The following is a 68,355-nucleotide window of genomic DNA, read 5'->3' as shown; positions in this document are numbered from 1 at the left end:
GAGGCTGAGGCAGGAGAATGGCCTGAACCTGGGAGGCGGAGCTTGCAGTGAGCCGAGATCGCGCCACTGCACTCCAGCCTGGGTGACACAGCGCGAGACTCCGTCTCAAAAAAAAAAATAAATAAAAAATAAAAAAAATAAATGTATATATATATGAGGTGATTTGAGAGCAATGTTCTACCTCAGCAGTGATTTTTGGACTATGGGTAAAGAACACCCTGTCACATGATCTGCATTGCCTTACATATTTATACTTATGGGCCAGTATAATTTTAAAATATTTTTTGCAAGTTTTAGAGTGGGAGTGAACATTTATTTAAAAAGTTTTAGAGCAGGAACAAAAGGCAGTAAAGTACACTTGGAAGAGGGCCAAGCGGGTGACTTGAGAGATCCAAGTGCTCCAGTATAGTTTTTTGTCACTGTTTTGAGACAGTCTCGCTCTGTCACCCAGGCTGAAGTGAAGTGGTGTGATCTTGGCTCACTGCAACCTCCACCTCCCAGGTTCAAGCAATTCTCCTGCCTCAGTCTCCTCAGTATCTGCGATTACAGGCATGCACCACCATGCCTGGCTAATTTTTGTACTTTTAGTAGAAATGGGGTTTCACCATGTTGGCCAGGTTGGTCTCGAACTCCTGACCTCAGGTGATCCACCAGCCTCGGCCTCCCAAAGTACTGGGATTACAGGAGTGAGCCACCGCGCCTGGCCTCCAGTATAGTTTTAAATGACCTTGAGAACAATTGAACACTCTTCCGTCTCAGAAAAAGAATAGAGTTAGTGTGTGGAATTGTCATTTTTTAACATTATGCAGCTGAATTGTTTTAATCTCAGAGTTGACTTAATTTGATAAAATAATGATGCCTGCATCCAGATTAAATAACATAACATAATTTCTAAATCATTCAGTGAAATTTTACAAAAGATTCTGATAGTAGAATCTCTTGATCATGACATGAAGGGAATAATATTTACTGTTGAACAATGATGTATTTTTAAAGCATTGTGAGGGCATTTCTGTATAGAGTAAAGTCTCAAGGAAAGGATTACCAAGTGAGCATTTTGATTAGATCCCATGGAAGTCATAAAGTCAAGAAATGTATTGTTTGTCCTCTTGAAAATTGAAAGCAGTACTTTTGCAATGTCCTCCTGAAATAAAGAGATCTTACATAAGGGGTTTCTAGTAGGAAAAGGAAGCTGGGAGAGAGCCAGGACCATTTTGAGGATATACAGTTACTATAACCATGTACAATTCTAATTCCCACACTCTGTGAGTATCTTAGGTAATACAATAAAGAGGAATTAAGGTGCAGACAGCATTAAGGCCTATGAGCAGCTAACTATAATGAGAGATTATTCCCCATTATCAGGGTAGCTACCATGCCAGGGTACTTAAACGTGGAAGAGGGAGGAAGGAGAAAAAGTGTCAGAGCTATGTGAAATGAGATCAACTCAATAGAGCATTACTTTTTTTCAAAACTTTCTGGTGATTCTTTCTCCATTAGCATAAAATTTACTTCAGCTCACTTGTACAGACACCCATGATTTATTTCTATATGCAACTCACTAGTTCTGAGTGGTGAAACTTATGGAATGCAAAAGTAATGAAATGCTTTCTGAGGAGTAAGTCCCAGGTATTTAAAAAAATTTTTTTTTTATTATACTTTATGTTCTAGAGTACATGTGCACAATGTGCAGGTTTGTTACACATGTATACATGTGCCATGTTGGTGTGCTGCACCCATTAACTCGTCATTTACATTAGGTATATCTCCTAATGCTCTCGCTCCCACCTCCCCCGACCCCGCAAGTCCCAGGTATTATAGGAGTATAGATAATGTGCACCCTAGACAGCTGTGATTGTGGATGTGTTGGTATAAATATATCAGTTATATTTAATCAAGATAAATGGATGAAATTAAAATGATGTTGGCGATAATTTTGACTCGAATAAATAACATTGATGATGGAAGTTGAATCACTTTTTTCAGATATGTAAAATGTGTTTCCTCTTTCCCACTCACATGAGTATGTTCCATTTATGTTACCATTTAAAAAATGCCTTTTTGTTCCCAGCTGAAATAGTAGCCAACACCTTCCTCCTTTTTTTCTGCATCTTCACACTCCCGGATCGCGGACCTAAGCCCACTGACCTGACCACTTGTCACTTGGCCTTCATCCACATGGTGTTGCTTCTCACTGTGGTGTTTTTGGTGTCTCCAGACCTGTTTGAGTCACTGAATTTTCTTTTTTTTTTTTTTTTTTTTTTGAGACGGAGTCTCGCTCTGTTCCCCTGGCTGGAGTGCAGTGGCGCGATCTCGGCTCACTGCAAGCTCCGCCTCCCGGGTTCCTGCCATTCTCCTGCCTCAGCCTCCCAAGTAGCTGGGACTACAGGCGCCCGCCACTGCGCCCGGCTAATTTTTTTTGTATTTTTAGTACAGACGGGGTTTCACCGTGGTCTCGAACTCCTGACCTTGTGATCCGCCCGCCTCGGCCTCCCAAAGTGCTGGGATTACAGGCGTGAGCCACCGCGCCCGGCCAGAGTCACTGAATTTTCATAATGACTTTAAGAGTAAGGCATTTTTCTACCTGAACAGGATGATGAGGGGCCTCTCCATCTGCACCACCTGCCTCCTGAGCGTGCTGCAGACCATCACTATCAGCCCCAGCACCTCCTGATTGGCTAGATTCAAATATAAATCCACAGATTACATCATCCATGTTTTTTCCTTCTTATGGTTTCTCAGTTTGTCCTGCAGTAGTACCCTGATCTTCTTCACTGTGGCTTCTTCTAACATGACCCAGACCAATGTGCTAAGTATTAGTAAATACTGCTCGGTTTCCTCTGAAAGGTACATCACCTGGAACCTGTTTATCATGCTGCCACTGCTTACAGATGTCTCCATTGTAGGAATCATGCTGCTGTCAAGTGCATACATGGTGACTCTCCTGTCCAGGCATCAGAGGCGATCCCAGTACCTTCACAGAACGAACCTCTTTCCAAGACCCTCCCAGAGAAAAGGGCCACCCAGACCATCCTGCTGATGGTGAGTTTGTTTGTGGTTATATACCGGGTGGACCTGAGTATCTCATCTTCCTCAGCCCTCTTATGGGCATATGATCCTGTTACCCTGGGTGTCCAGAGGCTTGTGGGCAATGTCTATGCCACTGTAAGCCCTTTGGTGCTAATCAGTTCCGAAAGGATAGCCAATATTCAGCGAAATATGCAACAGAAGTGTCATAGATTTTTAGCAAATTAATAACAAACATAATCCGCAGAAAAGTATGTTCTTGCCATCAGTTAAATTATTCAAGCAGCAGAGTTTTTGATATTTGATTTAATGAAATTGTGCAGAATTCTACTTTTATTAAATCTAAGTTCTTTTGAAACCAGTGCTACCGAGAACTTGGTGATTTCTTCAGTTCAATATCGACCACTTTAGCCCCACGTGTTCATAAATTTCATATCTTTAATTCTGATTCCCTAAACTCCATATAAGACAACTTTTCTATCTTCTTGAGATTTGTACTTAAGAAGCTTTTATTGGTAATAAAATCTCTTAATTTTAAATTTACTTTTGAAAATAACTTAGTTTATTCTTGTTTATTAATGATATTTTAGCTAAGTATCCAATTATAGGTTGGACAATAATTTCTCTCACCACTTTTTCATGTGTATTTCTCTGTTTTCTGGCTCTATAAAGGCTGCATAGATTGTGCTCTGACCTTTACAGGTTATCTCTCTTTTCTCTCTCATGGCTTGTAAGTTATTTCCTTTTCTTTGGTATTATAAAGTTTGAGCATTATTCCCACTGAATATTTTTCTTTAACTATTTTTTCACAGTGTACCTCTGAATTTAAGGATTTAGATCTCATTTTTAATTTTAGAAATTCATAAATCATTTATTTTACTATTGTGGTTCATTATTTTTATGTATTCTGTTGGATAATTAAAATGTATTTTTTCCTTCTCATATTCTTCATATACCTATAATTACATTTGTATTTTTATACTTTGCTTTACTTTATTTGGTGATATTCATTCTGCTCAATATTTCAGTTTACTAATCTGCTCATCATGTCAGTCTAACTTAATATTTAACCCAAGTGTTGTGTATTAAACATTTATTTTTTCAATTTCTCATTGGCTCATTTCCAAATATGCTTGTTTAATTTGAAGTTTCTTGGTCTCTTGAAATCATTTTTAAATTTTCCATTATACCCATTGTCTTTACTTAATTATTTTAAGTATATTTAAAATAACTAAAGTTTTTATGCTTAATTTTTCTCTCGTCCTTTACGCTGATAGCGTATTTTCTTATGTGCTTCATAGTTTATAATTTGCTTCTCACATTTGGGATAACTTCGGTCAGTTCTTTTTCTTTGTTTATTTCAAAAGGGGGCATACTGGGCAATCCACACAGGTTTGAGGCCCTTGCAATCAACCATACCTGAAGGGGGCAGTGGCTTCTCAGTTTGATTACTCCTAGAAATCCTTCTTCTAGTTTATTTCTGACCCTGCAAAAATATTTTTCCTATCAGCTGCATTGGACATGTTAAAGATTTTTGTAACTTTTTAGGACTTTCAGTTGTCTGCATTAATAATACCTGGAAATGTATATAATGTTTGTTCTATTTCATATACTCACATTGCACATAGATATTTTCCGGCAGAACAGTATCTCATAAGAAATCTTAATGTTCTTTAGTTAGAATACCATAACCTTCATATGCTACATGGTAACATTACTTGTAGAGTATACATATTTTGTTAATACTTAAAAGTATGTTTGGCTGGGCGCGGTGGCTCATGCCTGTAATCCCAGCACTTTGGGAGGCCGAGGCAGGCAGATCGCGAGGTCAGGAGATTGAGACCATCCTGGCTAACACGGTGAGACCCCGTCTCTACTAAAAAAAAAAAAAAAGAAAAAAAAAAAAGCCGGGTATGGTGGCAGGCTCCTGTAGTCCCAGCTACTCGGGAGGCTGAGGCAAGAGAATGGCTTGAACCCGGGAGGCGGAGCTTGCAGTTAGCCAAGATCCCACCACTGCAGTCCAGCCTGGGCAACAGAGCGAGACTCGGTCTCAAAAAAACAAAAACAAAAACAAAAAAAAAGTATGTTTATATTTTGCACAAATTTCTTGAGCAATAAGCCTCCTCTTTAATTAAAAACGTCTGCATATAGCCAGAATCACTATCTTTCTGTGATCTTAAGACACTACTGGTAGAATTAATTGATTAATTGTAGGTCCTTTACCTCCTGCCTTCAAAATGCTTTCTTAGCAATTCTCTGTCTCTATAAAAGTAATCTCAGTTTAGATTTTCTATTTACTACAATAGCTTATTAAAATAATCTTAGAGGAAATTTGCATGTGGCTAGATATTGCTTATTGATTACACTTTAATTGATAGTTTCCCTCAGGCCTCTGAGCCCAAGCCAAGCCATGGTATCCCCTGTGACTTTCACGTATACTCCCAGATGGCCTGAAGTAACTGAAGAATCACAAAAGAAGTGAAAATGCCCTGCCCCTGCCTTAACTGATGACATTCCACCACAAAAGAAGTGAAAATGACCGGTCCTTGCCTTAAGTGATGATATCACCTTGTGAAATTCCTTTTCCTGGCTCATCCTGGCTCAAAAAGCTCCCCCACTGAGCACCTTGTGACCCCCACCCTGCCCACCAGAGAACAACCCCCCTTTGACTGTGATTTTCCTTTACCTACCCAAATCCTATAAAACGGCCCCACCCCTATCTCCCTTCGCTGACTCTCTTTTCCGACTCAGCCCGCCTGCACCCAGGTGATTAAAAAGCTTTATTGCTCACACAAAGCCTGTTTGGTGGTCTCTTCACAGGGACGCGCATGACAGTTTCTGTTGTCATTTCATAGTACTTAGATAATATTACCTGTAGCATATCAGGTTTCATCAAGTTCATGATAATTTTCCAAGCTTAAAACTTTGTGTCGTGCTCAAAAATGATGTCCATTGGTATATATGGCCAAACTTTCTCACAAATAGAACAGAATAGAAAGGAATCAAAGGAGTCTTCTATAGAATTCCACCAAACCACAATAACAGTCAAAGAAAAAGAAAAATACAAAGAATCTATAAAACAACTAGAAAACAAGTAACAACATGTCAGGAAATAAACCCTGCATATTAATATAAATCTTGACTATAAATGGATTAAATGCTTATTTAAAAGATACAGACTGGCTGAATAGATTTTAAAATATTATCCAACCATATGCTTCTTATAAGAAACTCACCTTTCCTGAGATTTTTCCAGGATTTGGAAAACTTGGATTTTCCAAACCCCCACGTTAGGAAGAGGCTGGGCTGGGACCTAGGATCAAACCTGCCTGACCCCAAAGCCCATGCCTTACCTTACCTGGAAATACACATAAAGTAAAGGAGTGGAAAAAGATCATTCATGCAAATGGAAACTTAAAGCAAAAAGGAGATGCTATACTTAGATAAACCAGACTTTGAGTCAAAACAGTTAAACAAAAGGCGACAGGGTTATTGTATAATGATAAAGGGGCTAATTCAGCAAGAAGCTGTAACAATTATAAATCTATATTTACAAAACACTGGATCACCTAACTTTAGAAAACCAATATTATTAGTCATAAACAGAGAGAGAGATAGCAACATAGTAATACCTGGGAAATTCAATACTCCACTCAGAGCATTAGACAGATTATCTATACAGAAAATAAATAAACGTTAGACTTAAACTCTATTTTAGACCAAATGACTTAACAGACATTTACAGGACATTCTACTCAACAACTGCAGAATATACATTCTTCTCAGTGGCATATGAATTATTGTCCAAGATAGGCTATATGGCAGGCAAAACAAGTCTCAGCAAATTTTAAAATATTGAAATCATACTAAGTATCTTCTCAGACCACAGTGGAGTGAAACTAGAAATCAGTACCAAGAGAAACTCTGGAAATTATACAAATACATGAAATTTAAACATCATGTTCCTGAACGACCATGAAGTCAATAAAGAAATTAAAATGGAAATTATTTTAAAAATAATATTAGAAAACCATTGTATGTGGTAAATTTTTGTTCTAGAATAAGATGGCTGTTTATTTAAGAAAGAAGTGGCCGGGTGCGGTGGCTCACACCCGTAATCCCAGCTCTTTGGGAGGCTGAGCTGGATGGATCATGAGGTCAGCCTGGCCAAGATGGTGAAACCCGTCTCTACTAAAAATACAAAAATTAGCCGGCCGTGGTGGCACATGCCTGTAATCCCAGCTACTTGAAAGGCTGAGGCAGGGAATTGCTTGAACCCAGGAGGCAGAGGTTGAAGTGAGCTGAGATCGTGACACTGCACTCCAGTCTGGGTAACAGAGAGAGACTCCACCTCAAAAAAAGAAAAGAAAAAAGAAAGAAAGAAAGAGGAAGTATAAGACAAAGCAGAAAATTCAAGCATGTTATGTATGGATGGTCTGTATAAGTTGTGAAAAGGTTTGTGAAAGGGAATTTAGGAAAGAAATTTTGTGTATAAGTTGGCTATAATTAAAAGAAAATATTTATAATAGTCTTTCTAAAGATTGAGCATATTAAAACTGACTAATAAAAAACTAAAATTGGTGTTTGGGAATGTGGAAAAGGAATAAGACATTTAGGATTTTCGTGTAAGCACTAGAAGAGTTAGCCTGGGGGAACAGGTTTGTGGATTTGAGACTGTGCTTTCCATACATGCAGAAAATGCAGGGAAAACTAGGTTCTCAGTGTAGGATGAAAATAACTAAATAGGAGGCAATTAAATTGAATCAGCTGTAATACTCTAGATTTACACCTAAGAAAACTTAAATAGAACTGAAATGCATTTTTTTTGTAAATTACTAATTTAGAGGAAAAAAGACAGGCTTAACCAACTACAAACTGGCAGTTAACCCCTGATTATGTTCTGTAATCAGAAAATTTCCACCTGAATAGTATAAATAAGGTGACCACAAAACTGTAACCAAACAACAATTTAATGGGGCTTGCTTCCTCATTTACCTTATAAAAAGCCTTTCCTTAAGGCCCCTTCAGTGAGCCCCCAAACCACAAACCATGGCCAGTTGCCACCTGATATGAATTGCTATCTGCTCAAATAAGGTCTTTAACACTTTAATGGTAACTCAGTCTAATCTTTAACATGAGAAAGGAGGGACTGGAAATCCCATGGACCACAGCTTCTTTCATGCAGGAATCCCATAATCTGAGTTGGTATTCTCCTTGATGGCCCACCTGTCATCACCATGCACTCTGAGAGAGACACAGGGTGCAGGCACAGAGCTGCCCAGGGAGGGCTCCTGGCTGGGGCTGAAGCTGCCTCATAGGAAAAGAACAGAACACCCAGGTTCTCAGCTGCTGTCCAGCACCCCCGCCCTATGCTGGAGGGGCCGAGGCCTGAGCTGAGGCAGTGGAGGCTCTTTTCTGCAGACTGGGGACATCAGGGTCCTGCCGCAGCCAGTTCTAGCCAAGTTCAATCAGCCTCCTTCCCCATCTCAGTACACCTGCTCTGACACACTCACCATTTTCTGGATTCTGGGCTGTCCTGGCAGCCTTCCTATGTATCTCTCAGTATTTGCAGGTCATAGGACAACTATGGCTGCTGCAGAGCCACCGGGGGCACCCTGGAATGTAGGAGACAAAGCAGTAGAGACCAGCCCCCAGGTCAGGCAGATAAGAGAAAGACAAAGACCCACCAGATGGTGGAGGGCTGCCCTCTCCTAACTGGCTGTGTGCCTGTTTTAATAGTTCCCACCCCAGTGCCACTGAATGGATAGGGCTCTAGTGCCTGCCCGACTCAGCCCCTGACTGACAGGAGTTACAATGGGGCATACGGCTGAATGAGGCCGGGATCACAGGTTCTCGGCTGCAGTGCAGCCATTTTCAGGCTGGGCTTTCTCCCTGCTCTGGGGCCTGGTCCCACCTGTGGGACATTCACATTTAACCTCGTATAGAAAGTTATTTTTATTTATAAATAACAAATATAGTATTCAAAAATGGAAAAAAATGATGATTATTTTAAAAATTTACATTTTATAAACTTCCTGGCCTCTAGTCATTTGAGGAGGTAGCCTGAGCTTTAAAAAGAGAGGCAATCCTCTAATGCAGCAACGTCCAATAGATATAAACGGTGAGCCACATGCGTCATGTTAAATTTTCTAGTAGCCACATAAAAGAAAAGAAAAAGAAACAGGTGAAATTGACTATAATTTATTTAACCCAGTAGATTCAAAATATTATTGTAATATGTGATCAATATTAAATTATTAATATGTTATCTATTTTGGCACTAAAGCTTCAAAATTCTCTCTGTATTTAAGTGTTTGGTACCTCTCAGTTCAGACCATACACATTCCAGGTGCTCAGTAGGCTCATAGGGCCAGTGGCTGCCACATTGAAGTGAAGGTCCAAGGTCTCTTCTAACCTCAGGGAGGTGAAGGGCCTGAATCCCTTTTCTTTTCCAAACCCCCACAGCTACTAAGAGACTGGGCTGGGACTCAGGATCAACCCTGCCTGACCCCAAAGCCCATGTACCTCTGTAGATCGCACTACTCATGCAGCTTCCCTAGGCCTTTGAGGTTCTGGAGAGTGACACTTCTGCAATAGAAGCAGTAATTATTTTGACGTTTTCATCCATCTAGTACTCTACCACTGGGAATAATCCCCTCCAGAGAATGCTTCTGAAACATCTGGGAAGAACTTGGAATAATTTTGAAGCCATTTCTTACACTGTAAAGTTTAAGCTTTATACAATTAATCAGGAAAAAGGGTCAGGGTGGGGATGGGGGGCGGGAAATGAAAATAAGCCAGGCTTGCAGCACACTCAGCATTGATCGTGAGCTCAGCTGCTCCCTGACCTGCTTCCTCAGTTTGCTGCTGATTGCCCAGAATCACATGCACGTCCTGTCACAGGATTACAGTTCCCCTCAATGGCTCCGTAGATGACAATTAAGAATTGTGAAGTGTCAAGTCTTCCATATGAGACATTCTTGCAGGTCCTGCATACGAGTAAAACTACTGATGTCAGCTGGTCTGAAAGATCCCATAAGAAACTGATTTAGAAAAGAATGCAGTTTCCACATCCTCAGGATTTCATGCCACCTATTCCAGCCAATCAATGACTCCAGTTTCTCAGCCCCTCACTCTTCATGATCCCCTTAAAAACTCTGGCCCAGAATTCCTTAGGGAGTTGGATTTGAGGGGTCTTATCTTCTATTTCAGCTGCCTGTGATTATCAAATTCTCTCTACTGCAAACCCTGCTGCCTCAGTGTGTTGGTATGTTACTGTGACATGCTCATACAAATACGTTGGGCCTGTTACAATTTGGGGAAATGGCTGTGGACTGAATTTAGAAAATCAAGGCCCAACATTTTTTTTTTAAAATTTCTTACCATAGGAGAAAGTTGAAATCGCATGTAATATACTCTACATGTCTGCAAATTATTTTTGTCCTTTTTTGGTGTTCATATGCTATCTATGATTTTCAACAAAGACTAAAACATACTACTGTGAAACAACCTCTAATTCTGAAGGAAAGTGACATAAAGGTAGATCTTCTGAGAAAACATTTCCTCCTATGCAATTTAGCCAAACAGGCTGAGTATATCTTGTAGGTGTTCTTTTATTTTTATTAAGGCAAAGCTGTTTTACAAGACCTGAAACTCAGCAATGGCCATCAGGCAAATCCCCACAGCTCACGTGGAAATCACATGCAGCTAATGCATCCCCATTGGTTGTTTTTGTCTGATTTGTTGAAGATCAGATGGTTGTAGATGTATGACATTATTTCTGAGTTCTTTGTTCTGTTCCATTGTTCTATATGTCTGTTTTGGTACCAGTACCATGCTTTTTTAGATTCCATATATTAGTGAACACATGCAGTATTATATTTTGATACCTGGCTTATCTCACTTAACACAATGCCCTTCAGGTTCATTCATGCTGCTGCAAAGGACGAAATCTCATCCTTTTAACGACTGGACAGTGTTTCATTGCGTGTATGTGCCACATTTGTAAATTCATTTATCCATTGATAGACACTTAGGTTGATTCCATGTCTTAGCTATTGTAAATAGTGCTAGATATGGAAGTGGCTATGTCTCTTCAATATACTGATTACAGTTTTGGGGATATATAACCAGCACTGGATTTGGTGAATCATTTGGTAGTTCTACTGATAATTTTTTGGGAAACTTTATACTGTTTTTCCTAATGGCTGTACTAATTTAAATTTTCACAAACAGTGTATAATATCAGTGTATTTGTGTGCCATGGTGGTTTGCTGAACCTAGTGACCCATCCTCTAGGTTCTCTCCCATCACCTCCCATTCCCCAACAGGCCCCAGAGTGTGTTGTTCACCTCCCTGTGTCCATGTGTTCTCATTGTTCAACTCCCATTTATAAGTGAGAACATACAGCGTTTGGTTTTCTGTTCCTGTGTTAGTTTGCAGAGGATAATGGCTTCCAGCTTCATCCATGTCCCTGAAAAGGACATGATCTCATTCCTTTATATGGCTACATGGTATACCATGGTGTATACATACCACATTTTCCTTATCCAGTCTATCACTGACGGGCATTTGGGTTGGTTTCATGTCTTTGCTATTGTAAATAGTGCTGCAATAAACATATGTGGACATGTGTTTTTATAGAAGAAAGATTTATAATATTTTGGGTATATACCCAGTAATGGAATTGCTGGGTCAAATGGCATTTCTGGTTCTAGACCCTTGAGGAATTGCCACACTGTCTTCCACAATGGTTGAGCTAATTTCCATTTCTACCAACACTGTAAAAGTGTTCCTATTTCTCCATGGTCTCACCAGCATCTAATCTTTCTTCACTTTTTAATAATCACCATTCCGACTGGTGAGAGATGGTATGTCATGGTGGTTTTGATTTGCATTTTGCTAATGATCAACGATGTTGACCTTTTTTTCCTCATATGTTTGTTGGCCACATAAATGGCTTCCTTTGAGAAGTGTCTGGTTATTGTAGCCTTGTAGTATAGTTTGAAGTCAGGTAGCATGATGCCTCCAGCTTCGTTCTTTTTGCTTAGGATTGTCTTGGCTATGCAGGCTCTTTTTTGGTTCCACATGAAATTTAAAGTAGTTTTTTCTAATTCTGTGAAGAATGTCAATGGTATTTTGATGGGAATAGCATTGAATCTATAAATTACTTTGGACATACGGCAATTTTCACAATGTTGATTCTTCCAATCCATGAGGATGGAATGTTTTTCCATTTGTTTCTGTCCTCTCTTATTTCCTTGAATAGTGGTTTGTAGTTCTCCTTGAAGAGGTTCTTCACATCCCTTGTTAGCTGTATTCCTAGGTATTGTATTCTCTTTGTAGCAATTGTGAATGGGAGTTCATTCATGATTTGGCTCTCTGCCAGCCTACCAACCAAAAAAATTCCAGGATCAGATGGATTCACAGCGAAATTCTACCAGAGGTGCAAAGGGGCTGGTACCACTCCTTCTGAAACTATTCCAAATAATTGAAAATGATGCAGGCGCAGTGGCTCATGCCTGTAATCCCAGCACTTTGGGAGGCCGAAGTGGGTGGATCACCTGAGGTCAGGAGTTCAAGACCAGCCTGGCCAAGATAGTGAAACCTCGTCTCTACTAAAAATACAAAAATTAGCTGGGCATAGTGGTATGTGCCTGTAATTCCAGCTACGTGGAGGTTGCAGTGAGACGAGATTGCACCATTGCACTCCAGCGTGGGAGACAGAGCAAGACTCCATATCCAAAACAAAAACAAAAACAAAAGGCCGAGGCCAGGCGTGGTGGCTCATGCCTGTAATCCCAGCACTTTGGGAGGCCAAGGCAGGTGGATCACCAGAGGTCAGGAGTTTGAGACCAGCCTGGCCAACATGGTGAAATCCCATCTCTACTAAAAATATTTAAAAATTAGCTGGGCGTGGTAGTGGGCGCCTGTAATCCCAGCTACTCAGGAGGCTGAGGCAGGAGAATTGCCTGAACCCAGGAGATGGAGGTTGCAGTGAGCCAACGTGGTCCCACTGCACTCCAGCCTGGGTGACACAGTGAGACTCCGTTTCAAAAAAAAAAAAAAAAGAAAATGATGGACTTCTCCCTAACTCATTTTATGAGGCCAGCATCATCCTGATACCAAAACCTGGCAGAGACACAACAAAAAAGAAAACTTCAGGCCAGTATCCCTGATGAACATCGATGCAAAAATTCTTGATAAAATACCGGCAAACCAAATCCAGCAGCACATCAAAAAGCTTATCCGCCATGATCAAGTTGACTTCATCCCTGGGATGCAAGGCTGGTTCAACATATGCAAATCAATAAACGTAATCCATCACATAAACAGAACTAATGACAAAAACCACATGATTATCTCAATAGATGCAGAAAAGGTCTTTGATAAAATTCAACATCCCTTCATTTAAAAAAAATCTCAATAAACTAGGTATTGATGGAAGATATCTCAAAATAATACAAGCTATTTATGACAAACCCATAGCCAATATACTGAATGGGCAAAAGCTGCAAGCATTGCCTTTGAAAACTGGCACAAGAGAAGGATGCCCTCTCTCATCACTCCTATTCAACATAGTTTTGGAAGCTCTGGTCAGGGCTATCAGGCAAGAGAAAGAAAGAAAGGTATTCAAATAGGAAGAGAGGAAGTCAAATTGTCTCTGCCTGCAGAAGACATGATTCTATATTTAGAAAACTGCATCATCTCAGCCCAAAAACTCCTTAAGCTGATAAGCGACTTCAGCAAAGTCTCAGGCTACAAAATCAATGGGCAAAAATTACAAGCATTCCTGTAAGAACTCACTTCTGCTATTCATTGTGCTCCTGATTTCAATGCATTTTTCAAGTGCCCTCCTACAAGGTGCCTGGCCTTGGTGAGCATTGTTGTGGAGGAGGCCTTTGCCAGAAAAATTTGTGTAAAAATCAAAACCATGACAATTTCTTACTTGAGACAAAAACTGAAAGACCTAGGGATCACCCAAGGGGTAGGACACAAATAAATATCTTAAAATATTAAAACTCATCTGACAATATGAGTGGACATGTCCCACTTTAAAACGAAAGAAAGTAAAATATTTCTGTTACTCTGCGATACTGAGTTCAGATTTTTGTGTAAATATGTAATTTTTTGTTTTTTCTGAGACAGAGTCTCCCTCTGTCGCCCAGGCTGGAGTGCAATGGCATAATCTTGGCTCAGTGCAACCTCTACCTCCCAGGTTCAAGCGTTTCTCCTGCCTCAGCCTCCTAAGTAGCTGGGATTACAGGCACGCGCCACCATTCCTGGCTAATTTTTGTATTTTTAGTAGAGATGGGGTTTCACCATGTTGATCAGAGTGGTCTCGAACTCCTGACCTCGTGATCCACCCTCCTTGACCTCCCAAAGTGCTGGGATAACAGGCATGAGCCACCACACCCAGCCTGCAATATTTAATATTTATTGATGTTATAACATGCATACAGAATTGCATGCATGCACAAAGCATTTATGTAAAAGTCCATGTATAATTAGAAAGTAAATACCGGCCAGGCACGATGGCTCATGCCTGTCAACCCAGCACTTTGGGAGGCCGAGGTGGTTGAATCACCTGACGTCAGGAGTTCGAGACCAACCTGGACAACATGGTGAAACCCTGTCTCTACTAAAAAGACAAAATTAGCCAAGTGTGGTGGTGCACGCCTGTAGTCCCAGCTACCCGGGAGGCTGAGACAGGAGAATCACGTGAACCTGGGAGTCTGAGACAGGAGAATCACGTGAACCCAGGAGGTGGAGGTTGCAGTGACCTGAGATCGCACCACTGCACTCCAGCCTGGGCGAGAGAGTGAGACTCCATCTCAAAAAAATAAAAAGAAAAAATACAAAAAAGAAAAGAAAAGAAAGAAAAGAAATGAAAAGGAAGAAAGAATGGAAGGAAGAAAGAGGGAGGGAAGAGACAAATATTCCTGACAAAGGAATTTCAACAATAAAGTTGAAATATAGTTTAGTGTTTGTGTAGAGATTTTGATTCTTGCAATATCCAGTATGTTTCCCAAAGTTACTTGGGTCAGGACTTTTCATCCCCAAACCTGGTAAAATAGTTAGTATGTCATACATTTGGAATATAGTTTAATTCATCTGTCATTGTCTACATTCTATTTGAATTTATTCAGCAACTTGGACTATTGAAAAAAAATTTTTTTTTTTTTTTGAGATGGGAGTTTTGCTTTGTTGCCCAGGCTGGAGTGCAATGGCACAATCTCGGCTCACTACAACCTCCACCTCCCGGGTTCAAGCAATTCTCCTGCTTCAGCCTCCCGTGTAGCTTACAGGGATTACAGGTGCCTGCCACCGTGCCCAGCTAATTTTTGTATTTTAGAGATGGAGTTTCACCATGTCGTCCGGGCTGGTCTTGAACCCCTGACCTCAGGTGTTCCACCCACCTCGACCTCTCAAAGTGCTGGGATTACAGGCATGAGCCACTGCAGCAGGCCTGATTTTTTTTTTTTTTTTTTTTAGGCTTGTTAAGTGATTAAAGGCAATTTTATTACAGCAGCATGTACTTACTTTATTCTAAAAGAATAGAATTCATAAACAGCAACAGCTTTTATATTTGTTTGCAACCTGCAAAATTGAGTTATTTTGCTGATATAAAATGCTAAGAACTCACTTGAGGACCATGCCACCTTCTGAAAAGGCCACACACCTGCTTCTTAAATGTGTTAAAGTTACAGCGTGTCCCAGACTCGTCCAGAGCAAAATAAGCAAGGAACTGACTGCTCTTGACTGTCCCTTTCCCAGCAATAGCACTGATTGTGTTGGGAAAAGCCACAGAGCAAGGCTGCACAGCCAGATGGAGGAGACTTTTTATTTAAAGGCAAAATACCCAAATGGCTCTCTGGTGTAGGTGATTTCTACTTTCACACTCAGCTTGTACATGATCCCCCAACCTTAATTTCTTTCTCCTTCAGGGGCTGATTTGGATTGACTTGTTGAGAATGGTATCCATTATTACTGAGTCAGGAGAGAAAGGGATTTCTGTGGTTACATGTAAACTTGTGATAGGTCTGCAGAAGTTACAGGTGAAGAGAGTAGTGAGGAATTCAGCCACGATCCATCTATGTGAAGGTCACACCAGCTTCATTGTACACTTTGAAGACTTTCTCAATGGCATTGACATAGGCAGTTGTTCTCAGGTCCAATCTCAGGTTATACTTCATGGCTGTGCACAAAATTTGAGCAGGCCTGAGTTTTAAAAAAATTTATACAGAAAAATTTGTTCTTTGTGGTGTACAGTTCAACAGGTTTTAACAATGGTCTTGAGTCATCTTTCACCTCTGGAGTATCACACAGAACTTTTTTTTCACCTACCAAATTTCTCTTATGCTGTCCCTTTCAGTAAACAACTTTCCCCATCCCTTCCTTTGGCTACTACTGCTCATTTTCCATCTCTATAATTTTGCTCTTTCTTACAATGCTATAGAAATAGATTTATATAATTTACAGTTATCTCTCAGTATGTATGGTGGATTTTTTTCCAAATTTCTGAAAATATGAAAATCTGTAGATGCTCAATCTCTTATATAAAATGGTACGCTATTTTTATATAACCTATGCACGTGAACTTTAAGTCATATCTAGGTTACTTATAATACCTAATGCAATGTAAATGCTATGTCAATAGTTGTTATCCTGATATTGTTTAGGAGATTCTAACAAGAAAAATAATGCCATAGGTTTAGTATGGACGCAATCATCATAGGCCTAATTATATTTTTTACCCTTGGTTGGTTAAATCCAAGAATACAAACTTCATGGATACAGAGGGCTGAATATATAGCTTTTTGGATCTGAATTCCTGCACTTTGAAAATTGAAGTGTTCATCAGTGATATTGGCTTAATTTTTCTTTTTCGGTTGTGTCTTTGCCAGGTTTTGGTATCAGGATGTTGCTGGCCTCATAGAATGAGTTAGAGAGGAGTTCCTCCTTTTAAATTTTTTTTTTTTTTTTTTTAAAGAATAATTTCAGTAGTAATAGTACCAGCCCTTCTTTATATATCTGGAGAATTCAGCTGTGAATCTGTCTGGTCCTGAACTTTTTCTGATTGGTAGGCTTTTTATTACTGATTCAATTTCAGAAGCCATTATTGGTCCGTTCAGGGTTTCAAGTTCTCCCTGGTTCAGTCTTAGGAGGTTGTATGCTTCAAGGTCTTCTAGTTTGTGTGCACAGAGTTGTTCATGGTAGCTTCTGAGAGTTTTTGTGTTTCTGTGGAGTCAGGGGTAATGTCCCCTTTGTAATTTCTGATTGTGTTTATTTGGGTCTTCTCTTTTCTTCATTAGTCTAGCTAGTGGGCTATCAATCTTTTTTTTTTTTTTTTTTTTTTGAGACGGAGTCTCGCTCTGTCGCCCAGGCTGGAGTGCAGTGGCCGGATCTCAGCTCACTGCAAGCTCCGCCTCCCGGGTTCACGCCATTCTCCTGCCTCAGCCTCCCGAGTAGCTGGGACTACAGGCGCCCGCCACCTCGCCCGGCTAGGTTTTTGTATTTCTTAATAGAGACGGGGTTTCACCCTGTTAGCCAAGATGGTCTCGATCTCCTGACCTCGTGATCCGCCCGTCTCGGCCTCCCAAAGTGCTGGGATTACAGGCTTGAGCCACCGCGCCCGGCCTTATCAATCTTATTTATTCTTTCAAATAACCAACTTCTGGTTTCATTGCTCTTTTGTGCAGTTTTTCGTGTCTCAATTTCATTTGGTTCAGCTCTGATTTTGGTTATTTCTTGTCTTGTTAGTTTTGTGTTTGATTTGCTATTGTTTTTCTAGTTCTTCTAGTTGTGATGTGAAGTTGTTAATTTGAGATATTTCTTACTGTGGGCATTTAGTGCTTTAACCTTTCCTCTTAACCCTGCTTTAGCTGTGTCCCTGAGTTTCTGGTATGTTGTATCTTTGTTATCACTGTTTCAAAGAAATTCTTGATTCCCGCCTTAATTTCATTGTTTACCCAGAAGTCTTTCAGGAGCATGTTGTTAATTTCCATGTAATTGTATAATTCTGAGCATCTTCTTAGTGCGGATTTCTATTTTTACTGTGCTGTGGTCCAGGAGTGTGGTTGGTATAATTTCATTTTTTGAATTTGCTGAGGATTGTCTTATGGCTGATTGAAAGATTGATTCTAGATTCTGTGCCATGTGAAGAATGTATATTCTGTTGTTTTTGGGTGGAGAGTTCTGTGGATGTCTGTTAGGTCCAATTGGTTAAGTGTTGAGTTCAGGTTCCAAACACCTTTGTTACTTTTTTGCCTCTGTGATTTCTCTAATACTGTCAGTGGGAGTGTTGAAGTCTCCCTCTCTCATTGTCTGTTTATCTAAGTCTCTTCATAGGTCTCTAAGAGCTTGTTTTATGAATCTGAGTGCTCCTGTGTTGGATGCAAGAAATTATTATTTTCTGTGAGAGTGTTTGTTCAAAAAGCAACTCCACCCTTATCTGAAGCCAGAAACTCTGTTTTGCCTGCTTTTTGAATTTTTAAATAAATGAAATGAGACAGCATGTATACTTCTGCATCTGGTTTCTTAGTGTAACATTATGTTTGTGATATTTATCCACTGTATTCATTTTTTAAAAGCTACACGCATACCCCAAAGGATTGCATGTTCAGTTTCAGCCCAGCACAACAAAGTGAATATTGCAATAAAGCAAGTCACATGCATTTTTTGGTTTTCCAGTGCATATAAAGTATGTTTACATGATACTATAGTCTATTAAGTGTATAATAGCATTATGTCCAAAAAAATACACACCTTAGTTTAAAATACTTTATTGCTAAAAAGTGCTAATGAACATCCGAGCCTTCAGCAAGTCATAATATTTTTCCTGGCTCAGGGTCCCTCCTTGATGTTGATGGCTGCGAATCAGGGTGGTTGTCGCTGAAGGTTGAGTTGACTGTGGCAGTTTCTTAAAATAAGACAGCAATAAAATTTGCCATACCAATTGACTGTTTCTTTCACCCAAGAGTTCTTTGTAACATGCAATGCTGTTTGATAGCCTTTACATAGAGTAGAACTTCTTTCAAAATTGGAGCTAGTCCAGGAGCAGTGGCTCACATCTATAATCCTGGCACTTTGGAAGGCTGAGGCAAGAAGATGGTTTGAGCCCAGGTGTTCAAGACCAGCCTGGGCAGCACTGGGAGACCCTGTCTCTACAAAAAATTTAAAATGACACATGTGTGGTGCCCACACTCACATTGGTTGTGGCAGTAGCAGTGACAGGGCACCGGTGAGGGCGGGCTTGTTAGTGTTTGTGTGTGTGTTCATGCCTGCAATGGCAGTGGTGTAGCAGGGGTGGATTGCCGGTGTTTGTGAATGCATTTGTGCCAGCAGCAGCAGAGGCACAGTTGTGGGCATTTGTGTGTGTTTTCATGCCAATGGCGGTGGCAGAGCAGGGTGCCCACCCATCAGCAGGGGAAGGGTGTTGGGGTGCCCTCACAATGGCAGTGGTCAAGTGCTGTGGGGTGTATGTGCTCATGTGCCCCAGTGGGGGAGGCAAGGTCCACCCACATGCAAGCACATCAGCAAAGCAGTCGCGGGGAGAGGGTGTTCTTGGGAGAGTTCATACCAGCAAAGCAGTAGGCGGAGGCTGTAGTGGGGGTTATCTGTGAGTGGGCTCGTACATGTTGGCAGTGGTCAGTCTGCTGGAGCTGTCCAACAGTCAGGCGCAGTCTTCCAGCAAAGGAGCTACGATGAGGGCCCCAGGGAAGCACCCTGATTAGGCATCTGAGGCTGTGCTGCAAATGGGTGTAGCCATGCTGGGCCCTCAGGAGAGGACAGCAGACAGGAGGCTGCTCAAGTCAGACTAGCCCATTCCACTGCAAGACTGTCTTGCCCTGTCCAGGTATGACAGTTACTCTAAGGCTAAAGTCTCCCAGAAGGGCATGACAAACCTTGGTGGATGGGCATCCTTGGTCGTGGCCCACTGCAGCTATTTCCATGCCAACCTCTCTGGGTTCTGCACAGGCTAGAGTCCAGCCCTTGCCTCCTATCTAAGCGGCTCTCTCTGCCAGCTCACGTGTCTGTGGGGGTTGTAGGACCTCCTGCTTCTAGAATTTCAGAGGTTTGCCGTGAGAGTGGGTCACTCCTCACCTGCTCAATCCACCCCTTCTCCAAGAGTCACCGGGGGCCAGGAATGAGTTCCAATGCTCAGCAACCCTGTGCAGGGTTCCCAGCATCCTCCCGCTTCAGCCCAGCATCTGTGTTCTCCCTCCGTCTACTCTCAATGCCTTCCCTCCAAAGATCGGCTCAGAGTGTGCCCATCTTCCTGATGTCTTGGTCTCCCGGTGGAAGATGTTCCTCCTTGCACCCAGTCAGCATTTTGGCTCCCCAGCGGGTCATTTTCTCTTAAAGAAAATTTTAGTCAATTCTCATTCACTCCCCATTACTGTCCCAACCTTAGACAATCATCAATCTATTTTCTGTTTCTAAAGGTGAGCCTTTTATAAAAATTTCTTATAAGCAAAATAATTAATTAAGTAGTCTTTTGGGTCTGATTTCTTTCACTTGGCTTAACATTTTAGAGGTTCATTCCTGCTGTAGTATGCATCACTGCTTCATTCCTTTTGATTAGTGAGTAATACTCTGCTGTATGGCTATGGCACGTACTAATTTTTCTTCCACTAGTTGATGGATATTTGGATTCTATTCATTTTGGCTATACGAAGAGTGCTAATATAAGCATTCACATATGAATCTTTGAGTGCTGCAGATTTCCATTCTTTTGGGTATTTACCTGAGGGTGGGATTTCTGAGTCATATGTAAAACCATGTATAACTTTATGAGGAATTGCCTTTTTCTTATGTGTTGGCTGCACTATTTTAATTCTCATCAACAATGTGTGAGGATTCTGTATTCTTCACACTTTAGTCAACACTTGTTACTTTTTGATATCGTAATCTATTGAGCAATAACTATTATCTCATTGTAGTTTTTGTTTGTTTGTTTAGACAGGGTCTTGCCCTGTCACCCAGGCTGAAGTGCAGCGGTGCCATCTTGGCTCACTGCAGCCTCCACCTCCAGGGCTCAGGTGATCCTCTCACCTCAGCATCCTGAGTAGCTGGGACTACAGGCGTGTGCCACGACACTTGGCTAATTTTTGTATTTTTGGTAGAGATGAGGTTTCTCCATGTTGCCCAGGCTGGTCTCAAACTGCTGACCTCAGGTGATCCACCTGTCTTGGCCTCCCAAAGTGCTGGGATTAGAGGCATGAGCCACCGTACTCAGCAGATTTATTTCTAAATGTTTCTTTCTTTGATGCTGTTATTAAAAGAATTGCTTACTTTCAGATTTTTCATTGCTCTCATATAAAAGTACAATTCAGTCTTACAGGTTGTTTTTGTATCTTGTGACCCTGGTGAGCTTGTTTATCAGTTCTAGTGGGTTTTTGGGGAATACCATGCTAATATAGATGATTATGTAAGTTTGTAATAGAATATGGTTCTACTTATTTTCTAAACTAGAAGATTGTTTGATTTTTAGATTTTTAAGCCAACATCACATTTGCAAAATAATCCCATTTGACAATGGTGTTTAATGAGTTTCACATTTTGCTAGATTCAGATTCAGTTTGCTAGTTTTTTTTGTTTTTGTTTTAGAATCTTAGTGTCTGTATGCATGAAGGATAAAGATAAGTCATTTTTTATCTAGTAATGTTTCTGTTTGATTTTGGAATCATAGTAATACTGATCTGATAGAATGACTTGGGAAATGTTTTCACTGATTCAATTTTTTGGAAGTATTTGTGAAAAGTTAATTATTATTATTATTAATTATTAATTATTAATATAATATATAATTATTTAATATATAATTAATTAATATAATATAATAATAATTATTATTATTTGAGACACAATTTTACTCTTGTTGCCAAGGCTGGAGTGCAATGGTGTGATCTCGGCTCACTGCAACCTCCACCTCCCGAATTCAAGCGATTCTTCTGCCTCAGCTTCCCAAATAGCTGGGATTACAGGCATGCACTACCACACTTGGCTAATTTTATGTTTTTAGTAGAGACGGGGTTTCTCCATGTTGGTCAGGCTGGTCTTGAACTCCCGACCTCAGGCGATCCATCCACCTCAGCCTCCCAAAGTGCTGGGATTACAGGTGTGAGCCACCACCCCCGGCCCAGTATTAATTCTTTATTGAATGCTTAATAGAATTTACCGGTTAAGCCATTTGTCCTGGGGCTTTTATTTGTGTAAAGGTTCTAATTAATTTGATCTCTTTCTTTGTTATAGATCTATTAATATGTTGCATTTATTTCTATGTAGAGCTATTTATATATTTTATTTCTTCTTAACTTTTTTTTGAGAATTTGTGTTTTTCAGTGTATTTATTTTTAATTTTTAGTATTTCACATTTCTACTGTTTCTCTGCAGTTAACAAGAAATAATCAGAAAGAATATTGTGTGAGAATAAGCCTTTGGAACAATTAACAAATTACTCAAAATTTCTTGTGTTATAAAAGATTATGACTCTAATTGTTATAGTTAATGCTGATATTTTTTAAAAAATTTCAATTTGGAGGTACATGTGAAGGTTTGTTATATAGGTAAACTCATGTCATGAGGGTTTGTTGTACGGATTATTTCATCACCCAGACATTAAGCCCAGTACTCAATAGTTACCTTTTCTGCTTCTCTCCCTCCTCCCACCTTCCACATTCAAGTATATATCCCAGTGTCTGGGAAACATCTTTCTTCATGAGTTCATGAGTTCTCGTAATTTACCTCCCACTTTTTTTGTTTGTTTGTTTGTTTTTTTGAGACGGAGTCTCACTCTGTTACCCAGGCTGGAGTGCAGTGGCATGATCTCAGCTCACTGCAACCTCTGCCTCCTGGGTTCAAGCGATTCTCCTGCCTCAGCCTCCAGAGTGGCTGGGATTACAGGTGTCCACCACCACACCAAGCTAATTTTGTATTTTTAGTAGAGATGGGATTTCTCCATGTTGGCCAGGCTGGTCTCAAACTCCTGGCCTCAGGTGGTGATCCTCCTGCCTTGGCCTCTCAAAGTGCTGGGATTACAGGGGTGAGTCACAGTGCCCGGCCTACCTCCCACTTTTAAGTGAGACCATGCGGTATTGGGTTTTCTGTTCCTGGGTTAGTTTGCTAAAGATAATGTCCTCCAGCTTCATCCATGTCTTTGCAAATGATGTGATCTCATTCTATTATGCTTAAATAATATTCCATGGTGGGCATGTACCACATTTTTTTTTTTTTTTACTGCACATCACTCCTTTATTATAGTGATCTGGGAAAAGCATTTAGTACAGTTATGCTCAGATGAACACTGGACCCATGTGGCAGGGCCAAGCAACTAGAACATGATTTAGAAATCAGTGAAAGACACACTTGGACAGGACCAAGGGGCGTTTCACTGCCACGAAACGAGGCAAGAAGGGATTCTCACACACACAGCAGGAAGCACTCCTGCCCCCCAGAGGTCAAGGAACTGATCCCATACTGGTATGAGGAATGGCTTATTTTCTGATGACCACATGTGGGACTATTTCAACCGCCACAAGAAACCCCAGAAGGGTTATTGTTTTGCATTAATTATATACACTATTTTTTTGTAATAAAAGTAAATGTAACACATAACTAAATTCAGGATTGATCCCAAACTTCTAGAGCCAACTCCTCTGGTGTCAGTGAGGAAACAGTTGTCATATCACCATGCAGGTTACATTCATCTTCCACTGGAATGACTAGAGTCCCCAGGCAGTGGCCTGACTGCAGAAGAGCAGAGGACTGGCTCCTGGGGACAGACGGGCTCTGTTGCTTCTCCTCATTGGTCATGGCTTAGCATGGTTCCTCCCCACAAGTGCTTAGTAAACAAAGAACTCGCAAAAACCCAAGTCACTACCTTTAAACTCTGTTGGCTAAGGGGAGCTTTTCCACAGCTTGGACTGAGAACCTATGCTCTAGAAGTGCCATTCTGACTAGATTGTATGAAGGGAGTGGGTGCAGGAGACAAAAAGGCTAAAATGAAAATGGGAGCCACTGGTCCCCATCTGCAGCTACAACTCAAGATGTCTACCGATGTGGTCAGTGTGACATGTGCAGGTGGGAGGGGCAGAGGGACAAGATGGGCAGGAAGGGTGCTCCTGGGGACAGTATCCTCCCTGCTGGCCTTCACTTCTTGGCCTTGCCCTGGGCAGCCACAGCTTCCATGGCTTTGCCCACTGTCTCTATATCCCCCAGGAACTGCATGGGCTTGATAGGCTTCAAGTTCTTGTCCAATTCATAGACATTGGGAATACCAGTCAGCAGGTTCAGCTCCATGATAGCCTCTTTAGAGAGACCCTCCAGATGCTTGACAATGCCCCGGAGGCTGTTGCCATGGGCTGCAATCAGTACACATTTCCCCTCCTTGATCTGGGGAACTATTTCTTTATTCCAGAAGGTCAGAGCTCTGGCAACAGTGTCCTTCAGACTCTCACAGGAGGGTAGCTGATCTTTTGTGAGGTCTGCATACCTGCGATCCTTACTGATGTTGCTGTAGAAAGGGTGGTCGGGCTCCATCGGAGGTGGTGGGACATCATAGGAGTGCCTCCAGATCTTCACCTGGGCCTCACCATGCTTTGCTGCAGTTTCTGCTTTATTGAGAGCTGTTAGACCCCCACATTGCCGCTCATTGAGGCGCCAGGTCCTCACCACTGGCAGCCACATCTGATCAATGGCATCTAGCACTGTCCAGAGGGTCCGGATCGCTCTCTTCTGCACTGAGGTGAAGCAGATGTCAAACTCATAGCCAGCATCTTTCAGAGCCTGCCCGCCGTGCTTCGCCTCCTCGGGGCCCGCTGGGCTCCGCTGGGTCAGCGTGGTACCAGCCGCTGAAGCGGTTGTCCTGGTTCCATGCGCTCTCGCCGTGCCGGATGAGCACCAGTTTGTAGGCGGCCATGGCCGTGGGCTGGGGATGCGGCCTGTACCGCATTTTTAGTATCCAATGTCATTGATGAACATTTAGGTTGATTCCACATCTTTACCATTGTGAGTAGTGCTGCAGTGAACATTCACATGCATGTGTCTTTATGGCAGAATAATGTATATTCCTCTGGGTATATACCCAGTAATGGGATCGCTGTGTCAAATGGTGGTTCTGCTTTTAACTCTTTAAGAAATTGCGATACAGCTTTCCACAACGATTGAACTAATTTACACTTTCACTAACAGTGTATAAGTGTTTCCCTTTTCTCCACTACTTCACCAGCATCAGTTATTTTTTTTTAACCTTTTAATAGTAACTAGCCATTCTGAATGGTGTGAGATGGCGTCTCATTGTGGTTTTGATTTGCATTTCTCTAATGATCAGTGATATTGAGCTTTTTATCATATGCTTCTTGGCCGCATGTGTGTCTTTTTTTGTTGTTGTTTTTTGAGACAGAGTCTCGTTCTGTCACCCAGGCTGGAGTTCAGTGGTGCGATCTTGGCTAACTGCAACCTCCGCCTCCCAGGTTCAAGCGATTCTCCTGCCTCAGCTTCCTGAGTAGCTGGGACTACAGGCGCATGCCACCAAGCCCGGCTAATTTTTTGTACTTTTAGTAGAGACGGGGTTTCACCGTGTTAGCCAGGCAGGTCTTGATCTCCTGAACTCATGATCTGCCCGCCTTGGCTTCCCAAAGTACTGGGATTACAGGCGTGAGGTGGCGCCCAGCCCTTATGTCTTCATTTCAAAAATGTCTGTTCATATCCTTTACCACTTTTTAATGGAGTTGTTTGTTTTTCTCTTGCAAATTCATTTGAGTTCCTTACAGATGCTTGTAGACCTTAGATGCATATTTTGTCTTTATTGTTGTTCTATAGCTTTCTTAGGCATATAATTTTTGATTGACAGTTTTTTCTTTGGGGAGTGGGAAAAAAGTTTCAAATGGAATTGAGAGACTTGCAAGAAGGCAAACAAATCAAGTTCCAACAAAGCCAACTGGATTGAGAAACCAAGTCATATTGATTGCAACAAATGATATGTTGGACTGGGTTAGAGAGAGCAGGAAAAAGTAAATTTGTGGACAATAGAAGTCTGTGGGCTGGGTAGCCCTGACTGAGGTCAAATGGAGAAATTTCATCAGAATAGGAAAGGTAGCACATTATGCTGAACCTAAACAGGCTGAGCTGCTGCCCTATGCTAAGATTCATAGATTTATAAGAAGAAATGTCATGATGTTATCATCTAACAATTTAATAGGTATTATTTGTTAAGGAAGAGGATCATATATGTGTAGTCATAATTATGATTAAGTTAATGTTATGTTTAGTTATGATTAAAATTGTGTTTGATGGATATCACAAGGGCCAAAAATAAGTGGCTACTGTTAACAAGTGGGTGCTTGACTGATAAATGTGTGAAATCAAACACTGCTGTGAATAGAAGCAGCAGAGGAGACTGAAGAATGAGGGGTGGAACACAACAGCAGGATAGCTTGATACTTTACATCAAAGTAAGATCTCGGCGGGGCGCAGTGGCTCACACCTGTAATCCCAACACTTTGGGAGGCCGAGGCGGGCAAATCACGAGGTCAGGAGTTTGAGACCAGCCTGACCAACATGGTGAAACCCCATCTCTACCCAAAATACAAAAATTAGCTGTGTTTTTTTAGCCCGGCTAACTTTTTGTATTTTTAGTAGAGACGGGATTTCACCGTGTTAGCCAGGATGGTCTCGATCTCCTGACCTCATGATCCGCCCGCCTCAGCCTCCCAAAGTGCTGGGATTACAGGTGTGAGCCACCATGCCTGGTCAAGCTGGGACCATTTTTAAGTGATACATTAAGAAAGGTTCAGAAAAGCAAGATAAAACCTTCCAAAGATGTTCACATACTAATTCCCCAGATACTGGGAATACGTTAAATTCTATGGCAAAGAAAAGATAAGATTGCAGATGTGATCAAGATTGCTAGTCTGCTGTTGAAACATGGTGAAATTTTCACAAATTATCACCATGGGTCCAGTATAATCACAAGGGTCCAGAAATGTGGAAGAGTGATGGAGAACAGAATGTATCAAAGTGATGAGATGTGAGAATGACTCAGCTGAATAGCTTGTCAATTGCTTGCTTTAGTGATTCTTTTCATATTAGAATAAATTTTCATTTAATTTAAATGCATAAATACCTTTGAGTAATTTTATTTGTTTTTGTATTTGTTATGAGATAGGGTCTCATTCCATTGCCCAGGTTGGAATGCAGTAGTGCAATCATGGCTCACTGCAGCCGTGACCTCCTGGGCTCAAGCAATCTTCCCACCTCAGCCTCCTGGGTAGCTTGTACTACAGGTGCATGCCACAACGTCTCACTAACTTTAATTTTTTTGTAGAGATGGCACCTCACTATGTTGCCAGGCTGGTCTTGAACTTCTGGCCTCAAGCAATCTTCCCACCTCAGTCTCCAAAAGTACTGGGATTACAAGCATGAGCCACTGTGCCTGGCCCTTTTTCTGAGTCATTTTGTTTGTCCATCACTGTTCTGGGTGCTAAATGTGATAGGAGAGAATGTAGAACAATAAGGATATGATTTCTAAAAAGTGAGGCTCAGGTATAGTGGGAGTACAGGCACTGTGCACTGTATGATTGTAGAAGTCTTATTGTTTTACAAAGATAAATGATTTGGTGTGGAAAAGAATGCAGAAACTGGATTCCCAAGAACTCATATGCAGGCTTAACAATGAATAAGTGGGGAAAAAGATGATGATGGTAACAATTTTGAACACTGAACAACAAACATTGATAAAATGGGATCTATTGTTTCTTTTATTCCAGATATAGAAAGTATGTTTCCTCTATGCCATTAAGATGAAAATGCTTTCTACTTATGTTATCGTTAAAAACGCCTTTGTTTTTCAAGCTGGCGTTGGATTCTCAGCCAACACCTTTCTCCTTTTCTTCCACATCCCTTACGCTCTTCTGAATTGCAGGCCTAAACCCCGTGACTTACTCATGTGTCACCTGGCCCTCATTCACATTCGGATGCTCCTCGCTTGATTTTTTGCCTCTAGACATGTTTGAATCACTGCATTTTGGGAATGACTTTAAGTGTAAGGCACCTTTTTACACAAACAGGGCAATGAGGGGCCTCTCCATCTGCACCATCTGCCTTCTGAGCACGCTCCAGGCCGTCAGCCTCAGCCCCAGCACCTCCTGGATGGCAAGGTTTAAACATAAATCAACAAATTACATTATGCATGTTTTCTTTTTTGGGGTGTTCTTCAATTTGTCCTTCAGTAGTTGGCTAATATTTTTCTCTGTGCATTCTTCCAACATGACCCATATCAAGCTACTGAATGTCAGTAAATACTGCTCACTTTCCCCCATGAACTCCATAATCAGGGGAGTGTTTTTCACTGTGACATTGTCCAAGGATGTCCTGTGTAGTACTTATGCTGCTCTCGAGTGCATACATGGTGATTCTCCTGTCCAGGCATTGGAGGCAATCCCAGCACCTCCACAGCACCCACCTCTCCAAGACCCTCCCCAGAGAAAAGGGCCACCCAGACCATGCTGCTGCTGGTGAGTTTCTTTGTGGTCATGCACTGGGTGGACTTTGTCTTCTCAATCTTTTTAACCCTACTATGGACGTATGACCCATACGTTGTCCTGAGCGTGCAGGGAGCTGTGCTGAATGCCTATGCTACTGTTAGTCCTTTGGTGCAAATCAGTTCCGATAAAACAATAATCAATATTATGCAAAATTGCAATAGAAATACCATTAATTTTTAGTAAGTCAGCGATGAAAAATGTTCTCTGAGAAAAGGGTCTTCAGCCATCAGTCAAACTGTTCAAGTACCACTGAAATGTTTAAATTTGATTTAATTGAAATATAAAGAATTATACTTTTATTATCTCTAAATACTTTTGAAACCTATTCTACCAAGGAATTTTTAGTTTCTTTAGTTCAGTGTCTACGATAGTTGATATCCCCATATTAAGTCTCTTACTCTTTTTCATTTTAATTTAATACCAGAAAATGTTTCTTTCTTCTTGAAGTGTACCCTAAAGAAGATTCTATTGGTAATAAAATCTCTCAAAAACTTCACTTTGGAAAATATTTTAATTTACTCTTATTTATGAAAAGTATTTTAGGCCAGGTACAGTGGCTCACACCTGTAATCCCAGCAATTTGGGGGCTGAGCTGGGAGGATTGCTTGCGGGCTAGAGTTTGAGATCAACCTGGGCAACATAGTAAGATAGTAAGATCTCACCTCTACAAAAATAGATTTTTAAAAATCAGCCAAGCATGATGGTGAGTGCCTGTAATGCCAGCTACTCAGGAGGCTGAGGTGGGAGGATTCCTTGAGCCCCAGAGGTTGAGGTTGCAGGGAGCTGTGATTGCACCACTGGCTTCAATCTGGGTGACAGAGCAAGACCTCATCTCTAAAAAGAATTTTAAAATGAACAATGAATAAAAATTAAACATTTTAGCGAAATATTCAATTCTAGCTTTAAATCATGCTTCTTTGAAAAACCTTTTTTGTCTCTGTAAAAATTATGCCAATTTACAAAGACTTCATGACTAAAACACCAAAAGCAATTGCAACAAAAGCCAAAATTGACAAATGCTGCACAGCAAAAGAAACTATCATCAGAGTGAATAGGCAACCTACAGTATGGGAGAAAATTTTTGTAATCTATCCATTTGACAAAAGTCTGATATCCAGAATCTACAAGGAACTTAAGCAAATTTACAAGAAAAAAAAACACAACCCCATCAAAAAGTGGGCAAAGGATATGAACAGACACTTCTCAAAAGAAGACATTTATGTGGCCAACAAACATATGAGAAAAAGCTCATCGTCACTGGTCATTAGAGAAATGCAAATCAAAACCACAATGAGATACCATCTCATGCCAGTTAGAATGGCAATCACTAAAAAGCCAGGAAACAACAGATGCTGGCAAGGATGTGGAGAAATAGGAACACTTTTACACTGTTGGTGGGAGTGTAAATTAGTTCAATCATTGTGGAAGACAGTGTGGTGATTCCTTAAGGATCTAGAACCAGAAACACCATTTGACCCATCAATCCCATTAGATTGTGGTATGGCTGCAATACTAGGCAGTCATAAAAAGAATGAGTTCATGTCCTTTGCAGGGACACAGATGAAGCTGGAAGCCATCATCCTCAGTAAACTAACACAGAAACAGAAAACCAAACACTGCATGATCTCACTCATAGGTAGGAGCTGAACAATGAGAACACAAGGACACAGGGAGGGGAACAGCACACGCTGGGGCCTGTTGCGGGGTGGAGGGCAAGGGGAGGGAGAGCATTAGGACAAATACCTAATGCATGCAGGGCTTAAAACCTAGATGATGGGTTGATAGATGCAACAAACCACCATGGCACATGTAACAAACCTGCACGTTGTGCATATGTATCCAGAACTTAAAGTAAAATTTTAAAAAATTATACCAAATTAGATTTTAAATTTAATCTAAAAGTTATTTTAAATGGTCTTAAATAAAATTTACATATGACTAGATATTAGTTTGGTTATACAATCTTTTCTCACCTTTTTTGGAGTATGATTGACAAATAGAAACTGTATTTAAAGTGTAAAAACTAAAATATATGTTTTGATATATTTATATATTGTGAAACTATTACCACAACAAAGCTAATGAACATATCTGTCATGTCACATAGTTACTATATTTTAGTGTGGTAAGTTCATTTGAGATCCATTTTTCTTAACAAAGTTCAAGTATACAAGATGTAATTATTAAGTATAGTCATGATGCTGCACATTGGGTCTCTAGTATTTATTTATCTTGTGACAACAGGGTTGTACCCTTTGACCAGTATCTTTCATTTTTTCCCAATCCCTCAGCCCCAGGTCACCACCATTCTGCTCTCTGTAACTATGAGTTCTACTCTTTTTCAGATTCCTCATAAAATGAGTTCACACAAAATTTGTATTTTTATGTCTGCCTTATTTCACTTAGCATAATGTCTTCAAAGTTCATCTATGTTATTGCAAATGGCAGGATTTTCTTTCTTAGGGCTGAATAGTATTTCATTTGATAGACAAATAGATATATTAATAGATATTTCATATATTCTTTATCCATTTATCTGTTGATAGACATCTAGGTTGTTTTTATATCTTGTCTATTGTGTGTAATGCTGATATCTCTTCAAGATAGCAATTTTATTCCCTTTGGATATTGTTAATGGTTTGAATGTTTGTCCCCTCCAAAACTCATGTTGAAATTTGGTTGTGGCAAATGTGGTTGTGAGGTAATAGGGCCATGAAAGCTCTGTCCTCACAGTTGGGTTTAATGTCACTATCATAGGGTTAGTTTGGTACCTTGTGCCTTTGTTTTTCTGCCACATGATAGTATAGCAAGAAGGCCCTCACCAGATGCCACCACCTTGATCTTGCACTTCCCAGCCTCCAGAAGTGTGAGAAAATAAATATCTATTTATTGTAAATTACCCAGCCTCAAGTGTTCTGTCATAGAAGCACAAAATGAACCAAGGCAGATAAATACCCAGAGGTGGGATTGCTGGATCATGTGGCAGTTCTAGTTTTAATTTTTTGAGAAAACTCCATATTGTTTTCCATTTTGGCTTTATCCATTTACATTCCCACTAACAGTGTGCAAGAGTTCTCCCTTCTCCACATCATCATTAGCACTCATTATCTTTTGACTTCTTAATAAATACTATTCTGACAAGCCTGTGTGAGGTAATAGCTCATTGCAGTTCTGATGTGCATTTCCTGATTATTTGGGATGCTAAGCATCTTTTCAAATGCTTGTTGGCCATTGTACGACTTCTTTGGAAAAATATCTGTTCAAGTCCTGGGTTATTTACTTATTGATGTTCAGTTTTAAGAATTCCTTACATATAATCTCATTCTCAGATATACAGAATTTTTCTCCAATTATACAGACTGACTTTTAATTTTGTTGATTGTTTTCTTTTGCTATGAGAAACATTTTAGTGAACGTGGTCCCACTTGATTGTTTTTTCTTATATTGCATGGGTTTTTGATGTCAAATTCAAAAATTCATTGTTGAGACCAATGTCAAAGCCATCATTCTCAGCAAACTAACACAGGAACAGAAAACCAAACACTTCATGTTCTCACTCATAAGTGAGAGTTCAACAATGAGAACACATGGGCACAGGAAGGGGAACATCACACACCACAGCCTGTTAGGGGGCGGGGGGCAAAGGGAAGGAGAGCATTAGGACAAATACTTAGACTTAAAGCCTAGATGACAGGTCGATAGGTGCCGCAAACCACCATGGCACATGTATATCTATGTAACAAACCTGCACATTCTGCACACGTATCCCAGAACTTAAAGTAAAATTTAAAAAAAAGAAACTTTTCCCCAATGTTTTCTTCTAGAAGTTTTATGATTTCAGATGCTATATTTAAGTTTTCACCCAATAGATATAACTGTATTTTACCAATTACAAAAAAGGTGGAAAAAATATTTTCTCAAGAGATATAGAATTGTAGAGACAAACTCCTGAAGTTGTTTACATCAATGCTAGGAAATGACATGTGAAAAAGTTTATCATTTAACCAAATAGTATATTTCATAACCAGATGTGAGGTTTTCCTTCGGGAACCACTGATTGTTCCACCCTGCCAGTGGGACTACTAAAGAGAATGCTGGCTATTAGAAAACAAACTGCAGGCCGGGCACAGTGGCTCACACCTGTAATCCCAGCACTTTGGGAGGCTGAGGCGGGTGGAACCTGAGTTCAGGAGTTCGAGAGCAGCCTGGCCAACGTGGTGAAACTCCATCTCTAATAAAAATGCAAAAATTAGCCAGGTGTGGTGGCGGGCACTTGTAATCCTAGCTACTCAGGAGGCTGAAGTAGGAGAATTGCTCGAACTCGGGAGGTTGGAGGCTGCAGTGCGCCGAGATCATGCCACTGCACTCCAGCCTGGGCAACAGAGTAAGACCTCATTTCAGAAAAAAAAAAAGGAAACAAGCTGCACAGAGGACAGAAAGTATGTAAGCGTCCACAAAACCCATCTAGGATCAATCACCAAAATCTAGGATCAGTCTGGGTTTCCTCCTCCTATCACAAGGGATTTAATCTTTCTCTCGTGGCTTATCTGATTTTTTGTTGCGTTATTAATTTCTTATTGGGTAACTAGAAAATGATTTCATCATGCATAAATGCCATTCATTTTGTACTACTCTACAAAACATATCATGCTTTAATTTTCAGTTGTCTTGGTTTGGGGTTGCAGACAGAGTGTGTGTCATGGCTACATAAACAGTTACAACATACATTGTGTGCACCTCAGCCTGACTACTCCAAAATGGACAGAAGAACAGGTGGTGATTTTCTTATACAAAACATGATAGTTAATTCTTTCACTTATTCCTGCCAAAATGTCTATGATCACAGAACTCTTCTGATTCCCACTTCAATACCAATTCATATGTTGTAATATTTGTCTTGAAATTATATATACTGGGCCAAGCATGGAAGCTCATACCTGTAATCCCAGCACTTTGGGAGGCCGAGGCAGGCAGATCACTTGAGGTCAGGAGTTCAAGACAAGCCTGGACAACATGGTGAAACTCCATCTATACTAAAAATACAAAAATTAGCTGGGCATGGTGGTGCGCATCTGTAATCCCAGTTACTCGGGAGGCTGAGGCAGGAGAATTGCTTGAGCCCAGGAGGTGGAGGCTGCAGTAAACCAAGATTTGCGCCACTGCACTCCAGCCTGGGTGACAGAGCAAGACTCCATCTCAACATCTGTTAAATGCATAGTGTTGGCAGAAGAGCTGAGGCAGGGCTCACTTGTCTGACATAATGTAAAAAAGTCTTGGAACATGTCCTGGGTCCAGGGTCTAAAACCCCTTGTGGCCTATGGAACACCAAGCTCTGTGCCGAAGGGTGGAAGGCTGCCCTGCTGCACTACAATCTAAGCACAGGGCAAAACACCCTTTGTGGCTTGGAGAGAACCCAGGGCTCAGGGCATAAAACCCCTTGTAGCCTCTGGAATGTGTCCAGACTTGCTGGCCTCTTGCTCCTTGCTCTCCCAAGATCACAAATTGATTGTATCGTGAATTGGAAGAACCTGTTCTCCCTTATCTCAAGTAGCAGAGTATATGCTAAAGCGTCATAGCTACGCTTGATGCACCGCTACCTTTCTACCCCCACATCCTCACATCCTCACCTGTCTATCCCTACATCTGCACATCCTTACCACCTGCTTCTTTGTTTGATTACCAATAAATAGTGTGTGCTCCCAGAACTTGGGGCCTTCACAGCCTCCATATGCTAGCATTGGACCCCTGGACCCACCCTATGTACTCTTAATTTGTCTTGTTTCATTCCTTTGACTCCGCTGGACTTCATAGCCCCCATGACCTGGTGTTGGGTTTGATCACCCCAACACGTAGTTTGCAAATATTTTTTCCCATTCTGTCGATTGTGTGTTAATGCTATTTCTTGTGCTGTGCGGAAGCTTGTTAGTTTAATTAGGTCCCACTTGTCAATTTTTGCTTTTGTTGCAATTGCTTTTGGGGTCTCTGCCATGAAAAGTCTATGTCCAGAATGGTATTTCCTAGGCTTCCTTTTAAGGTTTTTATAGTTTTTGGTTTTATGTTTAAGTCTTTAATCTATCCTGAATTGATTTTTGTATATGGTGAAATGAAGGGGTTCCATTTCAGTCTCATGCGTATAGCTAGCCAATTATCCCAGCACCGCTTACTGAATAAGTACTTCTTTTCCCATTGCTTCTAATTGTCACCTCTGTTAAAGATCAGATGGTTGTAGGTGTGTGTTTTTATTTTTGGGTTCTCTAACCTGTTCTATTGATCTATGTGTTTGTTTTTGTACCAGTACTGTGCTGTTTTAGTTACTGTAGCCTTGTAGTATAGATTTAAGTCAGGTAATGTGGTGCCTCTGGCTCTGTTCTTTTTACTTAAGATTGCTTTGGGTATTTGGGCTCTTTCTTGTTCCATATGAATTTTAGAATGCTTTTTTCCAATTCTGTAAAAACTGACAACAGTAGTTTGACGGGAATAGCATTGAATCTGTAAATTTCTTTGGGCAGCATGGCCATTTTGACAATATTGTTTCTTCCTATCCATGAGCGTGGAATGTTTTTCCATTTGTTTGTGCCATCTCTGATTTTTTTCCAGCAGTTTTGTAATTCATGTTGTGAAGATATTTCACCTCCCTGTTTCACTGTATTCCTAGGTAATTTTTCTTTTTGTGGCGATTGTGAATAGCAATGCATTCTTGATTGGGCTCTCTGCTTGGATGTTGTTGGTGTATAGAAATTCTAGTAATTTTTGTACATTGATTTTGTATCCTGAAATTTTTCTGAAGTTGTTTATCAATTCTATGAGCATTTGGGCAGAGAATATGAGGTTTTCTAGGTATAGAATCATGTCATCAGCAGAAAGAGATACTTTGATACTTTAACTTTCTTGTTCCATTTGAATGCCTTTTATTTCCTTCTCATGCCTAATTGCTCTGGCTGGGACTTCAAGTACTTTTGAATAACACTGGTGAATGGGAAGCCTGACTCTGGTTCTCAAGGGGAGTTGGTCAGGCTTTTGTCCCTTCAGTATGATGTTGGCTGTGGGTTTGTCATAGATGACTCATTATTTTGAAATATGTTCCTTCAATGCCTAGTTTGTTGATGGTATTTAACATGAGGAGATGTTAAATTATATTAAAAGGCTTTTCTGTATCTATTGAGATGATCATGTGGTTTTGTTTTTAGTTCCGTTTATGTGATGAATCATATTTATTGATATGCATATGTTGAATCAAACTTGCATCTGAGGAATGAAACTTGCTTGATCATGGATAACTTGCTTTTTGATCTGCTGCTGGATTTCATTTACTAGTATCTTATGAACATTTTACATCTACGTTCATCAGAGATATTGACATGAAGCTTTTTTTGTAATTTTTGATTATGCCTCCACCAGGTTTTGGTGTCATGGTGTTGCTGGCCTCATAGAATGAGTCAAGGATGAGTCCTTCCTCCTCAAATTTTTGGAATTGTTTTGGTAGGATTGGTACCAGCTCTTCTTTATATGCCTGGTAGAATTTGGCTGTGAATTTGTCTGGTCCAGGACTTTTTCTGGTTGGTAGGTTTTCTATAACTGATTCCCTTTTGGAAGTTGTTATTGGTCTGTTCAGGTATTCAACATTTTCCTAGTTCAATCTCAGGAGGTTGTATGTTTCCAGAAATTTATCCATTTCTTCTATGTTTTCTAGTTTGTGTGCATTCATATTAGTCTCTGAGGGTTTTTAAAAAATATTTTTGTGAAGTTAATGGTAATGTTACCATTGTTATTTCTGATTGTATTTATTTGGATCTTTTCTTTTTGTTTATTAGTCTAGCTAGTGGTCCCTCAATATTATTTATTCTTTTAATGAACCAATTTTTTGTTTCATTGATTTTTTTATATGGATTTTCCCATCTCAATTTCATTCAGTTTATCTCTGGTTTTGGTTATTTCTTTTCTTTTACTAGCTCTGGAGTTGGGTTACTCTTGTTTTTTGGTTCTTCCAGAAGTGATGTTAGGTTGTGAATTTGAGAGCTTTCTGACTTTTGATGTAAGCATTTAGTGTTATAAACTTTCCTCCTAACACGACTTCAGGTGTGTCCCAGTTTTCATTTGTTTCAAATAATTTCTTGATTTCTGCTTTAATTTCATTCTTTACTGAAAAGTCATTCAGGAGCAGGTAATTTTCATGTAATTGTATGGTTCTGAGAGATCTTCTTGGTATTGATTTCTATTTTATTGCACCGTGGTTGGTATGATTTGGGGTTTTTTGAACTCATTGAGAATTGTTTTATGGGCAAGGGTGTGATCAATCTTTGAGTATGTGCTACGTGCTGATGAGAATAATGTATATTCTGTTGCTGTTGCTGGATGGAGTGTTCTGTAGAGGTCTATTAGGTCCATTTGGTCAAGTTTCAAGTCTAGATCCTGAATATCTTTGTTAGTTTTCTGCCTTGATGATCTTTCTAACACTGTCTGTGGGGTATTGAAGTCTTATAATTATTTTGTGATTATTTAAGTCTCTTCATATATCTCTAAGAACTTGTTTTATGAATCTGGGTTTTCCAGTGTTGGATGTGTGTATATTTAGGATAGTTAAGTCTTCTTTTTTAACTTAATGCTTTATCATTATGCAATGTCTCTGTCTTTTTGTTGTTGTTGTTGTTCGTTTAAAGTCTGTTTTGTTTGAAATAAGACTAGCAGCCCCTGCTCTCTTTTGTTTTCTGTTTGCTTCACAGATCTCTCTCCATCCCTTTACTTTGAGCCCATGGGTATCACTGCATGTGAGATGGGTTTCTTGAAGACAGCATAGAGTTGAGTCTTGCTTTTTTATTCAACTTGCCACTCTGTGCCTTTTGAGTGAGGCATTTAGTCCATCTATGTTCAGGCTTGATATTGATATGTGAGAATTTGAACCTGTCATCATATTGTTAGATGGTTGTTTTATAGACTTGATTGTATTGTTGCTTTATAGTGTCAGTGGACTATGTACTTAAGTGTGCTTTTGTACTGGCAGCAAGAGTCTCTAAATTTCATATTTAGCATTCCTTTAAGAATCTGTTTTTAGGCCGGGCGTGGTAGCTCACGCCTGTAATCCCAGCACTTTGGGAGGCCCAGGAGGGCAGATCATGAGGTCAAGAGATTGAGACCATCTTGGCTAACACGGTGAAATCCCGTCTCTACTGAAAATACAAAAAAATTAGCCTGGTTTGGTGGCAGGCACCCGTAGTCCCAGCTACTCGGGAGGCTGAGGCAGGAGAATGGCGTGAACCTGGGAGGCAGAGCTTGCCGTGAGCCAAGATCACGCCTCTGCACTCCAGCCTGGGCAACAGAGAGAGATTCCATCTCAAAAAAAAAAAAAAAAAAAAAAAATCTGTTTTCAAAATATTTTTTTCTGTAGCTTTTGGAGTACAAGTGGTTTTTGTTTACATGAATGAACTATACAGTGTGGTGAATTCTGAGATTTTAGTACACCAATCACCCAAGTAGTATACATTATACCCAATGTGTAGGTTTTTATCCCACACTCCTTTGCCACCCTGCCCCTTGTAAGTCTCTAAAGTCTATTATATCACTCTGTATGCCTTTGTGTACACATAGCTTAGCTCCCACTTATAAGTAAACATATTTGGTATTTGGTTTTCTACTCCTGAGTTCCTTCACTTAGAAGGATGGCCTCTAACTCCATCCAAGTTGCTGCAAAAGACATTATTTTGTTCCTTTTCAGTGATGAGTAGTATCCTACGGTGTATATACACAACATTTTCTTGATCCAGTCATGGTCAATGGACACTTAGGTTGGTTCCATATCTTTGTGATTGTGAATTATGCAATAAACATGCATGTGCAAGTGTCTTTTTGATATGACTTCACTTCCTATGGGTAGATACCCATCATGGGATTGCTGGATCAAATAGTAGATCTGTATTTAGTTCTTTAAGGAATTCCCATACTGTTTTCCATAGAGGTTGTACTAATTTACATTCTTAGCAGTGTATAAGTGTATAAGCATTTCCTTTTCACCACATCCATGCCAACATCTACTTCTTTTTGTTTGTTTTACTTTTTAATAATGGCTATTCTTGTAGGAGTAAAGTGGTATCTTTTTGTGGTTTTAATTTGCATTTCTATGGTGATTAGTGATGTTGAGCATTTTTTTCATATGATTTTTGGCCATTTATATATCTTCTTTTGAGAAATGTCTATTCATGTCATTTGCCTACTTTTTGACGGGATTATTTGGTTTGTTTCCTTGCTGATTTGTTTGAATTCCTTGTAAGTCCTGGATACTAGTCCTTTGTTGGATGCATGGTTTGCAAATATTTTCTGTCATTTTGTGGGTTGTCTGTTTACTCTGGTGATTATTTCTTTTGCTGTGCAGAAGCTTTTTAATTTAATCAGGTTCCATTTGTTTATTTTAATTTTTGTTGCATTTGTTTTTGGAGCTGCAGTGGACTGGAAACAACATTGTGATGGTGGTGCTGGTGAAAGCACTTTGGCAAGATGGCAGTGAGCATCTGGGTCCCCATGTGCATGTGCACAAGTAGCAGTGGGTAGTGGCAGGTCCTGCATGCACATGAATGGCAGCAAAACAGCAGGGAGAGGCTGTGGGAGAGTGTGTGTCAGCTAAGTAGTTGGAAGACAAGTGTGTGCCTATCAGGGAGGACTGTGGGTGAGTGTATGCTATTGGAGACCTGCCTGCAGAAGTTCTGTGACTATTAGGCAGGGTCTGCTGGTGAAAGATCTATGGTGGTGGCTGCTGGCAAGCACCTTGGCTAGGCCGCCAAGGCTGCACTACAAGCAGGTGCAGCCAGGCTGGGACCCTGGGATAGGCAGATAGGCTCATGCTCAGATCAGACTGGCCCCATCCTGTGGGCAAGCTAGGCTGCCACCAGAGGCTAAAGCCACCTAGAAGAGCATGGTGAGCCTTGGGTGAAGGGCACCCCTGGCGTTGCTCCACTGCAGCCATTCTTGCACCAAATCCTCTGGGCTCCATGCAGGCTGGAGTTCTGTATCTGCTAACTCACTGGGAAGTTCTCTCTACCAATTCAAATGTCCATGGGGTCATGGGGTTTCCTGCAGCTAGGATTCTTGAGGTTCATGGTGAGAGTGGGCCACTCCGTGTTTATTTAACTCACTCCTTTTCCAGGAGCTGCTCAGGGCCAGGAATGAGTCCTGGTGCTTGACAACCCTGTGCAGGGTTCCCATATTTCTCGCTTTTCAGCCCATAGTCTGCATCCTCCCTTCATCCACATTCAATGCCTTATTTCTAAAGATCTGTTCAGAGTGTGCCAATCTACTTGATGGTCTCATTTCTCTCAGTGGAGAAGCTCTTCCTGGCTGTGTCTAGCTGGCCATCTTGGCTCTCCCTGCAACTGTTTAATCCATTTTAAGTTGAATTTTGTGTATCGTGTAAGAGATGGTTCCAATTTAAGGTTTTTTTTGTTTTGTTTTGTTTTTTGTTTTTTTTTTTGCTGGTGGATTTTCCATTTTCCCACCATATATTGATGAGTTTATTTCTTTCCCATTGTGAAAATCAGTTGGTTGTATATGCATGCATATATTTCTGGACTCTCTCATGGTTCTCTCATCGAACTATGTGTTTATATGCCATTATCATGCAGTTTTGATGATTACGCTTTGTAATATAGTTTAAAACCAGAAAGTTTGATGCTTCTAGCCTTTTTCCTTCTTGCTCAAGATTGTGTTGTCTATTTGGGGTCTTTTGTGGTTCCATACTAAATTTAGATTTTCTTCTATTTCTATGAAACATGCTATTGGTATCTTGATAGATATTGCTTTGAATCTGCAGATCACATTTGGCAGTATGAACATTTTAACAATATTGATTCTTCTGATCCATAAACCTGTGGCATTTTTCCATTTAAAAAATTTCTTCCATAACTGCTTTCATCAATATTTTATAGTTTTCAGTGTACAAATAGTTCACCTCCTTGGTTTGATTAATTTTTTCCTTTTTGATACTATTGTAAATAAAATTGTTTTCTTGATTTCTTTTTCAGAGTTCATTATTAGCATATAGAAGCACAACTGATTTTTTAGGTTGATTGTCTATCCTCCAACTTCACTGCATTAGTTTATTAGTTCTAACAATTTGGGGGGACAATAATGAGCACACTTGACTCTGGTTACACATTAATTCATCATTTCTGTTACCATGTCATAGTGCCTAAAAATGTAACCTGTTTTATTTCTGACCTCATAAAGTCAATGAAATTTTATAGGCCTGATATTTTTCCACGTAAAATATTTTTGTCTGATATTTGATAAAGTGTGTTTTTTGCTCACTGTTGAAAAATGCTACTCATTGATCTCTATGCCTAGTCAAACTTTCTGATAAAGTTATTCAGTATTTTTTATGTTCATTTAGTTGTCTTAAACCAAAACAGTGAATTTTTATGATGGTTTTTATTTCACCTCATACGATAGAAAATGCCAATTTGTCATTGCCAATGAATCTTTGGGTTTCTCATTTTTAACTCTTAAGTAATGTCTATAAATGCATAATTAGTCAGAATCTTGCCTAATGTATTGTATGTGCTAAGTAAGTACTAACCAATCTGATTCATCAAATTATCTTTTCACGTGCTTCTTCAAATACAAGATATTTTATATTTGTTCTTAATAAAAGTATTTTTCTGACTTATCTAAATATTGATTAAAAATAGTTATTCTCAGCTTGTCTTCTTAATAAAAGCCAAACTAAATGGAAGTTTCACTAATTTCCTTATATTCAGAGGCTCATTTGCCTCACAATATAAAGATTACTATTAAGGATATCAGTTATATTCATAGTCTCTATCCTACAATAGAAGAACATTTGGGTCATTCGTTAATTGGGTTAAGGCCTCATTCTATATTATCATCTTATATTAACTAACTATTGAATCCACTACATATGAAAAAGTATAAATGGAAAATTAATATTTTGGTAGGTACAAATTATAAAAGCAAACATAAGAAATATATAAGAATATAGTAATATATGAATATATATAATATGTGAGTGGTCATATAACAAGTAAAAAATTGGTTAAAATACTTTTACAAAGAAAATTCCAGGGTAAAAAAATGAAAAATTCTATCAGTGTTTAATGAATAATTAATAGCAGTCCTTTACAAAACCTTTCAACAATTGAAGAGGAAGGAACTTTTTTGTGTTTATTTCATGAAGCCAGTATTACCATGATACCAGAGCCAGACAAAAGCCTGACAGGGAAAGAAAACTATGGACCAACATGCCATATAAATATAGGCTCATAAACCCTCAGAAAACACTAGAAAACTAAATCCAACAACATAATAAATGAATATACACCAAGACCGAGAATAATTGTTTGTTTGCAAATGCAATTGTGACTTAATATCCAAAAGTCAAACAGGCTAATTCCCAATATTAGTAAAATAAAGGACAAAAAGTGATAGTTTAAATACACAAAATGTCAAAAATCAAACACCCATTTATGACAAAACCTCCAGCAAGCTACTAATAGAAGGGAACTTGTGAGACTTGCTAAAAGACATCTATGAAAAACCTACAGCTAATATCACACTTAATAGTGAAAGGCTGGATGCTTTACCTTTAAGATTGGGAACGAGACAAGAATTCCACTTTTACCACTCTATTCAGCATTGTACTGGAGGTATTAGCCAGAGAAATAATACAATTGAAATAAATAACATCTTCCAGATTGGAAAATGAAAAGTATTTATTACAGATGACAGAATCTTCTATATAAAAATGTGTAAGGTATTCACTAAAATACCACTAGAATTAATAAACAAATTGATCCATGTCACAAGATACAAGAGCCACATACAAAATTCAATTGTACTTTGAATGAATGCAACCAACAATGAAAATATAATAAAATGAAGTATATAATTTCATTTTTAATAGCATCAAAAGAAATAAATATTTAGAAAAAAGTTAACAATAGAAGTGCAAAGATTTTGTGCTCACTTTTTAAAATGCTGAAATAAGTCACAGAAGATCTGAAATAATTAAAAGATATCCAATTTTCAAGGATAAAAATACTTAATACGAAGATAACAATACTTTACAGATTAATCTACAGATTCAATGTAATACCTTCCAATTCCCAGCTATGTTTCTTTTTTGTAAAAATTGACAAGTCCCCTCTCCAAAAACAAAATAAAACAAAAAATGTGGATATGCACAGGAAACCAAATACACAAAACAGTCTTAAAAAAGAAAAGTGAAATTGAATGACTCACATTTCTCAAGATTAATTCTTACTACCAAGGATGACATTGATTCCCCCATTTTCCCTCATTTTTCCTCTGTTCCAATTGAGAACTACAGAGTAACTTGACCGCTCTGTGAGGTAGCCAGCTGCCTCTTTCCCCCTGATGATTTAAACCCAAGCCGGGGCCTTGAACATTCTCAGGCACTGATAAAGGTGTTTAGGCACTGATAAAGGTTGCTGAAAACTCTCAAAGATACCAGCCCTGGTCCTAAGCCAAATTTCTTAAGCCCTCATACAAACTCCATAACCAGACTCCTCACTGTGGACATACCCAGGAAAAACATCTCCAGCTCATTATCCCTCAGGAGGATATGCCATAGCCCTCCTGTGTGTCTGTTCTAATACATACTTTGAACTTATCACCCTGAGATTTGGTGCTTCCTTCTTTGGAATACCAACTGGCCCCATTTCAGGATGGTTTGGGGCAGTCCCTGTAGGAACTCTGCTACCACTTTGGAGGAAATTTGAGCCTTGATGTGGTCAATAGGATTCCAAGAAATGAGCTGGGGAAAACAGAATCCTGCCAGAAAGATCTCAGAGGGCCTACAAAGGACTATGTGGGGCTCTGTCACCCACCTTCCTGATGCCTGCGGGCTGCCCTGGGAGGGCCAAGATGCCGCAAAGCTCTACAGGCTTGAGGGAGCCTCATAGAAGGTTTGCGATGGGTCAGCAGTAAGGAAGCCCAGTGGTTGGTGGGGAGGAAAGGAATAGGCTGTTCTGTGCCGTGGGCAGCCTGTTTAGCTGGTGGCTGAGAGCAAGGTACTGAGTTACAGAAGGAATTGCAACTACAGAGAGACCTATACTCTTCCACTGTGGGCCACTCTGTTAACTGCCCATGTAGAGGGCAAGGTGCAAAAAGAGGGACTCTGTGGAGAGGCATGTGGGGAGCCCATGGCGTCCAGTCCTGGCACTGGAAACTTTGGGCAGCAGGGGCTCTGGGTTCCAACATGTGGAAGCAAAGAGACAGAGAGTTAGAAGAGCACTGCAGCCTCAGATGTGACATAAAGTCCAAGGTTCTCCTCAATGTAAGGCCACTGAGGGAGATTAGAGGCCCATGTGGGAAGAACGATTCATTTGTCTGCTTTGGAACTGCTTGGAATTTGGCTCTGGTGAGCCCCAATCCCACAGCACATGTTGGATATTGCAACTCTCCTGGGAGATGCCCTTGAAGCAGCCTTAGGCAAGTTCTGTCTCCAGGTGAGGATGCTCTGAGGGGAAGCCAAATGGAAGCTGGTGATGTTATCCCACCCAAGAAGGTTGGTGCGTATCAAACAATATTGCCTCCCAGGAGGGCACGCGAGATAAGAGCTACTATTCAGAAACGGGAGAGGGTGGGATTTGTGTGTCTGCACAGAGCCCAAAAAATGGCCTGGTGTGGTTGGTGCCAAAACATGAAGGGAACTGGAGAATGAAAGTTGATTATCAGGAACTGAATAGGGTGACTCCGGCCATAGGTGCTGTCATCCCAAATATGGCTCAAATATTTGAAAAACTGACTACTTGTTCAGGGCCATGTCATACTGTCCTGAATTTAGTAAATGTTCTACAGCATACCCTTAGACCCAAAGTCGTAGGACCTCTTTTTCTTCACCTGGAAGGGCCAGTACTGTACCTTTTAGAGCTTTCTCCATTTTGTTTTACTTACAACGTCCAGGGATTTTAGTTGTACTTACCGTGAAGAATAGAGACTTGTATGCCTAGTCTTGTCTTCTCCACAGCAGAAATGCTTGGTTGTGAATGGATTAAACTGAGCTATCTCTAGTTTGTCCATTATTCAAGCAGAAATATCAAGTTACTGATATTAGTCCCCATCTGAGACCCTACTCCAGGTGGTGGCATCCTGTCCTGGGCACTGGGACCTTGGCTGCGGCAGCAGGGAGAGATGCTGTCACTCAGGTCTTGGGCTCCCCTCTAGCACAGTGATGTCACTGTCTGTGGTGGGGAATATGATTAACAACAACGTCTCCTGCAAACCCAGGACATCTCTCTAGAGAGACAGAAGAGAAAGAAAACAGTTTCATGGAAGAATCATTAAACCGCATTGTGATGCACAAAACAGACAATAACTTAGCACATTGCAAGAAAGAAGGAAATCTCACTCTCGTGCTTAGCCAGGCAGTCACAGCCAGTGCATGCGTGTTCCCGAGATAAACAGTAACCAGTCCTCAAGGAAGGAACTTGACAGCTCTGTTTTTACATGTCCCTCAAGGGTAGCCACTATGTTCACTAATCGCATTTATGACAAGAAAAGATCAGTGTCTCATAGTTTATGGCAGGAGTAGGTTAGTAAGTTAGAACCAGGCACTGGCAGAAGTTGGGCTCCTACCCTGTCATGGGAACTCTGTCCCTTAATGATTCCAATTCAGAGAGATGGCTCCCAGGCCCTTGAGAAAGATAGTCCTGGTTGGAAGCTGGTAAGAGGCTACTTAGCTTTTGAAGAGACTTCCATACATCACAAAGGGACAGAGAAGAAACTCATAAGGACAAGTTTTCTTTTAAAAATCCTCTCAAAGAAAAAAGGAGGGTTCCTTTTCCCTTTTACACTAAGATAAAGTTTGTTTAGTTGGTGATTACCCCTGTATCTGCCAATGGTTCAATGACCCCCCATCTTCTACTTTCCAGTCTCACCTCTAGTTCAACCACTCCCTCCTACACTCAGCCCTGTGTCTTGCAGCTGCCTTTCTCCTTATATTCTCAATCCTGTTACCTTAACTCAGGGATTTCCATGCTCTGCCTGGATCCTACCTGCCTGCACTGCCTCCTGGATGCTCTCTGCAGGCTCTGAACTGGGGCAGCCAGGGGGTTGCCTCCCTTGGATTCAGCCTCCAGGCCACTGTCCTATGCTCCTGTCAGATTCTTTCCAGGGTCACACAGTGGATCTGGCTTTCTGTTTGTTTGATGCTGGAGGGAGTCTGGACCTTGTTCCTTCACATACACAAAGCAAAGCTCTAAGTTGATTTTGAAATTATTTATTATTAATTTTGGACTGAGATAAATTCTCTATTACTTTACCATGACACAAATCTTGTAGCTTAGTTTCTGGTGGTTAGAATTTTAGATAATTATTTTCAGTACTGTGGTTTCTCATATTTACTTAACTCATAGGCAAGGCATGAGTAGAGATTGTCTTATGTTAGAATACCTTTTTCTTTAACTTTTTGAATCAGCTCTCTTCCCCCACCAACCCACAATCTTTCTGTTCTAGCCTCAGTCACTCCTGGTAGCCGTGAGTTTTTATTTTGGGCAACAAACGCAGATCCATAGATGATGAGTCTATGGCTCATTATATGTGGGGCTCTTGCCAAGCAACCCCTGGTGACCAGAAGGTGACCCAAGGTCTCTTCTCAGGGCAGATCACTATGCCTGAAACAAAAGAAGAACCCTTCCAGGGCAGAAATACATAGCCTGAAAATCCTTTCATTCATTTACTTTTCAGGTGTCTTTATCCATTATTGAGAATGATAAATATCCAGACAGGTGCTTCCTGACATGTCCATGAGTTTAAGGATTAGATGTTACTTCTCCCAGCGATCCTGGTTCTTGCTCTTCTCATTTAAGGTTTTATCATCTCCCACCAACAGATATAAGAGCATGCTTAGGGCTTGGCAGCATAGAGGGGGTCTTTGAAAACCATTCAACTATACACTGTGAGTAGTTTCAAGGGGCATTCACATTTCTCTGTCCCTTCCAGGCCAGTCCTTGGAGAGATCAGGAAATCCAGAGCTTCCTACAAGAATGGGGATTCCTTGGAAGAGAGTTTCACCTTGGGACAAAAAAGAGGAACCATAGTGTCAAAGGCAATTGCCCAGGGTCTCAAGAACAGGGGCACGAAGAAGAACTGGGCTGACGGGAGTGTGGTGGTCCTGGCTACCACCTTGAATCCTACAACTGCCTCTAGACCCTCTAAAATGGTGACATTTCTTGGTTCCAATACCTAAAGTAACCAAAACTAGGAAGATGTAAACTTCTCTATTCTGTGCCAGACATGTCTTGGAGAAAACCCATATATCTGAATGACCAAAGAAAAGTATGAGACAAAATGGAAAATCGATTCCAGGCCATACACAGTGTTTTGCTGGTACCCTGGGATCCACATGCATTTCAAGAAGACTGAAGTGTGCCAAGCCTGCAGGACATTGAGCAACATCTGCCAGGCCTGCCTGTTAGTCCTAGACTATGGCCTGTCCATTTAGGTTCATGATACAGAATTGTCTTTAAAAGATGACTTGGCAAAGTCAGACAACAGTGAAGAGTACTACATGCAGAATATAATAGACAGAACACAGCCAGTTGGCCGGCTGGGGAGAGTCACATACACCAGTGATGTGCTGTGCAAACTGGCACAGACCACACCCTACTACCAGAGGAATAAGCACATTTGCTCCTTCTGAGTGAAAGAAGAGTGTGAGGGAGAAGAGGATGGCCCATACAGACATGAGAAGCCTGCAGATCCAGATGACCCCCTTGCTGATAAGAATATTAAAGACCGATACGCAATCAATGACCCTGGAGCAGATAAGCTTCTAAAGCAGGCTTCGCCATGCCTTGTCTGGATCCACCAAAGGACAAGGTTATCACCACACTCTGTGTTGGTGATCTGGGTGATGCCATTACTGAGACAGATCTAAATAATCATTTCTAGTTATTTGAAGATCTGAATGATCACTATTGTGCAGACCAGACAGTAGAGGGCTTTCATCCAGGTTTCCACAGGGCAGGCTGCAGAAGTGGCTGCAGAGAAATCCTTTAGTAAGTTGATTGTCAAGGGCTGCAAACTCAGTGTAAAATGGAGAGGATCCCAAGCAGCCAGAGGAAAAGAAAAAGGACAGAACCGGAGGCTGGGATCCAGCTAATGCCTATTCCAGCACTTCCAGGAACAGGAACTCTTCCTTCTCCTGCAGCAGCAGCAGATATATCTGCCAACCACAGCAACCTACCCCCATGTGCTCCTCCAGCTGTGGTGAGCATTGCCTGGCCACCAGCCCCTGGTGTCTCCTGCTGCTACCCCCAGGATTTCAGCCACCCATGTTCCATCCAATGGGACCATTGTCTTTCAAGAGGACTCCAAGATCAATCCACTTTGTTGGATCCTGTGTTGGACTCCAGGATCAATCCATCTCAGGACCCCCAGAGGATAGGAGCTCATTCTGGAAACCACAGCAGCCCCTGTCACATTTTCACCACCCTGAGGCTCTATGGAAGACACATCAATTTAAAATCCCAATTAATGAACACTGGAGTAAATAATTTTTTTCTTTCTTTGTGGTTCCCAGTGCAGCTGAATGTGGTCAGCTATGGGCAGGCAGGAAATGACAGCCATGCTTTTTCATATGGATTCAAAGGATCAATGGAAATCAAATAAGCTGTCATTAAAACATCTGTTTACTACTATAACATGACTAAAAAACCTACTGCCTGTTCCTGTCACCTCTATGGGGGACGAGTGGCTGAGTGAGTAATAGAATGTCCGATGGAGTTAGCATCCAATCATAATAATCATTTGTCTCTTTTTATGAGGGTGGAAATTGGCTTGAGAGGAAAAAATAAAACCTTTTGAACATGTTTATGTCCATTGGGTATTTTCCATTTTATTATCTTAAAAGAAAGGGATCGCTAATGCTAATTGTAGTGGTGTGTGTGATTTAACTCTTTTGAAGCCACACCCTCAGAAAAACAGGTAGAGACCAGTCCCCATCACAGCCCAGATATTTTCTTTCCTCTCTTTTTCTCATTTATCACCAAGGAAATTTGTACCCACCAAAAAGAAGGCAAAAATAAAATGTTTTTGTATTTCTATCAGTCAGATGAAAGTACAGACTTCATGAAGCTTCGTATCATGGGATCAGAAATCCCAGCACTTTGGGAGGACGAGGCGGGCGGATCACGAGGTCAGGAGATCGAGACCATCCTGGCTAACACGGTGAAACCCTGTCTCTACTAAAAACGCAAAAAAAAAAAAACAACAAAAAAAAAACTAGCCGGGCGAGGTGGCGGGCGCCTGTAGTCCCAGCTACTTGGGAGGCTGAGGTAGGAGAATGGCGTGAACCCGGGAGGCGGAGCTTGCAGTGAGCTGAGATCGTGCCGCTGCACTCCAGCCTGGGCGACTGAGCGAGACTCCATCTCAACAAAAACAAAAACAAAAAAAGAAATTATTTTCATTTACCCAAAAATTATGGAAACAATTTTCCTTAGGTTTGACGAGTTTCCCTAAGCTCCAAAGCTGAGCACAAGCATTTCCTGACATATCCTCAAGAAGAGAAACAGCCTTAAACAGATTTGAAAAACACGTTAGTATAGAACCCACACACCCCTCCAGAGTCTATCTCAAGAAGAGCTCCTCGGTCACACCCTAGTCCTCTGTCCCAGGCCCCAAGATGTCCATAAAGCTCTTCTCATTATCTCAGGGGAAAAAGTTCCCTGGGCATTGGGGGCCTCGGGCAGGTCAGCTTCCCAGCCCTGGCAGTGCACCGGGGCCCCCTGGGAGCTTCAGGCCTGCCGATGCCGGGGCCCTAAGCTAGATCATCCTATCAGAATCTCTGGGATGAGACCTCACAGGATGGTAAAACCATCTGCAGAGAATTTTAATCTTCACCTGGGTGTGACTCCCAGTCACTTAAGTTTTCGCCTCCCTGTGGCACATTAAGATGAGGAAGGACAGGCCGGGTGTGGTGGCTCATGCCTGTAATCCGAGCACTTTGGGAGGCTGAGGCGGGAGGATCACAAGGTCAGGAGTTGGAGACCGGCCTGGCCAACATGATGAAACCCCGTCTCTACTAAAAATACAAAACTTAGCGGACTGTGGTGGTGTGCGCCTGTAGTCCCAGCGACTCAGGAGGCTGAGGCAGGAGAATCACTTGAACCAAGGAGGCAGAGGTTGCAGTGAGCTGAGGTCATGCCACTGCACTCCAGTTTGGGCGACAAAGTGAGACTCTGTCTCAAAAAAAACAAGATGAGGAAGTACAAAGGTCACCCCTCTCCTCAGAACAGCACATGACAAAGATAACCCTGTTCTTCTAGGGCTGCAGATTTCAACCCAGGCTGCATGTGAGAACTGCCCAGGGAGATTTTCACAAACACGATGGCCTGCTCCAACAGAACGTGTTTCTTAGACCTGTTTCTCCACATTTCTTGGGATGAGTTTATCAAAACGATTTTACTTCTCCTTTGTAGATAACAGTTTGACACATCTTTCTCTTGAACAACTTTTGTCATTAATATATACACACCCCCACCTTATTTTTCACTTTTCTAACTCAGAGAGATATAGAAAAAATAAATCAACCAAAGTGTATTTCCTTTTCCTCACTCGACAGTCAATACAGAATACTTCTGTGACCTCTGTCACCAAAATGTATGGAGATTTCTCTGCATCAACAGCCTGGGAGTTGTATAATTCAGTTCTTTTTTCTTTTCTTTTCTTTTCTTTTTTTTTTAAGATGGAGTCTCCCTCTGTTGCCCAGGCTGGAGTGCAATGGTGCTGTCTTGGCTCACTGCAACCTCTGCCTCCCGGGTTCAAGTCATTCTCCTGCCTCAGTCTCCTGACTAGCTGGGATTATAGGCACCCACCACCACGCTCTGCTAATTTTTGTATTTTTAGTAGAGACGGGGTTTCATCATGTTGGCCAGGCTGGTCTCGAACTGCTAACCTCGTGATCCTCCCACCTCAGCTTCCCACAGTGCTGGGATTACAGGCGTGAGCTACCATGCCTGGCCTGTATAATTCAATTCTATTCTGATACCATCTACCAGGAGCTTTAGGGCCCTCTGTTGGTGTGGGCACCCCGCCTTCCAGGAAATGCCATGTATCCAGCTATCCAGAAGTTCTAGGAACACCTTTGTTTTGGGCTTCCCTGCAAGCTTCACTATATAAGCATGATTGACTAAATCATTGGTTATTGGTGATTGACTTCACTTTCAGCCTCTCTCCCTCTTCAGAGGTTGGGGTGGGGCTAAGAAATGGTCTGTTAGAGTGAAATTGTATCTATAGGCAAGAGACTGTATCATCCAGGTGAAGAAGTGGCATTGCTTCTACATGTGGAGAGAGGACGCCTGTTCCCGGGCTGCAACACTGATTCTGTGGTGCAAGAATTCTGCTGGCTTCATTTTCCATTTCTCTTCAGTTCCTCTCTGTCTGTTAAGTTTGTGAAAGGTAAATAAATATTGGGACCCCCAAAATCACTCATCTAAAGGGAAAAGTCAAGGTGGGAACTGCTTAGGACAAACCTGCCTTCCATTCTATTCAAAGTCATCCCTCTGCTCACTGAGAAAAATGCGTATCTGGTTGCCTCTTTTGGAAAAGTTAATTAGAAACAAAAGAATGCAACCTTGGTCGGGCGCAGTGGCTCACGCCTGTAATCTCAGCACTTTGGGAGGCCGAGGTGGGCGGATCACCTGAGGTCAGGCATTCGAGGCCAACATGGTGAAGCCCCATCTCTATTAAAACTACGAAAATTAGCTGGGTGTGGTGGCAAGCATCTGTAATCCCAACTACTTGGGAGGCTGAGGCAGAATGGCTTGAACCCGGGAGGTGGAGGTTGCAATGAGCTGAGATGGTGCCACTGCACTCCAGTCTGGGGGACAAGAGCAAGACTTCGTCTCAAAAAAAAAAAAAAAAAAAAGAATGCAATCGTTTGTCATGCCTTTGCTTTGAGTTGTCCTGCCTTTCGGGACTGAACCAATGTTCATCTTACATAGATTGATTGATATCTCATTTCTCCCTGAAAATGTATAAAACCAAGCTCTGCCCTGACCGCCTTGAGCACATGTCATCAGGACCTCCTGAAGCTGGAGCACAGACACGCATCCTTAACCTTGGCAAAATTAACTTTCTAAATTGACTGAGACCCATCTCAGGTACTTGGGGTTCACAAGTTTCACCACCAGCTCCACAGGCATCCCAGTCCTTCTCCTTTGTCTGTTCTGGCTGAAGCTTTCTCCCTGCCCTCCCCACTCCAGGTCATCTCACATGGGACTTTATCATTCTGATGAGTAGTCTGAAATTATGCTAATGCCATGAGAAATCATTTTCAGTGGGAATTTGAGGCCTTTTCTTTTTTTTTTTTTTTGAGACAGAGTCTTGCCCTGTCGCCCAGGTTGGAAGTGCAATGGTGTAATCTTGGCTTACTGCAACCTCCACCTCCCAGGTTCAAGTGATTCTCCTGCCTCAGTCTCCCGAGTAGCTGGGATTACAGGTGAGTGTCACCACGCCCAACTAATTTTGTATTTTTAGTAGAGACTGGGTTTCACCATGTTGGTGAGGCTGGTCTCGAACTCTTGACCTCAGGTGATCTGCCTGCCTCAGTCTCCCAAAGTGCTGGGATTATAGGCGTGAGACCGTTTAAAGACATTAAATACAAAATTCTGACCACTTAGTTGAGCAAAAAGGAAAGCAATTTTAATGATATCACCTCAGGCCTGTTAGAATGGCTCTTATAAAAAAGACTAATGATTTCAAGTGTTGGCAAGGATGTACCCTGTTGGTGGGAATGTAAAGTAGTACAGCCATTCTGAAAACGTTATGGACGTTCTTCAAAAAACTAGAAATAAAAGTATCCTATGATTTAGCAATTCCACTTTTGGGTATATATCAAAAAGAATTTAAATGAGTATATTGAAGAGATATTTACCCTCATGGTTATTTTCGCATTACTGACAATAATCAAGATATGGAAGGAACCCAAGCGTCCATTAATGGATGAAAGGATAAAGAAAATATGGGCTGAGCACCGTGGCTCACACCTGTAATCCCACACTTTGGGAGGCCAAGGCAGGCGGGTGGCTTGAAGTCCCGAGTTCAGGACCAGCCTGGCCAACATACCTGTCTCTACTAAAAATACAAAAATTGGCTGGGCATGGTGATGCGGACCTGTAATCCCAGCTATCCAGGAGGCTGAGGCAGAAGAATTGCTTGAACTCAGGAGGAGGAGGTTGCAGTGAGCTGAGATCATGCCATTGCACTCCAGCCTGGGCAACAGAGCAAGACTCTGTCTCCAAAAAAAAAAAAAAAAAAAAGAAAGAAAGAATAGAAAAGAAAATGTGGTGTATATACATAATGGAGAACTATTTTTCCATAAAAAAGAGGGAAATTATGTCATTTGTGACATCTTGGATTTAACCAGAGGATATTCTGCTATGTGAAGTAAACCAGGCATAGAAAGACAAATACTGTATAATCTCACCTATATGTGGAATCAGAAATGTTGATCTCACAGAAACAGAGAACAGAGACGAGAGAGGTGGCGACCAGAGGCTGGGTCAGGGGGACGGGAGGAATATGCAAAAAGAAGATGTTTATGGAAGGGTACAAACTTTTATTTAGACTGGAGGAATAAGTGTGTTCTATTGCATTGCATGGTGAACACAGTTAATAATGAACTGTACATTTCAAAATCGCAATATTAAATTTTAATATTCTCACAACAACAAAAAAAATGCCAAATTGGTGACTGGATGGTTATGTTAATTGACTTGATTGAATCTTTCCATAATGTATACATACATCAAACATCACATTGTATCTCATAAATATATAATAATTTTTTTCAATTGAAAAGAAAAGACAGCCTGTTCTGTCTAGAGATATTTATCTTTGATCTTCAGCCGCCAGCTGGTGATCACCTTCAGAGTGAGGAAGAAAGCAGAGGGGTGAGAAGCTATCACTTTGCCTTTGGAGCCCAAATGAGGACTTAGCTCCTGGCTGTGGGTGGGAATGCGTTCTTTCACAGAATTCTCCCTAAATTAGGGCCTGGCCCTCTAGGAAAACCTTGGCATCCCCCACCAAGTTCCCCACCCACTGCACTTGGTCTGCTGCATGGCTGCTCTTGAGGGAACTGAGACTGAAAACCTGAGGTTGAAGAGCCACCTACTAGGTGGGAGGATTCTGGGTTCCATAGGGTGGTACTTTTTAAAAAAACTCAGAGCGTTTTATTTAGTTCAAGCAGGCAGCGTTTCTGGTATTCAGTGGCAAACACACCACAGGACACACACACACACACCCCTACACATACACAAACACCATACACACACGTTACACATACACAAACACCATACACACACGTTACACATACACAAACACCATACACACACCCCACACACACGCATGCACACCCCCACACACCCTCCACACAAACCACACACCACACACACTACACACATATGCACACAAACACACCACACACACACACACCACACATGCATGCACAAACACACGCACACCACACACACCACACACACACACTACACACACATCACACACTCAAAAACACCACGTACCTCACGCCTGTAATCCCAGCACTTTGGGAGGCCAAGGACGGTGGATCATGAGGTCAGGAGTTCGAGACCAGCCTGGCCAACATGGTGAAACCTCGTCTCTATTAAAAATACAAAAATTAGCTGGGCATGGTGGTGGATGCCTGTAATCCCAGCAACTCGGGAGGCTGAGGCAGGAGAATCATTTGAACCTGGGAGCCAGAGGTTGCAGTGAGCCAAGATTGTGCCATTGCACTCCAACCTGGGCGACAGGGCAAGACTCTGACTTAAAACACACACGCACACACACACACCCCACATACATACACACCACACACACGTATACCACACACTACATACACATGTTACACATATACTACACACTTACACTACGCACACATGCACACACACCACACACACATGCACAAAACACACAAACCACATACACCACAGTACACACGCACACCACACACATTACACACATACACAACAAACACACTACACACACCACACGTGCATGCATGCACACCACACACACACCACGCATGCACACACAGCACACAACCCTACACTACACACACACCACACATGCAGACACACCACAAACATCACACATACCAGAGTACACACATCACATGCACCACACAAACAACACACACACTACATACACACTATACACACATGCATGCACACACGCACGCACACAACACACACGCACACCACACACACAGACATGCACACATGCGCACGCACACACACACACACACTGCAAGCAACATTTTAATCTATTTGAGTGTATTTCATCCCAGGAGTGATCAGTCCCATTCCCTGATTCAATCTAGTTAATTTGTTTTTTTCTCATGGTAATTCATGGAAACTGAGTTTCATATGTCTGGCAAGAGTACACACTATGTATTTTTTAAATTTTATTCGTCCATTTCCACACTGCTACAAAGATACTACCTGAGATTGGGTAATTTATAAATAAAAGAGGTTTAATTGACTCACAGTTCAATTAACTGTTTCCTGGGAAGGCCTCAGGAAACTTACTATCATGGCGGAAGGTGAAGGAGAAGCAAGCACCTTTTTCACGAGGCAGCAGGAGAGAGAGAGACAGGAAGCAATACACTTTAAAACTATCAACTCTGGTGAGAACTCACTCACTATCATGAGAACAGCATGCGGGAAAATGCCCCCATGATCCGATCACCTCCCACCAGGTCCTTCCCTTGACAAGTGGGGATTACAATTCAAGATGAGATTTGGGTAGGGACACAGAGCCAAACCATATCACTTATTTTTCTAGAACCCTGTAGTGCAGAGGTATCTAATCTTTGGTTTCCCTGGGTCACATTGGAAGAAGAAGAATTGTCTTGAGCCACACATAAAATATACTAACACCGATAATAGCTAATGAGCTAAAAATAAAAATCGCAAAAAAAAATCTCATAATGTTTTAAGGAAGTTTACGAATTTGCATTGGGCTACATTGAAAGCCATCCTGGGTCGCATGTGGTCCACGGGCTGTAGGTTGGACAAGCTTGCTGTAGCCAGTTGGGACGATGTACTCATAGCAGGTTTCATCCAATCATTGCATGAAAGCAGAGATATGCCATCCACAGCATAATTAGGGTTTGGTTGGAGATTTTTTTCTTCTTAAAGCCAGTTTTCAGGTTTCTTTTTTCTTTCTGTTTTCTTCACCGTGAAGAAAGAATGTTCCATGTTTCCACGAGTGGAACTTCCATTTTACTTTACACATTTTGTTTATAGTCTTCCCCTGTCACACCCCCTCCAGCTTGTCATGCAGCACAGTCCTTTTCTGAGCTCATGCACTTCTCAGCCCTCCCAGACAATGGCAGTCATGAACATATGTGCCAACCACTTCTAGCCTGTTCTTGTTTCCTTCGAAGAATAAAGAGGACGTTCCATTTCCTGGCTCTCGGATTTTGTCAGCAGATAGAGCTTTACTGTAGTTTGGGCCGGGCACAGTAGCTCATGCCTGTAATCCCAGCACTTTGGGAGGCCAAGGTTGGTGGATCACCTGAGGTCAGGAGTTCAACACCAGCCTGGCCAACATGGTGAAATCCTGTCTCTACCAAGAATACAAAAATTAGCTGGACATCATGGTGGGCACCTGTAATCCCAGCTATTTGGGAGGTTGAGGCAGGAAAATCGCTTAAACCTGGGAGGTGGAGGTTGGAGTGAGCTGAGATCACACCACTGCACTCCAGTCTGGGCAGCAGAGGGAGACTCTGACACACACACACACACACACACACACACACCCAGCTTTACTGTAGTTTGCAGTTGCATTAGATCTGTTGCCCTCTACCCAGTGTGCAGTGTGGCTTGGTATCACCCATGGAATGAGTCCCAAGAGCAATTCACCTGTATAACTTTTCTGGAAAGGTGTCAGCCTGGCAGCTTATGGGGACTCCGGGAATACCTTCCAGAGAGTCCTGCGCTAGGGATATCTGCCTGGGTGTGAGACAGACAACCTCCCACCCTCCATATACCTCCTGGGCCAGGACATGGGAATCTCACAGGCACCCAGCCCCAGGCAGAAGAGGAGGGGGTAGCCTCAGAGGGTGTGGACAGTTCCCTGGTTCCTGGGAGCACTTCAAATGTATTGCAGATGGAAACTCCTTCTACCTCATTTTGAGTCCAACCAACCTACTTGGTGGCTAGAGAAACTTCATGTTTCTATTTATATACATTTTTAAATATACATATTTTACACAAGATGTATGTTTAAACAACCAGATGCCAGATTTCAAGAGGAACATATCTGGGATTCATTCTGTTCTTGTAAGTGTCACTTAGTCCTGTGTAAGGACAGATTTGCCCTATGTGTAACAGCTACATTTAAAAGTTATGAAATTGTCCTTAGTTTCACAATGGAATATTTCAAAAACAAAATTATCCAATCAAATAATATATGCAAAGATTATTATGTTTTTTTCTTCTCCCTGCACAAGCGTTAAGGATCATCATGTTTGTTCTGTTGTTGAAGTCCTGGAACATAGAGATGAGAGGTAAGTGAGCATCCCCTGGTGGAGAAAGGGAGTCTTTTTCCAGAATCAGTGTTTTCCCTCGCCTTGTTTCCATTGGAAATCACTCAACACAAACTGCTGGTGATTCAGTACAATCAAACAAGCAAGCAAACAAAATCATCCATATGCTTGTGCAGCTGCACTTGGTAATTTCTGTACAGTAAAGGAATGAGGAAGGAGAAAGTGAAGAATAGAGAAAGGGATACTGGACCAGTCAGACGTGGTGGAACCATATTGCAGTTTTCCACATGAGAATGTCTGCTTGGTGTGTAGGAACAGAGTTCTGGGGTAAAACAGTGAGTGTGTTCTCAGTAGACACTCCCGTCTGCTTCTGGAACACATCGACTGAATCTTTGTCCTCCATTTCCAGTTCTGCAGATGTGTCTGTTTCACTGATTGGCCCCAAAGTGCAATCTGATCTGGGTCATGGACAAACTCTGCCTTTCACCAAAGGCTTCCACTCATTCACTAACCTCTTCACCATCAACTGCACTCTGGGACCATCCTACCTGCCACCTTCAAATTCATAGGATTCTGCTCTCAGCCTTAACTGGGGCTCTTTCTCTGCCATAGCAGAGCCTGAAGGCTCTTCAGCTGTAGCTTCATGAAAGAGGTCCAGAGTGTGCACCAAACTAGTGACCCAGCAGAGCCCGATGCCACAGGTGGAGGAGGCAGCAGAGCCTTACTTGGTGTTTTTATCACAATCCCTATAGCAACAGCAGCAGCAGCAACAACAATCACAACCACTATTTCTACTTGTGATAATAATAATCACACTTAGAATAATGATGAATAACAATAACAGTAATTGCTGACATGTTCAGTTTATATGTAGATTTTTTATTTGTAATGTTCTATGCTTTACATTTAGTAATATAGAAGTTAATTGTGTCGTAAATGTCAGGACCCCAAAACACCCCACTTAATGGATGACTCTCACCTACGGACCTATGGCTGCCTACCTGCTAGTGCAGGTCCTCTCACCACTCCACCCCTAGAGCTTCGATCTGTCTGGTCCTAGGATGATGAAGTAGCTGAAGCACTCATATGATCTGATTGAAGTCTTGGCAAACAGCTTGACTTGTTAGAAATCGAAGGCTGACTTTAATACGTATTCAGCTGTTTGGCTAAATTGAGGCAGGAGAAAATGTCTTCTCGGCAGATCTACCTTTGTGTCTCTTGCTTTCAGAGTAAAAGGTTGTTTCAGGAACGGTAGTTTGATCTAGTCTGTGCTAAAAATCATAAACAGCCTACAAATACTGAATGGGTATAAAAATAATTTGCACACCTGTTCCTGCATTATATGGGTTTTCAGATCTCTCCTATGATAAGAAATTAAAAAGTTATGCCTTGATTTTTTAAACTCAGCAGTCAGCCATTTCCCCAAATTAATTTAAATGAAAAAGTTATGCCTTGATTTTTTAAACTCAGCCATTAGCCATTTTCCCAAGTTAATCTAAATGTTTCCAAGACATTTCAGAAGCATTCTCTGGTGGGGATTACTCCTAATTGTGAAGAACCCTACTAGAAGGATGAGCATCTCAAAAGAACCTTTATTCTATTGCAGAAGAGTCAGTCTTCAGGATCTCAAAGGCCTAGGGAAGCTGCTTGAGTTGTAAGGTCTATGGAGGTACATGGGCTTTGGAGTCAGGCAAAGTTGATCCTGAGTCCCAGTCCAGCCACTTAATAGCTGTAGCGCTTTGGATAAGTTCCTTGACTTGGAACAGTTATGTAAACCTTGTTGTAAGAAGAGGCAGAATGATACTGATTGCCAAAATGGCAGCAATTCTGCATCCCCTCTCGTTTCCAGGCCCTTTGGAATATGCTTTTATAGCTGCTCCAATAGACAGGCAGAATCTGTTTCCTGATGCTTGGATGTGGGCTGGCCTTATTTACTCTGGGCAATAGAAAGCTATGAATATGGCAGTGTGAAAGTTTGGGGTCTAGGGACAAAAAGCCTTGAATGCTTCTACTTTTTCTTTTATAACCCTGCCATCTCCATGACAACAAGCACACGTTAGCCTGCTGGAGGATGAGATCCCATTGGGGAGGAAAACCAAGGTGCCCCAGCTGACAGCCAGCCCACACCCAGAAGCAGAGCCACTTAGTCAACCAGCAGCTGACCACACATGCCTGAAGGAGCCCAGCTGAGACCAGAAAAATGGCCCAGTTGAGTCCAGCCTAAATGACTGACCATCCCAATTATGAGCTAATAAGGTTTAGGGTGGTTTATTATGCAGCATTAGCTAACTGATACATACACCCATGCAGTCAGGATGCCAGGATTCAAATGACAGGTTGGTTACTACTTGTTGTTACCTGGCAAACAGAAGGCACTGTGTAAGGTATTGATTTGCTTTTCCCTTTATTTAAAGGGGGGGCCTCTTGTTGGATAGGGATAAATTACATAGAAATGCATGTTGACATGCTTGGTGCTTAAACTCACACAGTCCCCACGCTCATAGCCGGCCATAGCCTAATCATCAGGGCCAAGGGCAAATTGCAAAATAAAAAGTTTGCCTTTATTCCCTCCACATCCAAACTTCGGAGGTCAAGAGGCTGTTGACAGATCTGAAGTCCGGGGTTTCCTCCTGAAGCCTGACGCACTGTCTGACCTTTGGAAGGGTGAGGGAGCCCTGCCCAGAAGCAGGTGGGCAGCAGTGGTCCACCTGTGGACACCTCTTGCCTGCAGCCCTGGCTCTGTCACTGGGTACTGCCTCTCCCACCCTTGGGCATGAGGAAAGAGATGGGCAGGATGAGGGTGTTCGCTCTCATCTGGCAGGAAAGGGGGTCCAGAATCTCGACTTCCCAGAGGTTAGACGCGCAAGTGCCCTCAGAGTTGCTCTTCAGTGCTGAAGCCACTGCCTACGTGGGCCTGCTGAGCTTTTTGCATGGGGCTGGTTGGAACTGAGATGTGCTAGAAGTTTAAATACAGAGTGACTTTACAAGATTTAGTACCCCAAATTTAAGAAGCATTTTCTGATGGTCTTCATTAATAATTTCATATTGCTCACATATATAAGTGATAATATTTTGGATACATCAGGTTAAGGTATTACCATCAATTTCACCTGTTTTCCTTTCATGATGCCACTAGACTACTGTAAATGACACATGCGGCTCAATTTTATTCCTATTGGACATTTCCGACTTAGAGGACTCCCTCCATTTTCAAATCTCATGCTGCCTCCTCAAGGGACCAGAGGCCATAAAGGTTATGAAATCTGAAATTTTAAAAGAATCGTTATTATATAATCTTCAATTTTACATATTACATATATTACTCATAAACTGATATAACCTTATGAGCAAAGTTAAATGCCAACGTCCAGGGCAGCCCCAGGTCCCAGCACAGGGAGTCAGCCCTGCCTGAAAAGGGCTGCAGACAATCATTCGTTCAGGCTTCATTCAGCCTCACCTATGGTCGCATCTCCTGTCACTCAGGGGGCAAGGGGGCGGGACCTGCAGCCCTATCCAATCAGCGGCGCCGTTGTCGAGCCTGTCCAATCAGGGGCGCAGCCGAAAAAGGGGGCGCACTTCTTGAGTTCTGGGCTGGCTTTTTCCTCTCCCAGGTGCGCTTCCCTGCTTGATCTGTGTTTCTGCTCTTTCTCCTTCATTCCGCAGCCTCCTTTGCCCTGTGACCTGCCAAGTACTGGAAGGTCCCTAGAGAGGATACCGGGACGCTCCTGAAGCCGCGAGATGGTGAGTCTGCCTAGCTTCCCGAGACGCGGCAGGGGTCGGCTGGAACCCGGGCCTCCCCTTGGCGGCTCCGGAGTCGGGGGGTCCGGAGTCTCCTCGGTCGCACGGTGCAGCTCGGCCGGCAGCTGGAACCCCAAGCGTCTTGTCTCGTCCCGTCCCTGCGCGGCGACCTTGGCCTTGCCCTGAGCCCTCTCCGGGCAGTTTCGCGCCGGCAGCCGCGTGTCTCCCGGCGTTGTGCGGTGATGACCGGAGGGGCCTTACGGGAGAACCCCGGCTCAGGGTTCGGGCGTGGGAGGAGCTGTGGTCCGTGGGGTCCGTAGTCCTTTCTTTTGTTAAAAATTAAACTGAGGTTTGGTTAAAACGTTAAATATTTTATTTGAGCAAATAACGACTCGTGAATCAGGAAGCCACAACCATGGATTGTGGTTTGGGGTCCACCGGAGGGGCTTGAACGAAAGGGTTTTATAAGGTGCATAAGGAGGCAAAGCCAATTCAGTAATTGATTGGCTACAGTTATGTAGTCCCCTTATTTGAACTGTCCAGGCGGAAATTCCCTGATTATGTAATCAAAGGTTAATCGGTGGTTTGTGGTTGGTTAAGATTGTTTTGTTTTCCTTTAAATTATTTCTAAGAAATGCATGAGTTACGTTTTGGTTTTCTTAGGTAGAAACCCAGGGCCCTACAGCCACTTCAGTCAATTGCCTCCCATTTAATTATTTTAACACTCCACAGGGGGACTGATTTTCCCTGCATTTTCCACATGTATGGCAAGCAGGGTCTCAAATCCACCACCCTGTTCTCCCAACCTAATTCTTCTAAGGGTTGCAGTAAAATTCTAAATTTTCACTTCCTTCCCCTGATTCTCAGCTGCCAGCTTCCCCTCTGCAATTCACAACGTTATCAACCATTTGCTCTTTATTGTAGATTTCAAGCAGATGCAGCCTGACCATTAGGGTCAAGGCCAAATTGCAAAAAAAGAAGTTTGCCTTTATTCTACTCCATCCACATCTAAACTTTGGAGGTCAAGGCTGTGGACAGATCAGAAGATGTAGTTCCCTCCTCCTGGGGCTCCATATCCTTCATTCACTGATCTCTGGGAAGGAGGATGGTCAGCAGGTGGGCAGCAATAGTCTACCTGTAGACACTTTCACTTAGGCCTTGAAGGATGAGTCAGCATTTGCCGGACAGACTGAGATGTCAGGGGCAGCACGGAAAAGCACAGAGGTGGGAGGGCAGGTTTCAGGTATTCTCAGGCTTCTGTAGTTTGGGGAATGTAGACCTCAGTGGAGGAGCTGGCAGGAGCTGCGGTTGCCATTAGGCTGGTGCCTGAGAGAACTGGCTTAAGAAGCTTGATTTTAGCTGGGCGTGGTGCCTCACGCCTGTAATCCCAGCACTTTGGTAGGCCTAGGCAGGCGGATCACCTGAGCTCAGGACCAGCCTGGCCAGCATGACCCTGTCTCTACTAAAAATACAAAAATTAGCTAGGCGTGGTGGCACGCACCTATCCCAGCTACTTGGGAGGCTGAGACAGGAGAATCTCTTGAACCCAGGAGGCGGAGGTTTCAGTGAGCCGAGATTGCACCACTACACTCCAGCCTAGGCGACAGAGCAAGACTCCGTTTAAAAAAAAAAAAAAAAAAGCAGCTTGGTTTTGTGAGCAGTGTGCTTCTTAGAAGGGTTCCAGGTGGCATTCTTGAAATAGGAGAAGGGAGATTGAGGTTGGGTGACTAGATAAGTGGCGGGGTCCTTCGCAGAGCAGAGATCAGTTTGTGGAGGAAGATGAATTTCATCCCTGCAGGATGGGCCTTCCATGATACTGAAGGGAGAGCCACATGTTAATGCCCGGGAGACAGCTGTCTCCTTGGTCTGAAAGGCCTGATCGAGGCCAGGATTGGCTATGAGAGCTGGGAAATGGGAGCTCCTTTGAAGTCATGGGAGAGGGTGAAGTGAGAATGAGGAGAGGCTCGGGGGTCCAACACTCCCAGCTCAGGACTGGAGGAAGAGGATGGAGCTGGAGAGGGAGGGACGAGGGTATGGCATTGGTCAGGGAGGAGGAGAGGAAATGAGAAGTGGTCTGGGTGCTGCTGAGTGGATCGATGCACCTGGGCTGGAGAAGCCCCTGGGGCTTGGCCCTGAGGGTGGCCTTGGTGATGTGGGGCAAGTGGTTTGGACAGTGAGCTCAGGTGGAAGCCACACTGTGGTGGGCGGAGGAGCAGTCGAGGAGGGAGGCACAGGATGTGAAAGGGAGAAGGCAGCAGCCTGCAGGTGTGCTGAGGGTGAGCTGGGACTGTGGAGCCAAGGCTCGGGAGGGCATGTGGACACAGTTCCATACGACTTGTGCCCACCCAGGTAGGGTGAGGCAGACAGTCCTCCCTCACCAGCAATGCCCATCCGACTCGGTGCGTTTCTTGTCACCCCCAGAGCCACCATCACTCATGTTCTTGAATGGGAACTGCCTGGAAAGCCTGAAGAAGGAGGAGCCTGAAGGAGGAAGGAGGAGGCTGAGCCATCCCGGGAACATGGGCTGGATGAGGTCAAGCCAGGAGATGACACCACTGAATAGAAGTCACTATTCAGGATTTGGGCTTTTCTGTGGAGATCCTGGCCCCGAGATCGAACCCTTCTCCCTGCAGGTACCATGGAGGAGGAGAGCTGGGGGCCAGGGCTTGAGCCTGCTGGGGAGGATGAGGCTGGAAAACCCAACCTTGCCCTGGCTCCTCCTGGCCCTGTGCTGTAGGCAGGAAATGGAGGGCCCTGGGCCCTGCCTGGGGTCACTCTGCTAACATAGTGGACTTGGGAATGGAGTACGGGTTCAGTTATTGCCTTATTGCTAGAGGACAGCTACCAGCTGGGCCTACCAGCCCTGTTTAGGGAGAGGAGTGGGAGCGGGTGGGTAATGTCAGGTCCAGGGTGCCCCAGCCTCTTGCTCTGTGCCCTCAGGCAAGTCACCTCTCTCTGGGCCATGACTTTACCATCTGTCACCGGGGCCTGGGGGGTAGTATTGGGTGTTCTCCAAGGACAGAGCAAACCTGGAGGACTTGCAGGCTGGTAACTTGGTGGGGAGCCGGACAAGGCCCTCTCATGTCCTCTCTGCTCCCAGGCTTGGGCCCTGGAGCACCCCTTCAGGAAGGAAAAGGCCATTTGCCCTGGGGCGCTCAGCCCTTGGCACTAGGCAAGGGCAAGAGCAAGCCTGTCTTTCTTCCCTTTCTTCCAACTCCCTCGCCTCTGCTCGGGGGTTGCTCTTAGGCTGCAGAAAGAGTCAGTGGGGCCAGGCTCTGTCCTGCACTTGGGCACACAGGTGCCAATGGGCAGGTTGTATATGGACAGAGCCTGGAATGTAAAAGCCCAAAAGTGGGAAACTGAGTATTTCAGACATATATTCTCAGGACCCAGGTGTTTGGGGCTGGGGAAAGGGGTATGACCCTGCTCCCTACCATGTGGCCTCTCACCAGGGTGGTCCAGGCCTTCTCCCTGGCAGGTGTCCCCGCAGGAGATGGTGCTGGAGATCCACTGGGTGTTCATGGACCATGAATACCCATGTCCCCGCCTCACTTCTCACTGCACCCGGGTGGCAGCACGCTGGACCACCTCTCAGAGCTGCACAGCATGGCGGGGCCGCAGGCGGGCTTGGTGCTCCACATGGTGGAAGGTTGGCCCGGAAGCTGGGCTGCCTGCCCAGGGAGGGCCCCTGTGAGCAGGGCCAGGCAACACTTCACTGCCCCAGCTAGGGCCTGTGTGTCACAGACGAGCATGTGGAGGCGGGACTGGAGCACAGGTCTGCTCTTCAGGGCATCATACCTGCATCTCTAACTTCATGGTCTGGGGTGAAAAAACAGTTGAAATTCTGAAAAGAAAGCCAAGCAGTATGAAGCTAGGGCTTGGAATCGGCCCGATTAAATTCTGAAAAGATGAGCACTTAGTCTCCTAAAGAAACTAAAAAGTTTTACAGTCCTTGAGCATGGAAGTCGGCTCCAAGCAGCACCATCGGCTGGTGTGGTGAGCCTGGCTTGGTTGCCAAATAAAAGCTTCCATAGACTCAAGTTCCCTGGGGAAGCACTCAGGTTCCCGAGGCCTGATTATTAAGAGCAACTGTGGAAAAGGTCTGTACCTCAAGGGGGCCCACAGTTCATTACAACCTCTCCCCTCCCCCAAAACAATGACCATTAAAATCCCATGAAACTCAGTGGGGGCGTTGAATTTGGCAGCCCTAGAAAGTTCTCAGGCCACCCCTGCATGAAGGCTGCCCCAGGAGAGCTGGGCGAGGCTGCAGAAGCCCCACAGTGCCAAAAGCCCTGCCCACGCGACACACTAGCACACAAAAAGCAGGAGTCTTTGTGGGCTCTCCAAGGCCTGTGTGTGCTTCAGAAGCACTGGCAGGAGGTGCTTTGCAAGCAAGGATTCTTGCCCTCAGCCAGCCAGGGTGTGTGTGTGTGTTTGTGTGTGTGTGTAGGTACGCGTGCGAATAGATGTGTGTATTGAAACCAAAATATAGCTTATGTGTCCATAGCGGAATTTGAAAATGGAAGCCTAAAGTTGAAAATTAAAATCATCCATGAAGCTTCCTTGCCAACTATTTTCTGAGCTGGGTGGGTTGTTCCAGGGTGCAGGGCCCTGGGAGCACCTGCCCCTCTCCTGTTCCTGACAGAGCCCTGCACAGTGCACGAGACCCGAGGTGACGAGTGCCACATCTGAGACTGCTCAGGAGCCTGGATCCAGCTGATGCAGCTCCTTGTCCTTCCTGAGCGTCTTCACTGACAGTGGCCTGGGAGGTGCAGAGGCATTGGGGCCAGAGATTGGGCAGGGGGCAGAGGGGCAGGAGCAAGGAGGTCAGAGGCTGATGAAGGGGGCTCAAGGCCAGGCCTTTCCACCTGGAGGAGCCTGGGCCTGAGGAACCCAAACCAGGGCCACAGTTAGAGGCAGCTGGCCCTGGGTGCTCGTATGCCGACCACCAGCCTCGGGTCCCACAGACGGCAGGAGCAGAAAGGCTTGGAGATGGACCCCACCGACTGCACACCACCCAAGCACATCCTGCTCGGAAACCTGGAACAGCCACTGTGTGCCCTGCAGCCCCAGAATGGTGACTAAAAGGTGGGACTCCAGGGAGGAACAAGGAAGAGGGTCCCCGGGCAGGTGGAGGGCCACACACCAGGAGGCCTGGCCCATTCATGCTTGGCCATTCCTGCAGTCCCTGAAAGTGCTCACCTTGAGCGGCTGGCACCTGTCCCCTGGGAACTGCAAGAGACTCCAGGTCTCCCTCTAGGGAGCTGTGAGCCAGCTCTGGCGAGAGCAGCCCTGGGAGCGGCGCCCATGTGCTTCTGACTCGCCTTTCGGGGCAGCATCTCAGGGCCAGGAAAACCCGGAGCAGGTGAGGACCTTGATGAAGAAGGAGCCTGTGGCAGGGTCCTGAGATTGGTGGGCGGCCCCATCTGCCTTTCCCCTGCCTGCCATGGGGTCCAGTATGCCCGTTCGAGAGGGGCCACCTCATTCCAGGTGTGCAGCTGGATGGCCCCTGTGACGAAGCACACTGTGGACTGCACGTGTGGAGAGGCGCCTGCACCTCGGGGCTGGGCTGTGAGGAGCACATTCCTGCACAGGGGCCTGTGACCTGGCCCGGTCCTCACTGGGAACCCCCTTCCTTCCTGGGTGCCAGGTGGGGTTCTCTGCACTTCCCTGAGGCTCCCCGCGGGTCTGTTCATTGGGAAGTCTGGGGCTGTCTCTGGGGAGAGAGGAGAAGGGACTTCCCAGGGCAGGTTGCAGTGCACAGGCTGAGCCCATGTCTCCCTCCCTGGTCCCTCTGCAGCCCCAGTACTGGAACGAGGAGCTGTAGATGATGAGGGACCTGCCCTACAGGAACTAACCTGAGCAGCTCCTTCAAGAAAAAGCCATGTTTAAGGTTCAGAAGCCCCTGGTGAATGAGTGACAGCCTCACAGCCTCAGGCCCACCTGTCTCCTGCTGAAATGTTTCTTGTGTACAGCAGGGACGAGAGGGAAACTGGCCTCCCCCATCTTGGTGAGCTGGGCCAGGTGGATGTAGCCTGAGGCTTTTGTGGGTGTGGCCTCTCGCCCTCCCAGCCTTGGTCCCTCCCAGGTACCCAGCAACTTCAGAGTGGCAGCCACATGGGGCGTCGGTCAGGGAGGCATCGTCATGGCCATCAGCCCCAGTGAGGAGACCACGCTGCAGATGTTCACGTGGAGCCGCGTCATCTTCAGCCTGGGCTTTGTTGTTAGTGGCCACTACAAGGACTTTGCTGGGGACGTGGCAGCCTCCATAGCGTTCACCAATGACCTGAACGGTTAGCACTGGCACAATGCAGTGGACATGGAGGGTCTGTACACGCTGGACACGGCAGAGGTGGATGACCGCGGCTACTGGGTCAGGTTCCAGTCCTCATCCCTGGCATCCTGGAGTGGGACCAGGAGCAGAGTGTCATCTATGGCTCCACTGACTTTGCAAGACAATGGTGTGGCCCCCGTGTTGCCTGGATCTGCTGGAGCACGAGTTGACTGCTCAAGACCCTGCGCCACTGCACGCTCAACCACTGCGACGCGGAGGCGGAGCTCTTCTCGGTTGAGGGCAAGGGCATCACCAGCAATGACAGGTGCCACTATAGTCTCTACCTGCTGAGCCCACTGCCCCGACCTCAGCTCCCTGCCTGTGCCCCACAAGGAGCTGCCAGAGGAGTGCTCCCATGCCAGCTTCCCCTGCACCCATAGGCATAGGTTCTGTCGCCTGTGCCAGGAGCTGGTGGACGCCTTCGTGGAGCATAGTTGAGGAGCAGCCCTTTGAGGCTGGGGCTACAGCCAGCTGCACCCTGCTGCAGGCAATGGGCAGCCCGGGTTGTTCTAGGGCTGGGTCGTTGAAGAGAGAAGCTCTGGACAGTGAAGAAGAGCTTGTTCTGGCCACACTCACTAGAGCCCCTTCCCATCCCCCACCTACCTGCTATCAGGCTCCCAGATGCAGAATCTGGAGCTTTGTATTGGTTGTAAGCCAGTGAGCAGTGAAACCAGCGACCCAGCTGAGCTGTGCTTTTCTCCTAAGGAGCATTTGGAAGTTGCTGGGTGGGTTGTGAAGGTCACAGTCCCTGAGTGTTAGTGCTGCTGGTTTTTAGTGCTTAGGAGTTGACCATGTTAAATTTCCCACACCACAAGTAACTCTTTTCCAGAAGCCAGTGGCATTCCTCTCTCTGTTGACAGTCCTGGTCTGAATGTGGACCCCTTCTCCTCCACCTCCAGACTCTGGCTGTCTTCTTCCTGTTTGGGGGGATCTGGCAGCCACCACCTTGTTGCTTGGGTTTGTGAGAGCAAAGCTGAGTTCCAGTCGGGCTTGCAGCAGGAGAAGGAATCTGATGCCATCTATAAGGCCCAGGTGGTCTGTGGCAGGGCCGGCGGGTTGAGATGCGCCTGTAGGTTGTGGGCAGCTAGTCCTTTCCTGCTTCTGCTCTCTCCCCTGATTTTGGGTGAGAACCACAAGAAGCAAATCTCCGAGAACCTCAAGTGCCCGGCCCAGCA

The 68,355-nt window shown here is 43.1% G+C and overlaps 1 protein-coding gene, 1 long non-coding RNA gene and 2 pseudogenes across 4 annotated transcripts in view; 3 read left to right on the top strand and 1 right to left on the bottom strand.

Annotated features, from left to right (window-relative positions):
- Positions 1-23,269: 23,269 nt before the first annotated feature.
- LOC112614324 lies at positions 23,270-24,949 on the bottom strand (annotated as a pseudogene). Its single transcript, XR_003117066.1, has one exon. The product of XR_003117066.1 is annotated as a phosphoglycerate mutase 1-like (transcript).
- A 2,881-nt stretch (positions 24,950-27,830) lies between these two features.
- Positions 27,831-28,754, top strand: LOC112613882 (annotated as a pseudogene).
- Positions 28,755-60,691: 31,937 nt separating this feature from the next.
- LOC112614367 (putative protein CLUHP3) lies at positions 60,692-66,086 on the top strand. Of its 2 annotated transcripts, XM_025370853.1 has the most exons (6): positions 60,692-60,849; positions 62,645-62,787; positions 63,268-63,479; positions 64,325-64,495; positions 65,492-65,615; positions 65,814-66,086. In XM_025370853.1, the coding sequence occupies exons 2-5, from the start codon at positions 62,778-62,780 to the stop codon at positions 65,564-65,566; spliced, it is 468 nt and encodes a 155-aa protein (XP_025226638.1). In that variant the 5' UTR covers positions 60,692-60,849; positions 62,645-62,777; the 3' UTR covers positions 65,567-65,615; positions 65,814-66,086. The 2 variants fall into 2 exon arrangements, 1 of the variants encoding a protein (XP_025226638.1); XR_003117071.1 differs by lacking the exons at positions 63,268-63,479; positions 64,325-64,495; positions 65,492-65,615; positions 65,814-66,086 and adding an exon at positions 61,771-61,962.
- A 632-nt stretch (positions 66,087-66,718) lies between these two features.
- Positions 66,719-68,355, top strand: part of LOC112614397 — a 4,302-nt gene continuing 2,665 nt past the window's right edge. Inside the window, exons 1-2 of the long non-coding RNA XR_003117075.1 lie at positions 66,719-66,754; positions 66,935-68,355. The exon at positions 66,935-68,355 is cut by the window's right edge and continues 2,665 nt beyond it. This is a non-coding gene — a long non-coding RNA (uncharacterized LOC112614397). The remainder of the gene's footprint in view (positions 66,755-66,934) is intronic.

Source organism: Theropithecus gelada, chromosome 20 (genome assembly GCF_003255815.1).
Source record: "Theropithecus gelada isolate Dixy chromosome 20, Tgel_1.0, whole genome shotgun sequence".
Taxonomy (NCBI): domain Eukaryota; kingdom Metazoa; phylum Chordata; class Mammalia; order Primates; family Cercopithecidae; genus Theropithecus; species Theropithecus gelada.
The sequence above is the reverse complement of the archived record's forward strand: the minus strand, read 5'-3'. Positions and strand labels throughout refer to the sequence as shown.

What these genes read in the sequence shown, in the direction of transcription:
- LOC112614367 (XM_025370853.1), top strand. An exon ending in TCGAACCCTTCTCCCTGCAG is followed by an intron (nt 63,480 to 64,324) that starts GTACCATGGAGG and finishes TCTCCCTGGCAG; the next exon opens with GTGTCCCCGCAGGAGATGGT. An exon ending in GGTGCTCCACATGGTGGAAG is followed by an intron (nt 64,496 to 65,491) that starts GTTGGCCCGGAA and finishes TGTTCCTGACAG; the next exon opens with AGCCCTGCACAGTGCACGAG.